The sequence below is a fragment of the Gymnoscopelus microlampas genome, assembly GCF_963454915.1.
Source record: "Gymnoscopelus microlampas genome assembly, chromosome: 9".
Lineage (NCBI taxonomy): Eukaryota > Metazoa > Chordata > Actinopteri > Myctophiformes > Myctophidae > Gymnoscopelus > Gymnoscopelus microlampas.
This window is the reverse complement of record NC_139946.1, coordinates 6152350-6224438: the sequence shown is the minus strand read 5'-3', so window position 1 is coordinate 6224438 and position 72089 is coordinate 6152350. Positions and strand designations below refer to the sequence as shown.

General features: G+C 42.2%; 2 protein-coding genes across 7 annotated transcripts in view; both read left to right on the top strand.

The window, feature by feature from the left end:
- The window catches only part of ralgps2 (Ral GEF with PH domain and SH3 binding motif 2), a 178392-nt gene extending 153658 nt beyond the window's left edge, over positions 1–24734 (top strand). For 3 of the 6 annotated variants that reach the window (XM_084067237.1, XM_084067235.1, XM_084067236.1), the window contains exons 10-21: positions 1935–2072; positions 2813–2903; positions 3301–3368; positions 4558–4756; positions 6726–6877; positions 7624–7678; positions 8466–8543; positions 10279–10384; positions 12184–12276; positions 16764–16869; positions 18204–18295; positions 18996–24734. In XM_084067237.1, coding sequence (XP_083923363.1) covers positions 1935–2072; positions 2813–2903; positions 3301–3368; positions 4558–4756; positions 6726–6877; positions 7624–7678; positions 8466–8543; positions 10279–10384; positions 12184–12276; positions 16764–16869; positions 18204–18295; positions 18996–19025 — 1208 coding nt within the window. In that variant the 3' untranslated portion in view covers positions 19026–24734. The remainder of the gene's footprint in view (positions 1–1934; positions 2073–2812; positions 2904–3300; positions 3369–4557; positions 4757–6725; positions 6878–7623; positions 7679–8465; positions 8544–10278; positions 10385–12183; positions 12277–16763; positions 16870–18203; positions 18296–18995) is intronic. The other 3 variants (XM_084067238.1, XM_084067240.1, XM_084067239.1) reach the window with 3 other exon arrangements.
- Positions 24735–26086: 1352 nt separating this feature from the next.
- Positions 26087–64224, top strand: fam20b (FAM20B glycosaminoglycan xylosylkinase). Its single transcript, XM_084067242.1, has 9 exons — positions 26087–26263; positions 30167–30528; positions 32058–32305; positions 33287–33373; positions 35221–35330; positions 37352–37523; positions 46683–46874; positions 55552–55611; positions 62500–64224. The coding sequence occupies exons 2-9, from the start codon at positions 30400–30402 to the stop codon at positions 62729–62731; spliced, it is 1230 nt and encodes a 409-aa protein (XP_083923368.1). The 5' UTR covers positions 26087–26263; positions 30167–30399; the 3' UTR covers positions 62732–64224.
- Positions 64225–72089: the final 7865 nt, after the last annotated feature.

The window sequence follows — 72089 nt, the reverse complement described above, 5'->3', positions numbered from 1 at the left end:
TGAAGGCTCTGTTCCATTCTGGTCAGACGGACTCAGGGTGCTGATATTGTGCATGTTGGCTCACTGGAAACACTCCCAAATGGCCCTTTACGGGTGTGTAACTCTGAGAGTGTACAAATGGAACCAAATGGACCCTTACGGGTCCATTTGGTTCCATTTGTACACTCTCAGAGTTATGGGGGTCGTGGAAAACTGAAATTCAAAAATCTGAGAACCACTGTGCTACACTAAATGGAACAGAGCCTTCATTAGTATCACTGGTAACACCTGTGAAGGAAGCGATAATATGGCTGCTGTGCATAGAGCCTATTCCTCTTGTACTTGTCAGTGCCCAGTGAGGTACCCTCTACCATACGACCACCCACATATGGAGACACAGGGATCCGTGATGTCATTAGAAACTGCTGACGTTGTGTTGATGACGTCCATCCAAGTTTGAAGTCGAACTGTTGAACTGTCGAACTGACTGACACAGGCAATTAACCAGGCTTAGCTGACACAGCAATTTTAATAGCAGAAATCTGTTTTTGAATTCTGCTATTTTATTGATCATCAGAACATATTACAGTATGGCTGTTGGCAGGCGCAGCGGCCCGTCGGAACACAATACAGTTACAGCATTAGCAGTTGGCTCAGCGGCCCAGAACACAATACAGGAGGTTATAGCAGTTGGCCTGGCAGCCCGTTCAGAACATAAACACGGTTTGGCGCGGCGGCAAAACATGTTGCTTTGATAAATTGCTACGCACAGCAATTCCTTCTTTACAAAACCCAAGAGCCAGGCTAATACGTATTCCAGTACAATAGAGCTTTTAACCAAATAAACGAGCTATTGCCGTGCCGATCTACAAGCTCACAATGCGACGCATTGTGAGCTTGTAGATCGTCGTCATCCGCTTTAACGTCCGGAGACTCCCGTCCAGGACAGGTTTCAGACGCGCCTCCTCAGGAGACTTGGCTCAGATCTGAACTAGGGGTGTGCCGATACACTAATTTCACCAAATGATACGATACGATATTTGGCTCACAACTTCGATACGATACGATACGCACTTTTTTTATTATGAAAATATATGGGGGAGGAAAAAAGTAAATGCAAACAAATAATTCTGTTTTTGCATTATTCAGACATGCAAACTTGTAGCTTTTCAGCTACAATAGCCGTTTTCAATCCAAATAGGGCAATAGTGTGACACCTGACCCGAAAAAAAACCAACATGTTGTCACCCTTTTCACCTCGGGGGTGTTAGCATGCCTGATTATAATGATTGTAAAAAAATATATATATATATATTTTCAAAACGATATTTTTTTTCCCCAAAACGATACATATCGTCACGAAAACGTATCGCGATATATCGTGGGACGATATATCGGCACACTCCTAATCTGAACCCATTTGATTTTGGCGTTGGCGACCCGTTGCGACCGCATGCCCTTGCTGACGTTGTCCCCAGGCAGGGTTCGAACGCACGACCGTACGCACGAAAGGCATGTGCTCCAACCGCTACACTAGGGCGGCCGTACAATATAGAGGATATGCGCATGCTTAAAGTGAATGGCACATCGAGTGGCAAATCGAGTGGCAAAGAAACATGCAAAATGAGTTTAACATTGTTTAATGTTGTTTAATGCAATCAGATATGACTTTTCTGTTTGGATGCATGGGCTGTCAAGGCCAGAAAGTATTTTTTTGACACTCAGTAGGCATTCCTGCATAACTTCCGGGTTTGATGATGATGTCACACGCATATCCTCTATTCCAAATAAGCTCTTGCGCTCTGGGGTGATTGTGATATGAAAACAAAAAAGGTGTAGTTTAACAATACGTGTTTCTGAAATAGGCCCATTTTCTTTTATTAGGCACCCCTTGGATGATATTTTTCTAAACAATGTTGTGTTTTTGTTTGTCCTTCTTCTTCTCGTTATTGCAGGTATGTACCTGTCAGACCTGACGTATATAGACTCCGCCTATCCCTCCACTGGCAGCATACTGGAGAACGAGCAGAGATCCAACCTGATGAATAACATCCTCAGGATTATATCAGACCTGCAGAGATCCTGTAACTACGGTAAGATCACATAAGTGTTATTATAAGTGTCATAAGTCCCCCCCCACATGTCTGTGTATCGTGGAAGGACTTAACACAGACATATCTGGACACAGAATGTCACAGATTTATTGCACACACATGCTGTGTAGTATTGATTTTGACAGCAAGTTTGTGTTCAGTTTTAGTCATAGTCTTTTGAATACAATTCCATTTTAGTTTTAGTCATATTTTAGTCATCTGAAATGTTTTTGTTTTAGTCTAGTTTTTATCATAAGATTATTGTTGGCTAAATCTGCAGTTGATTTAGTCGACTAAAATGTATTTTGTCGGTGCCTTGATGACGTCATAATGGGTGATTTTACACTTGGTTGCATGCTGAAAATAGCCGATCTAAAAGCGCGACGCGTTGTGAGCTTGTAGATCTGCTATTTTCAGAGCGCAACACCCGAGCCAAACATAAAATGACTTGTCTTTTAGTTCTCCTGGAACTCTTCTCCACTCGTCCCTCACTAACATTTTAGTCTAGTTTTTATTTGTTGACGAAATTGTCAATATATTAAGTATTAGTTTTAGTCATCATAGCTTAGTTTTTATTTAGTTTTCGTCTGTGAAAAAGGTAGTCGACGGACATTTTTCGTCATAGTTTTAGTCGAGTAGAGCTTGGAGCTCAGAGCTCAGAGTCACTTACTGACTTACTTACTTACTGACTCACGTACTGACTTTAATTAATTCACGTTTTTTTCTCTATCTTCCCTCAGATATAACAGTATTGCCTCATGTCCAAAAGTATCTCAACTCAGTCAGGTATATCGAGGAACTGCAGAAGTTTGTGGAGGATGACAACTATAAGTAAGTCGCAACATGAATGAATGCTGTAATGCAAATGCTGTTTAAGTGGTTATAGGGCACATAGTATACCATATCAAAATGCCCTGATCAATGAGTCCCTTGGTTTGATTCCTGGCCAGGCAGCCGGACCATTTGCTGCATGTCACCCCCGCGCTTATTCTCCGCATCTCCTGTCTCTCTCCACTGTCGCTATCAAATAAAGGCTTCAAAATGTTTGTGGGTTAATGGTTCTCAAGAAGTTACCCTCAGCGTTGTGACCGTAGTCACATAAAAACTTAAAGCATGTGATTCTTTAATTAGCAATCGATGTTTGACCCTGTTTCCGATGCTGGGACCAGCACAATGCCAATGACTATGTCTCTGCTAAATAACTAACTGATGATTCAAACATGTTCAGGTTATCTTTGAAGATTGAGCCAGCCACCAGCACACCACGAGCGAATGCCTCCAAAGAAGACCTTGTCGGTGAGTCTTTCATAGAACTCGTAAACATGTTTATAGGACTCCACTTTGGTTTGTGGAAATGGTGGTATCAAATTAAATGAAATTGGTGGTCTAGCAGTTAAGTTGCCCACCACTAGAATCGGTGTGCCCTTGCTGACCGAGGATTCAATTCCATCAGAGCTAGAGTATGCCCTTGGGTTAGTGTTACTGTCTATCTTCCCTATGCTGCCTATCGCACCCGTCTCTCTTGGTGTTCCTACTTTCTTTCAGTTAAGAAAAATATGCCAAGTGCAGTGAACAGCCCCACTCTCTTTAACTGCTTAATCCTTATGTACTTTGTTGACTGGATTCCCCCAGGGATTTAAATTCAGCCCTCTCCATTTTTCCCTCTATACCTAAATATTTGCCGATTTGACCGATTTACAAGCTCTGTGAGCTTGTAGATTTGCTATTTTTTGCTGATTTTCAGAGAATATTCGTCTATTATGTAGGCCTGTCACAATTATTACATCATCGTCTAATTGCAATTATTTGAGATAATCTCAATTATTTTTGCATAATCGCCATAATCGTTTCCATGTTGAAAATGTTTCACGCGTTTTCAAATATTAAAAAAAGCAGAAATAGCTGATCTACAAGCTTACAACGCGTTGTAAGCTTGGAGATCAGCTATTTCTGCTATTTTTACATGTATAAAATGATTAAATATGTCGATAATTTCTTTGTATATTTCTGTTATTTGTCATATTTGCCCGATGCATCTTTTTATTACGAAGCCTAAAAGCCTTCGTATGTCCCAGTGTTCAATGCCAAACACAATTAACCCATTGATACCTGGAACGCATCTGTGTCACTTTAGATTTCTTTGGCTATTCAAAAATTGCAGATATACAAGTTCATAGCGCGGCACCGAGTGCCGCGCTATGAACTTGTAGATCTGCTATTTTTGAAAAATCGTGAAAAAAAATATATATATTTTTTTTTTTCAAAAAAAGGATTTAGAAAACTTTTTTTAATCGGCCTCAGGTCTTAATGGGTTAAATCGTTAATCGCAATTATTTGAGTGACAATTAATCTTATTAGTCAACTTAAATTTGTAATCGCGACAGACCTGCTATTATGACATGCCCAGAATAGGGACGCTAAAAAAAAAAAAACTAAACAAATGAAATGTTTGTGTCAACTCTCCTGTCTCCCCCTGCTTATACAGGCCAGGAGGCATCGGCGTCCCCACTCTGCTGCCGCAAAGGGACGGGAGCGGCGGACGGAACCATGATCATCCCGGCCACGCCCCCCTCCCCCAGGAACCTACTGCCCTACGGGCACAGGAAGTGCCACAGTCTGGGCTACAAGTCAGTCAAAGTCACACCCTCCTCAATAGGACACAGAGCAGAGCCACACATTAAACAGTAATGAAAACACACTTTCAGCCGGTCCTCCCCGCCTTATGCTGCACACAATCAATCAAAGTGGGGTAGAGGGATAGGCTCTATTCACAGCAGCCATATTATGAAGACATTCACAGGTGTTGCCAATGATACTAATGAAGGCTCTGTTCCATTCTTCGTCAAACAGAGTCAGGGTGCTGATATTGTGTATGTTGGCGCACTGGAAACACTCCCAAATGGCCCTTTACGGGTGTGTAACTCTGAGAGTGTACAAATGGAACCAAATGGACCCGTAAGGGTCCATTTGGTTCCATTTGTACACTCTCAGAGTTATGGGGGTCGTGGAAAAATCTGAGAACCACTGTGCTACACTAAATGGAACAGAGCCTTCATTAGTATCATTGGTAACACCTGTGAATGTCTTCATAATATGGCTGCTGTGAATAGAGCCTATTGGGGGGGTAATCAGGGGGTAATCAGGGTCTGTGATTGTCTGGCCACGTTTTTCTAGGGTCGCCACCGCGACCTCCTCCTGTGTACATGATTATTACAATGTGTGATGCGGAATGTAACTTATATGCTTCTGTGCAACAAGTGCAATCATTCATATTAAGTGGAATGTATATGCTGCTGACCTCTGTGTGCAGTACATCGTTGAACACGTGAAATAATTCATATTTATTTAATCATACAAGTGAAACAGAAATAATTATAAGTAATAATTATTCAAACATAAACGTTAATTTAAAATCTATTACCGGTTAATGCCGGTTGCTTCTATAATATTTAAAAATACGTTTGATTTGTCTTCATTTGCAATTAATGCCTCACAAGAAGGTGGCTCGCCTGGTAGTGCATTAAAAAAAATCTTTGCTGCATGTCCTTCCCCATCTCTCTCCTTGTTTCTTGTCTCTCTCACTGTGACTATAAAGCATGACGATGCAAAAAAATAATAATAGTATAATAAGAAAGATATTGTATTTCTGTCTAAACTCCCAAATGTCTTTAGATCGATCTACATCGCGTCTCGCTTAGCCTTCATTGTATCAGTGTGAGTTATTTCTCCATCCCAGATACAGATTATTTCAGATGACAGAACATCAAGCCGAAATGGCAAAGCCGTCTAGCAACGCACCCAGCACGGCTGAGTGTACAGCCTTCCTGTCAAAATTAAATTGAAATGTTAAGCCCTCCTCTCTATATTGTTGCATATTGCACTTTCTACTGTGTATTTTCTCAATACCGTTGTTATTCACCGTAGTTAACCCACCACACCGAGACACATTCCTCATACTGTATACATACCTGGTAATAAAACGAGTGTGGAGTTATGGATTCTGAGGGAGATCAATAGCCTTCCCGTATGTCTAGCTAACAGAGTCTCAGGTTAAAAGTCAAAGTCTCCCAAAGTACAGCCTGACAAATTTTAGTCAAGGCAAGACGGTGTGAAAATGTCAACCTGTAGATGGCAGCACTGACTTATTGAACGTATTTCTTTTTGTTGCATCGCAAGTTAACAGGCGTAAAAGAGTGGGTGATTCTTTTTTTTGTACAAGATCCCATCGCTTTGCAGTTTCAAAAATAGTGGTAACACTTCATACCTCTATTTTCGTTTTTATGATATCACCTTGGAAACGTTGACGTCATGACTAGCATTGACATGTTTTACCATACACTGTGTAAGGAATAATATGTTCACAGCTCAAGAAACACGATATAGTGTTTCATTACTCTCTAATATTGTAGACCGTAAAAAAACTTTCAGATTCACCAGTCGCCCTCACAATTATTTTTATTAGTTCGATATCCGTGTGTGCATTCTCCTTTGTATATGGAAGATGACGTGTACAATGCTAGGATTGAGAAAAAGCTAATTATACACAAGGTTGTACCAAAATATTGATCTCCCCCATCTCTCTCTCTCTCCTCCCTTCCATTGTCCTGCCCTCTGTCCATCCTTTTCCCTATTGTTGTTTCATCGTCCACACAGCTTTATTCACAAAATGAACACAGTGGAGTTTAAGAGCGCCACGTTCCCCAACGCTGGCTCTCGCCATCTGCTGGATGACAGCGTGCTGGAGAGCAACACCCCCACCAGGGGACACGCAGAGAGCTCCACACTGTCCAGTGGGATCTCACTTGGTAAGACGTATGCACTTTTAACCCATTAAGACCTGAGGCGATTCTTAAAAATGTTTTCTAAATCCTAACAGTTTTTTGAAAAAAATCGGGAAAAAAAAAGTTTTTCAAGATTTTTCAAAAATAGCAGATCTACAAGCTCGTAGCGCGGCACTCGGTGCCGCGCTACGAGCTTGTAGATCTGCTATTTTTGAATAGCCAAATAAATCTTAAAGTGACACACAGATTCCAGGTCTTAATGGGTTAAAACAAAGAGAAAAAGCCTGCACTCTAGACTGTGCTCCTCCATTTAATGTGACAATGTTTCTGTCCTGTGGGGACCTTTTTTTGTAAGGTCCTGAATGTATTTGCGTCACATTAAATAGAGTAAGCCTAAAATGCACGGGATGCCCTTCTGTTCATTGGCATTAAACTCAGCCAAGCACCTAGCAAAGAGGTTGTAAATTAGACCTTTTATTGATCCAGTAAAGGACGTTCAAGTTCAGCGTCACCGTGCTGGGGGGGGAGGTGGGGGGGGGTCTGTGAGTCTTGCTCAGGGGGGGGACGTCCCTGTGTGCAAGTGACACTTCGATACATTGTACCGTACGCTGGGAAAGTCTTGGGGACGAACCAGTGACCAGCTTTTCTACCCACTAAGCGATGGACAGGGCACCCGGCCAAAGATGCATACAGCTAACCTACACTGCACAATTTCTCATTCCTGTCCGGAGTACTACATTTTTTAATTGTGTTTGTGTGTGTGCGTGCAGGGAGTAGCGAGGGCTCCGAGCTCAGTGAGGAGATGTCCTGGCCAGCTTTTGAGAGGTAAGTCCATTTATACAGTACACATATGGTGTGTGTGCATTCTTCTCCCATCCACGTTTAAAAAAAACAGGCCACGTATTAGCCCTGAACTCTGTTGTTGTGATTGAATGGTGTGTGAAGCTCTGGCCTCGAAACGCTGCTACACTATGCACAATGATACGCCCTGAGCAAAGCATTGTCTGTAGCCTCGCATCTAAAAGGTTAATGAACGCTTCGTCACACAAGCGCGTCACACGGCGACAATATTTGTTTGTGTGATGCGGATGGGTGACACGAATCAGCGACGACTGTATAATCCAGCCTATATCCCCCGCCTCATCATCGCTCCACTGCTCCCCCCCCCCCCCCCCCCCCCCCCGTTAGTGAAAGATGCAAAAGTCACTCCTTAGCCAGCATGTATCAATCCACTCAGTCCCTGCACGCCAATAACTTGTCTGCTGCCAAAAAAAAAAACGATAGCCCTCCTCCAGACAAACATCGTCCCCGGCCCAGAAACCCAATAGGCCTGAAAAAGGAAACGCAACCCTCTTTTCCAAAACACCAAATCTTCTAAATCCTTTAACGCTGCAACCGCCAATCCATCCATAACTCTTCTAATAATGTTGCCAAATGACAGCTCCAACCTCCTCCTCCATCCAACTTTAATTCATGGAAACACCCCAAAAAAAAAGAAAAAAAAGCTAAACGCACCACACACACACACACACACACACATACAACCTTAACAGTGTTCCGTTCCGTGCCCCCCCCCCCCAACCTATCCTTATTCCTATCCTATTCTGAACAGGACTCGGTTCTATCACTCTCTGGGCCCTGTGACCCGCGTGGCTCGCATCCCCTACAGAGGAGTCCTGAGGCCCAGCAGGTATACAACAACCCGTACCCGAAACCGAACCGACCTAAACTAAACCCCCACCCCCTCCTCCTCTCTCCATGCCCCTCCTCCCCCTGCTGGGGGCCACTGTTTTGCTGGTGCTTTAGAGGGGGGTGTGCGGTGTTGGGATAAGCAGCTGATGGGGAGCTGGGTGTGTGGGCGTGAAATGGCGTGTTTGGGAGTGCATTTGTGTGTGTGTGTGTGTGTCTTTTTTTTTTCCTTCTACTCGGCAAAAGGTAAAGGAGACTTTTGTTGCCTCGGAGACATAATTCTGTCTTTGGTCTTTTACTGCCCACCATCAATCTGTCATTTTGAACACGCACTCTCTCTCACGCGCACGCGCGCGCGCGCACACACACACACACACGCACACGCACACGCACACGCACACACACACACACGCACGCACACGTAGCGTTGTTGAGATTCAGTAGACCTAGAGTGATTCTCATTGGTTTCCAACATATTTCAGCGCTTGGAGCTCGGAGTGAGTTTCCACAGTCACAATGAGCTCCACGTGTGGCTGGGAAGACGCATCCTCATTCCTACGGTAGAGAGAGAGAACAGACAGGGATTATTATTAAGTATGATCGTAGCCACTTCCCCATCCCATAGACAATAAGGTATTAACAACCTTTAACATACGTCGCTGTTACATCAAATGGTGTACAAGCTCACAACATGTCGTGAGCTTGTAGACTTACTTTTTTCGTTCAATGTCCTCCTATTCTTGACCAATTGCTCCCCTGTTGTCGCAGAATGTTCACCTATTATGATGACCATGCCCGGAATATGGCTGCTAGGGTTCATCTGGTCAAGAGAGTCGCTTACAGCAGTGGTTCTCAAACTTTTTCATGTCAAGGACCCCCAAATTGACACTTATTAGCCCGCGGACCCCCATTTGAAAAGATATGCCAGGGACCCCCGATAAGAGAAGATTTTCTACGGCTCTAGCGGTGATTCTCAACCATTTTAATTTCAAGGACCCCCAGTTTGACATGCATTAGGGCTACGGACCCCCATTAAATGGCATTTCTATCACTTGGACCCCAATTTATATTGTAAAATCTATGTTAATTTAACTCTGAGAGTGTACAAATGTATTTTTGTACATTTGTACACTCTCAGAGTTACAGACCCATAAGGGCCCATTTGGTGCCTAATCTATCATTTAGCTGGGGACCCCCTGGAACTCCCTCAAGGACCCCTGGGGGTCCCCCGGGCCCCACTTTGAGAACCAATGGCTTACAGATAGGGCTGGGGTGTCTGAGGTCTCTCTCTCTCTCTCTCTCCTTCTCTCTCTATCTCTCGCCCTTTCTCTCTCACCCTCTGTCCACCGGGGCTTCAGTGGGTTTCTGCACTTGGGGCTTTCCTTGCTCTGATCCTCCAGACAGACACAATCTGCACACGCCTTCCTCTCTCTCTCCCCGTCTGCTCCTCACTTTGCAGAAAGCCATGCAGAGAGATTTGTTGGAATTCAATTTGGCAATTGGGTGATATTAAACATCAACGATTCATGACACGAAGCAACGTCGTCGTCGTTGTTTTTGTTTGTGATCGAGGAGAGAGTTTGCAGATTGCGTCCGCCTGTATTCACTGCACCTTTTTGTTTTGATCTCACGAGTGCGTGTGTGTGCGTGCGAGTGTGTGTGTGTGTGTACTTGGTGTTTTAAATGTTGAGTGTTTGTGTGTGTGTTTTATCGACGCTGTGTCCGTCCCGCTGTAGCTCAGCGGAGTCCGAGGAGCTGGCAGTCCACCTGTATCCTGGAGCGGTCACAGTCCAGGGGGTCCTAAGACGTAAGACTGTCCTCAAGGAGGGCAAGAAGCCCACGGTAAGAGTATGAGTACACATCAACACGCGCACGCACACGTCGCACACACACACACACACACACACACACACACACACACACACACACACACACACACAGAGAGAGAGAGAAACACCTGGCCTGTGCAGCTGCATGTTGAGGGTGAGGTCTAGAGAACAGCATCTATAAAGACCATCCCCAGAACAAGAGTGGGCCTCAGAGAATCACAGAGAACTTCCTTCCTCCCTCTCTGTGTTTGTCTTTACCCTTCATTCTTTCCACACTGAACAATCCTCGCTCTCTCTCTCGCTCTCGCTCTCACTCGCTCTCTCGCTCTCTCTCGCTCGCTGCTTTTCTTTATGTCGTCCTCATGTTTCAAAAAACATATTTCTTTTTCCTGTCTGTTCATGCTGAGCATCTCTTTCTCGCACTCCCTGTGCCTGGAAACAAATCTGGAGCTCTTTATAGAGCAGCCGTAACTCATAAGACAGACAGCGGTCTGTGATCATATAGGTGATATACAAGCTTTTTGGTGATGATGAAGTAACAGAGAACCAGTGTGGGGGAGATAGCTCTTTGGTGTGGCGACCATGAATTAGCTGTTTACTGCCCTCTTTGGTTTGTTTCACATTACTTGCATCCTCCCCCCCTGCATGATTTTCCATGTATTAGTCTCGGAGGGTTTTTGTCCTCTCAGTATAACTTATTGCTAATTTTTAAAAGTGCATTCATTCTCTCCAATTACCTAACCAGGCATGAACTGGAAAAAAATCTATTTTTCTTTTTCTTCCCCGAACCATCAGTGGACATGCGGTCTCCATTCCCTTGAATTTCCTTTCTCTCTTTCCGCCTCTGTAATCTTCTCTTCTCTCTTTATCTTTAGTCCAAGTGGAGGGGTTTCTAAGTATGTCAAACAAGGCAGAACCAGACATAAAGCCACAACCAATTTCCCACAGATTTTACACTATAAAAGGATTTGATGGAGGTCTTTCCAAACTGCCATTTATATGTCTATTAGAAGATATTCACCAACCGCTTTACCACTTGAGCTCTATTTTATACTGTATGGTATGATTGTGTTACACAGCAAATATATATCTGATCAACAAGCTCACAACATGTCACAATGCACCACGTTGTGAGCTTGAATATCTGCTATTCTTTTTACATTTCTGCCTATACTGACATGCTTAAAATAGGGTTGAAAGTGGTTAAATGGATTCTAGGTAACTTGAAGCCTAAATTAAAAATATATATATTTATATATATAATATGTATATATATAAGATATATTATATTTTATCTATATATATATCAGCGTCCTCGCTCAAAAGCTCGTTTTCCAGCCAATATGACGCAAGGGGACTTTTGAAGGGGCTATGCCGAAAATAGGTTGCTTTATTCGGCTGCATACGTGTCACTGCCCGCCCCTGCCGGTTCTCTGAATTTTTATTTTTAAATAGGCTCTGTCATGATTAATTGACCACAAATATGAAGTCAAACTACGAAACGATATCTTAAAAGTACATTTCTGTGCCTCAAAAAAGAAGTTTGAGAGTGTTTTAAAGTTTTAAATAATATTTTTTTAATTTAGGCTTCAAGTTATCTAGAATCCCTTTAAGAAAAGGCTTGTTTCACATTTGCTTGTTTCAACTTTTAGATTGTTATTGTCATACAGGCATCACATTTATCCAACCACATACCGTACATTTCAGTGCCAGGCACAGCATCCATAACAAACGGTGAAACTTCAAAGACAGATGTTACGTGACGTGTACGCTTGAGGGTGAATGTGACGGGATGTGGCCTTTTGTCTTCAGGTGGCATCCTGGACCAAGTATTGGGTCGCTCTGTGTGGAACGCAGCTCTACTACTACCCTGCCAAGTCCCTAAAGGCCACAGAGAGAAAACATGTAAGTCACACGAGTCTGCCGGTCACACATAACTGTTATGTCACTGTCCTCTCCTCTTACCAACCTCAAATTGCTCCTACATGTTCTCAACACCAATAAAGCAGCTGGTCATTGTTTTCGTGCAATTGAAACCAGGCCTGTAGAAAGAACACAGCACAGTACACCAGACCGTGTGTGTGTGTGTGTGTGTGTATCAATTTTCTTTGTTTTATTTTTGCCCATTTTGCCGCCTTTTCTCACGATTTTGTCGTTATCCCAATTCCTCAATTTACAATTTAGATATTTAGCAGATGCTCTTATCTAGAGATACTTACAATAAGCAAGGAAAACACATACATAGAATGCAGAGAAGACAGTGCAGTGCCTCTGCCTCAGGGAACTAGGATCACAGGTACACCAAGAACCTAGCCTCAGTCTAAACAAAATACTATCAAAAGAAATGGTGTATATTGAAACTATACCATTTAAACAATGAACCTAGCATCTGTTTAAATAACACGAGAACGACCCCGGTTAGGAGGGTGCGGGGGCGACGAAAGCAAACCTTTTCATGAAACCTGGTAGGTCTGGTCGGTCGGTTAGGAGGAGGACCACTTTAGTGCTGTCCCAGCGGTGACAAGGTCAGCAAGGGTGTCCAGGAGCAGCTGGTGGTTCACCGTGTCAAACGCTGCCCGAGTGCTGACGCATCGAGTCCTTCTGACTGTGACTGCAAGGCAGCGCTGTTTTTGACAGCAAATTTTGATTTAGTTTCAGTCATAGTCTTTTTGAATAAAATTCCATTTCGTTTTAGTCATCTGAAGGTTATCCTGCAACCTTGCATTCCATGAGTTCTGCATAAGAGGATGGTGCATTGTGGGAAAGAAGCAAACGTGCCCATACTACAAGGAGGAAGTGGACCTGAAGTGGATGTTTAGTAACCCCTGGGAGAGACCACATGTCATGTATGGACAACTTTTGGATTGGCTTTGGTACCTTGTTGCCTGGCAACCTGTGATTATAGGACTAGTGCAAGCCTGCAAGGCATCAACATTTGTTTTTGTTTTTGTCTAGTCTAACATTTTAGTCGACTAAATCTACAGTTGATTTAGTCGACTAAAATGTATGTTGGTGGTGCCTTGATGGCGTCGTAATGGCTGATTTTACACTTGGTTGCATGCTGAAAATAGCCGATCTACAAGCTCACAACGCGTCGCGCTGCGAAGCGTTCTGAGCTTGTAGATCTGCTATTTTCAGCATGCACACCCTAGCGCAACCGACCATAAAATGACTTGTCTTTTAGTTCTACTGGATCTCACCACTAGTCTCTCTCTAACATTTTAGTCTAGTTTTTATTTGTTGATGAAATAGTCAGTATATTTAGTCTTAGTTTTAGTCATCATAGCTTAGTTCTTATTTAGTTTTTATTTAGTTTTCATCAGTGAAAAAAGGTAGTCGACCAACATTTTTCGTCATAGTTTTAGTCGACGAAATCAAGTGAGCAGTTTCTGTGGAGCGGGCTGGTTTGAATCCTGACCGGTTGGGATTCAACAGGTTATTCTGTGAGAGATGGAAAAAAAGCTGATTGGAAACAATCAAGAGGGCAAGGCCTTGACGTCTGAGGGGTCAAGGGTTGGTCTCTTGAGGAGCGGCGTGACCCTGGCTGACTTGACGGTAGATGGGTCGCTCCAAATGGTTACAGATGTGTTGTTGATGGTGGTGGTAATGAAGTAGATCAGGTGCAATGGTCCCTGCACACTCGTGCAAGTCTCGTCATTGCTAACCTCGCCGGGAGTATGTAGAGCGTGCAGAGGAACACCCTATTCCTCATAGCCGATCTACCAGTAGACTAGAAGTAAAAGTATTGAAAATTTGAAATACTCCAGTATAGTAAAAAATACTTCAAAATTGTACTTAACCCATTGAGGCCTGAAGCCGATTCTACATGTCTCCTAAATCTCAACAGTTTTCAGAAAAACGTATGTTTCTATATCAGTGGTGCTCAATCTTTTTCATGTCAAGGACCCCCAAAATTATATGTATTTGGCCCCGGACCCCCATCAAAATACGTTGTTCCAGGGACCCCCAGAGGCAACGATTTGAGTTAAAAATGTTCGCTTTGAAAATATATATATTCAAAGATTTGCACACATTTTCACGATTTTTCAAAAATAGCAGATCTACAAGCTCATAGTGCGGCACTCGGTGCCGCGCTATGAGCTTGTATATCTGCTATTTTTGAATAGCCAAAGTGTAAAATAATGCTTTTTAGCTCAAATCTAAAAATGACACCGTTCCAGGTCTTAAAGGGTTAAGTACTGTAGAGTACTTGAGTAAATGTACTTAGTTACTTTCCACCACTGCCTTCCCCACCCACAAGGCCAGTTGTGCTTGTATGGGCACTGCAGAGGATTCAAACCCCTAATCTCCGGTGGTGGGCATGAACTATACCCCCTGTGCCACCCCATCGCCCCCAGGTCAGGGCTGGGAAATAAATCGATATTAAATTGATATTGTGATGTGAGACTGATATTGTCTGGGATTTTGGATATCCTAATATGGTGATATGTCATAAGTGTTGCCTTTTCCTGGTTTTAATCACTCAGGGCCCATTTTATACTTTGTACAAAAATGTTCATAAATAGCTAAATTAACCGATCTGCAAGCTCACAATGTGTCGCCGTGTTGCGTGCTTGTAGATCGGCTATTTTAGCTTTTTATATCAAAATTTAGATTTCATTTTGTCACTATAAATCTACAAAAATAGTGGAAACAGCCGATCTATAAGCTCCAAACGCGTCGCATCGCGACGCGTTTGGAGCTTATAGATCTGCTATTTCCACTATTTTTGTCATTTTTTGAAAGTATATGACATTTTTTAACATGGAATTGATTATGACAATTATGCAAAAATGTATTAGACGATTATGTACTGTAATAATTGTGACAGGCCTACCCCAGACTGTATATATTTGACGGGAGGCCATTTTCTGAAACGGGATAGGAGTGTATGTGTGTGTGTGTGTGTGTGATGTAAGGAGCATGGGAGAAAAAGGAGAGTGAAAAGCAGAATGCAAATAAGCGCAGGGGTTGTAGTACTGTGGGATGCAGTAATGTTAGGGAGGTAGGCCTGGCTCAGCAGGGGACGGACAGATGGTAGCACTCATTGAATAATGAGAGCCATGACATCACCCGCAGTCCTGGGTGTCATTCTTACCGTAATGGGAACCTTGTGGGAGCACACGTTACAAAACGCAGGAACCACGTAGGTACACCTAAACGTCTATGTTGGTATTTCCCGTCTTGGGCTGTTTTAAAAAATATATTTTTTTGGGGGCTTTTTCTGCCTTTATTGATAGTACATAGTGAAGTGAGACAGGGATCGGGGAGGGACATGCAGCAGAGGTCCGTCGGGCTCGGGATTCGAACCCGGGACTCATAGTCCCGGGTTCAGAGCATGGGTTGTATGTGCCTTACAGTGGCATGTCCATCGTCCAGACTATTTTGACTGGGATGGCTCTGTTGGTGCGTGCACGCGCACACAGGGCGTACATATGCGCACACACGTGTCGGAATAGCATTTCTTTCTCCACTACTGCGCATATATCTTCTTTAATAACTATTTTTTATTTTACTTAGCCTAATTTTTCAATTTTCTAGAGATCCATGCTCTATTGCCATACAAATCAGCAGTTCAATCTTATCTACAGAACATAATATATTCAAGTTTAATTTAAAAGATTATACACCTACCAGTGGCAATATGAGTGTGTGGCACCATACTACAAATGTAGGCCTAATATTTGGGTGCAATTATAAATACATGTAGCCTATGTTGTGTGAATCTTCTCCGATTCCAGAGCGCTTTGCATACATACTCACATACTCATAAAATACATAATTTATTTACGAATGGTCTTTTTCCATATTCGTCTTTTCTAATGCATTCAAATGAATCTTCATGATGATTATAACCTGTTTTGTGTATAGAGTAGCAAAGAAGCCAACTGGCACATTTTGAATTGACTCTTCATCCGACCGTCATTGTAGTGTCTCAATTAATGTTAATAACACGCTTAGAAAACTGGTGAAACCGGTTTCAATCACCGATGCTCCGTGTACTCTATGAACGAACAAGAAAGAACACCCCACAGCCGTGCACTCAAGCACTCTTGGGGCATATGTCCGAATGCACAGTGGTGTGTAATGGGGAGGCACCTGGGCTGGTACCTCAATGGGCACCTCATTCCAGAGGTGGCCTGTGCCACCTGAGGCCACCCCCTAGTACTGCCTCTGGTGCCTTAACCAATCCGCTATCGGTGCCCCTGGGCTGTCTGTCTTAAGGGTAATTCTGCTGCGATTTTTCTTTGCAACGTTCTAATGCTAAATCGGTCTTAAAATGGTTTTGTCTCATGGTATATCTTTGGTCTGAACTAGGATTTAGCTTGAATGAAAACAGTAATAATTCAATTCACAATTAATTGGGTTTTTCTCTCTGTTCATTTGCCCAGTTCAAGTCGACAGCCAGCAAGACAGTGTGTGTGGTGGGCCTGATGGCCATGATGGCGGACGACCCCGAGCATCCTGACATCTTCCTGTTGACTGACTCTGAACACGGTGAGACTGATAGAACACACCATGTGGACCCATGAGGGTCCATTTGGTCCCATTTGTACACTCTCAGAGTTAAATGACAATGAGGATTTTACTGTAGGTTTCTATGTGTGGACCTTCCATTGTTTTCCATCAACTTTACATCCTTACACAGTATGGGTTTATTTACATTTTTATTTATTTTATCATATTTTGTCATTGCTATATACTGTTTATTTTTCTTATTTTTTTCCCCACACTAACATGCAATGATTGCTATCACAATATAGAGCTATTTAAAACTTCTTATTTTTTCATCATTTACATTCCATATCACCTAATTAAGCAGTAACACATGAGAGGGTGTGCTATACCTTGGCTAGGTACTGTAACAGGTAAGGTAAATAAAGTGGGTTTGGAGTGCTATATCAGGAGATATTAGCACTCATTAGAAATGCCTCTCTAGATCTAACTGTGATATACTGTAATGTCATTATAACAGTTAGTTCCAACCTTGCATTGTTACTGGCCGGGACGCATTGTAACGAGTGCCAATATCTCTTCATAATCGCACGACAAATGTATCTACCTTAACTTGGCAATGGCCGCCAGCAGCTGCAGTTAGCTTTTTTCTTTCCAGTCAGAAATATTATTCATGAAACAGTTGAGATATTGGCTCTGGGATGCTATGGCATTCAACTTTCGGCATCGCATCTACCGTATATGACTGCAGCAAACCAGCATCAATATCTCATGGTATAACTCTACCTCTTGCTTATTATTACTTAATTCTACCACTACCTCTAAATCTAAGCCCTGACTCCTGAATAGCCCCTTGAAAAGTGAGGATGTGCACAATGTACTCGCTCAAGGCTTTTCATCTCTCAAACACTCTTGCAGTCTTAAGCGCTACCATTATCAATAGACGTTGATTCTAGAAATGACTAACTGTAATATTGAAGACACGTTAATGTTATCGGTGAACTCTGTAAATTGAGATTAAGTCTGTGAATAGTTACTTATACATCATTCAGACACACCAGGGACATGAAATCCTGTCTATCTGACCGAGCAGTAACCCCTTTACTGTCAGTTAATAGCATGTGGACTGCATACTGGTGATATTGAACTGTCGTAGCCTTTCGTTCACAGCATCATGCGCACACAGACACATAGGCAGGCTATTGGTCCTTGTACAGTATATTACAGTTTTCACTACTTCCACATGTGCAGTGGATTTGATTTGTGCAGGGTTGAGCGTGGCTGAAGACTCAGTAGACTGTACTCTGTGGGGGGTAGAGGGACAAAACGTATACCGGTATTGTATTTAACCCCCGTGTTTGCCTCTTGTTTCCTAGGTAACACCTACAAGTATCAGGCAGGGAACCGAATGAACGCACTGCTCTGGTTCAAACATCTGAGTGCAGCCTGTCAGAGCAACAGACAACAGGTATGTTATAGTGTTGATTTTGACAGCAACTTTTGGTTTAGTTTTAGTCATAGTCTTTTGAGTCATGTTTTAGTCATCTGAAATGTTTTTGTTTTTGTCTAGTTTCAGTCGACAAAATAACATAAGATTACAGTCGACTAAATCTACAGTTGATTTAGTCGACTAAAATGGATTTTGCCGGTGCCTTGATGGCGTCATAATGGCTGATTTTACACTTGGTTGCATGCTGAAAATAGCCGATCTGCAAGCTCACAACACATCGCAGCGCGACGCGTTGTGAGCTTGTAGATCTGCTATTTTCAACATGCACACCCTAGCGCAACCAACCATAGAATGACTTGTCTTAGTTCTACTGGATCTCTTCTCCACTAGTCTCTGTCTAACATTTAATCTAGTTTTTATTTGTTGATGAAATTGTCAATATATTTAGTCATAGTTTTAGTCATCATAACTTAGTTTTTATTTCGATTTTATTTCGTTTTCGGCTGTGAAAAAAGGTAGTCGACCAACATTTTTTTTTGTCATAGTTTTATTGGAGGAAATCAACACTGGTATGTTAGAATCCACACAAATTCACACAGACACCTTATCTTATGTCTTAACTTCTGTCGCTCACAACCTGAGCTTGTAGATCTGCTGTTTTCGGCACCGGGACAGTGTTGCGCAATTAAGTATAAACTAAGCATAACTCTTCCCATAGGTGCCAGCCAATCTGATGTCATTCGAGTGACCGATGGTGAAAGAGTGCAGCATGACTTGAGCGACGGGACAGAGGGATGAGGAGAACGGAGGAGGGGAAGAGGATGAAGAGGAAGTTTGAGGATTGACTCGGTAATGGGAGCTTTCACTGCCATGAGCCCTGATCCACTGATTCCCGAGCCCCAGCCTCACGTGCCACCACTGCCTTAACCAGAGGATCGTGTTGTATGTGTGTGTTTTGTGCGTTGAGAGAGAGAGTCGGTGTGTGTGTGTGTCTTTGTGTGGAAGTAACTCATTTTGGCTGCATTGACTACTGAACACAGATGTGCGCGCCACTGCTCCGTTATCATGTGGGCTCTCGGTCTCGCTCCCCTCTGTGTGTTCGGCTCCAGCGGTGCCATTTGACTTCTCTTCTCCTCTCTCGCGGACCGTCCGTCAGGGCTGGATGGACATGAATAATCATCTGCTTTCGTTTTTGTTTTGTTTGTTTTTTCCAAAGGAGGAGGACCCTTTTTTTTTTTTACTGGCAACTTCAATGTGCTCCAATGGAAGATTTTCCCCCTTCAAATAGGCTGGGCAACCCGCATTATACTCGGTCACAACGCGCGCGCACACACACACACACACACACACACACACACACACACACACACACACACACACACTCTTACACTGGACTAACCTGATGAACTATGGAGGGTTTGAACCTAAACTTTTTACTTTATTATGACTCGAATCACGTGTTGACCACAGACATTGCTGGTCTCTTCGTACACAAGTTGACTTGGGATCACAGAATTGCTATCAGTTGTGCGCGCACACACACACACACACACACACACACACACACACACACGCACAGTCACACACACACGCCTGTTTGATTGCAGCATTTGAAAAATAAGGGCTCTGATTCTCAACCGATCCCAGCAGAAAGGACTCCCCACACTCCCTGAATGTGTCTAGTTTTTATTACAGAACTACTACCCCCGTGTCATACCGTATACTCGCTATGTGTACTGTACGTATGTATGTGTCTGTGTGTGTGTGTGTGTGTGTGTGTGTGTGTGTGTGTGTGTGTGTGCGTGTAGCTGTGAAGTGAGGGATAAAAATCAACCACTCTGCAGATCTGTTTTGATTCCAGGAATCATCAGTCTTCAGTTCCAACACTTGGGTACGATAATCCCAGAGACTAAGCTAAGTATTTCCCTCCATTCTATATAGAAAGAAACCTTAATTCCTTTCTTTCTTTTTTTTGGTAAAAGTATATATATGTTTTGTGTTCTCCGGACTATTGTCTTCTTTCACCAGACTATTGTCTTCTCTAAACCAAGGGTTGGCCACCCTTGAGTTAGATAGGGGAGGCACAGGACACACACACACACACACACACACACACACACACACACACACACACACACACACACACACACACACACACACACACACACACACACACACTCACGAAACACTAAAGATAAGCTGTGAAAGAATCCAAGGGAGAGAGCAATGAGAACCTGTGATACATGATTTTATCACTGCTTCCTTTTGTTGCTTTAATACAGTAGGGGGCTGGAGAGCGGGCCTGCTTTACAAGTGAAGACGAGAGGGAGCGTTTGTGTGTGTGTGTGTGCATGAGAGACACACAGTTCACTCCGCTGCAGAGACTCTGAAGCTATCTGGAGCCATTCAGAATCCATTGGAAATCGTATTCGTCATTGTTTTGTTTGCATTGTTCCTTTTCTTGTCTCTTTTTCTTTTGGAGGGACGGGGTGGGATTTGCAGTATTATGATGTTGTTGTAGGTGACTTGCACATGTCTAGGTTGTTTTAAATGTCTGTTACACTTGTATGTTACATTTAATTTTTTTTGGTCTGTTTGGGGGTTTTTTGCCTCCCTTTTTGGAGCGCTTGTTTTGTACCTTTTAGTAGTTTCGATTTGATTTAGTCCCCCCTTTCTATAGTGAGTACTACAGAACTGACCTATCATTACAGTGTCCGGCTCAACTTTTAGGCTCTAAATCCCATTGACCCTGAATTGGATTAGTTTCCTTCGTTATAATCTGTGCCAAGTGATAAGCGGTATTGCTGGCCCCCTCTATTCCTTCAGTTTGGTGGGAGTTTGTTGAGGGCAAAGTGCAAGGCTGCCATGGAATTAGGCATTGGGTTTTTTTCATGGAAAAGGAGCTATTTGGCCAGTTTCACTGGGAAAACTCTGTGTTCACAGTTTCCAGTGTGTATTACACACATGGGTTTTGGTGCGCCACAAATGCACTATTCTCATTTATTTTTGTTGGGAGCAAGTGTTAAAAACATAATCCGGATGAACAAATTATTACTTTTCTTTTTTTTTTAATCAACGTTATTTGTAATTGTTCTCCTTTTTTTAATTTAATTTAATTTTTCAGTTGTTGCCAATCCCCCCATGTGTATAGATAAGCCCTGTCACTGCTACTGTTTGGTCTGCGAAGGGTGTTGATAACCACATCTCCTTCATTATACATGGATTCGCCAGCCACTTCTTTTCACTTTATGGTGAGGAGTTTCACTAGGAGTGCGTAACGCGTGTGGAGGAACATGCTCTCCCTCACGTTTTTTCTCACCCACTCACAACCACGGCCAATCAGCTCTGTGCCTAACTGTAGTCACAGCTTTCAGGAGGTGGCAAACCCTGTTTCTCCTTTCCATTTCCCCATAGCTCTGTTTGGTTGACTTGGCAGCAGATTTGAACTGGAAACGTGTGTGAAACTGTCACATGTGTGTCCGGGTTCAAACCTGCTGCCGAGCCAATCAAACAAAGCTGTGGGGAAATGACCTGGAACAGGAAATGGGTATTGCCACCTTCTGAAAACTGGGACTACAGTTATAGCACAGAGCTGATTGTGTTTGTTGGGATGCCCGGGCCAAGCCATAAACACTGTGGCGAAATCCTACCCCTGTCTCTACTGTGGTGGGCAGGTACTTTAACTCTTGCCACCCGGAGGCCCCATGAACAAATGATTTATTTGGGAAAAAAGGACAAAGTTGCATTGCCTGCATGATGATGATGATGATGATGATGGGTTGTGTTTTCCATAATTGTCAGCCTCTCGTATTGGAAACGACCGTTTACATAGTATGTTTACACAATCCTTAGTGTAGCATCACAACTCTTTCACATTTCATTACCTGCTCTAGGTGCGGGGAATTCAGTTTCCACTCCCATTAGTGGGCTGACTTTAGCTTGGTATTCAGTTTCTAGCTGTTAAAACGTGGCGCTGAAAGACACCCGCACATTTAACGGTCAAATCAGTATCAAAGTCACCACTAATGTACTCCACATTGAAGGGATTGACAAAAAGAAAGTGTCGCATTGACACTTATACTTATTTAATGGTCCACATTCAGCCCCCTCACACAGTCTACAGTAATACCCTGTTGACACTGTCAGTGAGTGTCCTGCTGAGGCATGCAGCCCCATCAATGCCTTGGATGGAACACTCCTGCAGACGTTATGCAGGTCAGGACTGCACCTTGGCCCACACCGTGTGGATAGAGTCTGCCAGACATCCGCAGAAATAGGAAGTCAGTTACTCCATCCATGCACATGATCAGTCCTTTTGTAGAGCAGCTTTTCTATAGAAGAAACAGTAGTGGATTAACCTGTGGAGGGATGAATTAATGAATGAGGAAGCCAAAGAGGAATGGTGTGGGTGGAAGGGTGGGTGGGTGGATGGATACAGTACCTTGCATCTATTTTTTTTAACATAGTAATTAAAGCCAGATAATCTGTTCCCCCCAAAAGATGCCATTGATGCAGTGGGGAACTGGCTAGCTAATCATCTGTATGGTTGCCAGCTCACACAAAGTGCACCAAGCTGGCTTCATTCGTACTGAAGTGTGATAAGTGTGAAAAGAGGAGGAACTGGTCAGCATATAGAAACGTAACAGACTTATCTGCATCCATTGTTTGTGTGTGGTGGGGGGGGGCTTCACTGGGATTTGGGAGAGCTTTTTTTTCCGGTATTTTAGAAACGTAGAGGCGCACCATTATGAAATGCCAAATTCCCAGAGCTGTAGACGAATGAATTGTATGGAATCAGAGAAGAGTACAATCTGATGTTTTTTAACCACGAATGTTCAGCTCAACATTAATACTGTTGAGTGCAGCTTGAGGGTATACTGTAATGTGGTCATTTTGTTCGGCTAGTGGTCGGCAAAGTACAAATTACGCTTTAGAGACGGAGGAAACATGTTTTTCCAGTTTCCAGAATGCCATCGGTTGAGTTGAGGACAAACGGGTTGCCAATGAAATAAGGAAGCTGGGGAACGAAGCAGGCGACATGTACTGCAGAGTGAGGGAAGCTGATTGCCATGCAGAGTCACAGCAGAGAAGGCCATTAACCTGCTGTCGTTTCCAATGCAGTCAGTCAAGACTGCCAGCTTGGCACCACTTTATTAAGCCCCACAATAATCATTATTAGACTATCACAAATACCTTGGGTTGACAGTGACAGATGCAGCTGTCAGTGGTGTTCTTGTTTAGAAGTATTAACTGCATCCTCTCATCTCATACGAGCCCCGGCCTCTGTCCCTCGACTTCTCTTTTTATGTTGATTTGAAATGACAATGAAAAGTGGAAAAAGACAGTTGCAATGACAGTGACTCAGATTTGCATCAGTTCAATGTGAGTGATTCTATCATAGCACACTACACCAGACTTGTGGTGGAACTTCGGAGTGCTCTGCTTTGAATACTTTGTTTAACAACCTTTCTCTTTAGAAATACCCCAATTGTCCAAAGAGCTTTTCTTTCTGGGTTTTTACCATTGTACCTGACGTGTTTTTTCTTCTTTCTTTTTCTGTCACAACATATTATGAAACATTAACTCGGCCATGTTGGCTCTGTATTGGGGTGGTCTAATTTCTCGTGCTTATCACTCCATAGCGATTTCTTCATATGAAGAGTTAACTCCATTTCAGAAGCTTCCTTAAATGCTTGCATCATTCAGTGTGGTGGTGAGTATCGGTTGTCTTCGCAATAAGGCAATTAAATGTCACCCCCCAGAGGACTGCTCTGTTTAATAACTGCATTATTGGACGAAGGTGGTGACCTGCACTTTCCTTGGTTTGGTAGCAATAGAAATTTGTGAACCCCCTCCAACGGATGATAGATTTACTTCTGTACTAGGAAACATACACACAGCATCTTGAATTGCTTTCTTTTTCTTTCTTTCTTTTTATTACAAACGTTTAACCGCTCAGATGAAGTGAATGGACTGGGTTTCAATCAGAGAGACGCTGTTAAGCTTAAGTTATACTCCTTTAGTACAACAGCGTTGCGTAACTGAAAATAACAGTTATTTTCCGCAAGCTATAGTGAAAAAAGAGTATAAATTAACCTTTGGCATCATTATGCAACGTGTTCTGTTCAGACAAGTGGAACCAGCATGAATGTACAGTTTTTAGTTCTGCACACACTCTGCTTTGATGAGAGGGTGTCATGTGTGACTCATCAAGGATGTCCGCCGGCTTTGTTCATGTCACATGAAGAAGGTGAGATGTAGATATGCTATACCTTTTAGTCCCCACCCTGTACCGTGTGTGTGTGTGTGTGTGTGTGTGTGTGCGCGTGTGTGTGTGCGCCTGTCTACCCTCCTGTCATGACTTGGGCTAGCGCTATGACCTCTAACCAGAGTGACGCGCTCCCCGGCCGTTTAAGACGAGAACCAATAAACACTCTGCCCTTTTTTACTCCACTCATTCGTATCTTGCTTATTTTCGTGTTGAATGTACATTGAGTTGTGTTTATGATCGATTTTGTGGGATTATTGGAGGACAGACAGATGCTGAGTGGGATAGCTGTACGTGTGCAAGAAGGGTGTTTTACTGATTTGTGTCACCCACCCGGAGCTGTGTCACTTAAGTACTAACAAAAAAATGTTTGCCAACAATTCATATCACTGAAATAAAATTTGAAACTTTCAAACGCCTTTTGAGACTGTTCTCAAGTCCCTCTTTCAGTCACTTTGAAGTAGTACAGGGAATATAATGAAGGAGCTATGCTACTGAGGAGTTGAACCCATTAAGACCGGGAAAGCATCTGTGTTATTTTAGATTTGAGCTAAAAAGCATTATAAAATAGCAGATCTACGAGCTCATAGCGCGTCACTTCGTGCCGCGCTACGAGCTCGCAGATCTGCTATTTTTGAAAATGTGTGCACATCTTTGAATATTCTTTTGGGTGCATGTCGCCTTTCCGACGTTAACGAACCCTATAACCTAACCGCACGCGGAAGCCACTAGTCGGAGTGGCGAGATGTCGGAATGGAGAAATTTCCCCATTCTTTTATACCAACATTTTTTAACTCAAATCTTTGCTTCTTAGGGGGGGTCCCCTAGAACAAAATATTTTGAGATGGGGGTGGGCGTCCAAATACATACATCATTTTGGGCGCCCTTGACATGAAAATGTTTGAGCACCACTGATCTAAGCATAAGTTTTTCACAAAACTTAGGATGTAGTTTTAGACTGATATATTATAACTAATGGATTTAGAAGACATTTAGGGTTCATACGTAGTACCCCCCCTCCTCACATACGATGCAATAGGCCCTATGCACAGCAGCCATATTGTAAGACATTCACAGGTGTTATCAATGATACTAATGAAGGCTCTGTTCCATTCTGGTCAAACAGAGTCAGGGTGCTGATAGTGCATGTTGGCTCACTGGAAACACTCTGCTACACCAGTGGGTCTACAGTTGGGGTCCAGGGACCCTCATGGGCTTCCAAATGGCCCCTTACAGGTGTGTAACTCTGAGAGTGTACAAATGGAACCAAATGGACCCGTAAGGGTCCATTTGGTTCCATTTGTACACTCTCAAAGTTATGGGGTCGTGGAAACTACTGTGCTACACTAAATGTAACAGAGCCTTCATTAGTATCATTGGTAACACCTGTGAAGGAAGTGATAATATGGTTGCTGTGCATAGAGCCTAAACCGCCAACGACATATGGCTCTGCCGCCAGCTAGTGGCCAAACCAAAGCATTACTGGAAGTAGTCGAGAGAGGAAGATGATTCAGGAGGAGTGGACAACACAACACCACCAGGCCAAGGAAGGAAGGAATCGAAGGAAAAAAGGGCTCGAGGAAAGGGATCCAACCAAGGGGATGGAGAGAAATGACGAGCCTCGTCGCTGATCATTAACTGGGGGGAACTTTGTACAATCTATTTGGATCGTGAGGGTCCATTCTTTCTCGGGAGAATCGCCACTGATCGCCGATCAGGTACGTCTCAGCTAACGTAACATGACTGTAAACGGCGTAGCGTTAGCTCCTCTTAACAGCCAAGGTGTAGTACACTATGCATAACATACACACACACATACAGAGGGCTGCCTGTGCTAAGCTAAAGTGGCTAACTAACCCCCACTAGATGCAATGCAGCAATATTTAGCCATGATCAAAGATACATAATGCTGAGACTGGCCGATCGTTTGAGGGGGGCTGTTGTTGTGTATATGTTGAAGCTATGGTCTGTCTGATCGGGGCCAATGTAAAGCCGATAGGGAACGTAGAACCATAAACTACGATCATAGGAGGTGTTTCTGGATGTGTTTTAGTGTTGAGCCTGTCATGAAAGACCGATTGTGCAGAAGAATCGGTTTGCCTGCGTGGCTTATAGCAGCAGCTCTCTCTCTGTGTGTGTGTGTGTGTGTGTGTGTGTGTGTGTGTGTGTGTGTGTGTGTGTGTGTGTGTGTGTGTACGTGTACGTGTGTACCATTGGTGGAAAAAAGTACTCATATTCTTTACTTAAGTCACTCATTTTCAACCCACTAGCTGGGTTAACTTATTGGCTCTATGCACAGCAGCCATATTATCACGTCCTTCACCGGTGTTACCAATGATACTAATGAAGGCTCTGTTCCATTTACATTTAGTCTAGCACAGTGGTTTCCACGACCCCCATTACGGGTCCATTTGGTTCCATTTGTACACTCTCAGAGTTACACACCTGTAAGGGGCCATTTGGAAGCCCACGAGGGTCCCTGGACCCCAACTTTAGACCCACTGGTGTGTTTCCAGTGAGCCAACATGCACAATATCAGCACCCTGACTCTGTTTGACCAGAATGGAACAGAGCCTTCATTACATTAATATCATTGGTAACACCTGTGAAAGTCTTCATACTATGGCTCCTGTGAATAGAGCCTATTGGCTCAACTCAGCTAACAGCAGTTGCGGTGAGTTTGACATATGTTGCTACTGTCGTGTAATAATAGCTACACAACACAATGCAGCATCAATACCAGTGGTGTAAAGTAACTAAGTACATTTACTCAAGTACTGTACTTATAAGTACCATTTTGAGGTATTTTTGTTTAGTGGAGTATTGCCAACTTTCAATCCTTTTATTTCTACTCCACTTACATCAGAGCAAAATATTGTACTTTTACTCCACTACAATTATTGGAAAACTTGTTACTTTGCAGATATAAATGATTAAATTATAAAGCATACATTAACCACTTTAGCCCTATTTTATACATAGGCTACTTGATAGATCATGCAACACGTTGTGAGCTTGTAGATCTGCTATTTTCACATTTCACATTTGAGTACTTTTGGTACTTTTTAAGTATATTTTGATGCCAATACCTGTGTACTTTAACTCGAGTAACATTTTGAACACAGGCCTTTTACTTGCAACAGAGTGTTATATGGTGGTATTTTACTTTTTACTAACACTGATTGTGGCACACAACACAACAACCAGGAAGCAACACTGATGTGACGATGACACACAACAACCTCAACACACTTCATATATCAACCATACACTAATGACACACAACAACCTCAAGAAACTACATACATCAACCATACACTAATGACACACAACAACCTCAACAAACTACATACATCAACCATACACTAATGCAGTGGTTTTCAACCTTTTTCGTGCCAAGGACCCCTAAATTGACCGTGGACACCCATCTGAAAATGTTTTGTGCCCGGGACCCCCAAAAGCAAAGATTTGAGTTAAAAATGTTCACTTTAAAAATATATGTATTCAAAGATACGCACACATTTTCAAGATTTTTCAAAAAATAGCAGATCTACAAGCTCATAGCGCGGCACTCGGTGCCGCGCTATGAGCTTGTAGATCTGCTATTTTTGAATAGCCAAAGCTAAGTGGTTAAAATGATTGTGACGCTATGTTAACCCCAGGACCACTAGTTGAGAACCACTGCACTACATCAATCACTACATACATCAACCATACACTAAATGGCACACGACAGACCGACTGAGGCAAGTCAGCTGAAGTTCAGCTAGTCTTATGTAATGTCAGCCAGCCTGTTCATGCAGGAACTGGTTATGTTGAGAGACTTCCTGGGTCAGCTAATACGATGATAACCATCTATGATAATGTCCTGGGTTTAGCAGAAGTATTATGAGGGACAGAGGTGTGCAACGTGAATGTTTGCATTCCAGTGGTTCTCAATAGTAGGTTCCAGGGGGTCCCCATGATTGATAGTTAATCTTCATTATTATACCATACACATGTAAATTCAACAAGAGAAGATAAAAGATGAATGGTTATTTTGATCAGAGTTTCACTGTTATCTAGACCGTGAAGAAATTCTGGACCAAACGACGAACTATATTGGAGTAATAAAATCATGCCTGCCTAACATTGAACATGTTATCAGATTGGGTTCCCCAGAGATGATAGATAGATAGATCACTGTTCAAACCTTAAAGGATATGTCTGGGATCTGGTTCCCTGAAGCTGCAGTAGACCAGGTCGATAGTAAACAAGACAGACTGCTGTTCCTTCAGAGACAGAGAGAGAGAGGTAGTGATATTCTTACCTGAAACAAGAGAGTTTTGAATGCACAGAGTTTGGGACGGTCTCGGGTCGGTCTGGCAACCTGACGGCTACCTTTTTTAACTGACGAAAACGAAATAAAAACTAAGCTATGATGACTAAAACTAAGACTAAATATATTGACAATTTCGTCAACAAATAAAAACTAGACTTAAATGTTAGTGAGGGACTCAGTTATTTTATGTGTGGTTGCGCTCGGTTGGTGCGCTCTGAAAATAGCCGATCTACAAGCTCACAACGCGTCGCAGACGCAGTGCGACGCGTTGTGAGCTTGTAGATCGGCTATTTTCAGCATGCAGCCAAGTGTAAAATCAGCCATTACGACGCAATCAAGGCACCGCCAAAATACATTTTAGTCGACTAAATCAACTGTAGATTTAGTCGACTATAATCTTATGATATTTAGTCGACTAAAACTAGACAAAAATGAAAACATTTCAGATTACTAAAATATGACTAAAACTATATTCAAAAGACTATTACTAAAACTAAATCAAAAGTTGCTGTCAAAATCAACACTGCTTTGATACATGCCAGTCTACAGCATGTATTATACAGTAGTACATGAAGAAAGTGTTGAATCGGATATTCAGTCAACTGCCCTTTTTTTTTTGTTTCTTCCTCTTCGACTTGTTGTTTTGGTTCTCACTGTGTTGATGAGGATCCACAAGAATGTCAGTGCCTGCAATGCTGCCACGGCTGTATTGTAAGTGCACGTGACAACAATAAAAAACCCTTAAGCACGCTGGAAGAATCCTGTTTTCTAATTGGAAAGTTGGAATTTCAGAGGCACACACACACCGCACTTCATTTTCATACTGACATACTGTTATTATGTATCTCTCCTCCATGCTAATCCAATATCCCCCACGGTCCCATTTGTGTGGCGTAGAACCGGTTAATGGGAGGAGTAACACTGACTGAATGTCGACTCAGTTGCAGATAACACAAACCCATACACACACACACACACACACACACACACACACACACACACACACACACACACACACACACACACACACACACACACACACACACACACACACACACACACACACACACACACACAACACCACGGTTGGTTGGTAGTTACGTATGCTGGGGAGGCTTCTGTTTGCTGCAGTACTGGGTCATAGCCTCCCCTAAGGGGAAACAGGCAAGAGGGGCAGCAGATCAATCGGCATTTTCCCCGCATATTACTGACAGCACGTCTTTTATCTCTCTCTCTCTCTTGATCTCTCTCTCTCTCTTCTTCTCTTTTCATCCCACTTGCCTCTTTCTCTCCTTCCCAGGTGGCTGCTCTGTTGCTTAGGCCATAGCTCCCAACGACGAGAGGTGGAGGAGGAGCTCAGGTGCTCAATTTGTCAGAGGAGGTGCACGTCTGGCGGGAGCGCAGGCGGCGAGGGCGAGGGCGGGGGGGAAGGTCGCAGAGGCCATGCTCCTGGGGTGAGGAGGAAAGAAGGCTCGCTGCGGTGGATACACACAGTGCGGGGGTGAGGGGTCAGGGCTGGTTTCTGCAGCAGAGATGAAGCTCAAGCAGCGTGTGGTGGTGCTGTGTGCCGTGCTTCTCCTGCTGGGCCTGGCCAAGATCTTCCTGCTGGATGGAGGGGAGGGATCGGCGGCCAGCCGGCGAGACCTGCGGGCCTTCCGCAAGGTCAGTGCTGGTGTATTGTTCTCTAGTCCAGTGGTTCTCAAACGTTTAAATAAATGTCAAGGACCCCCAAAATTGTATATGTATTTGGCCGCGGACCCCCATCTCAAAATATTCTGTTCCAGGGACACCCAGAAGCAAAGATTTGAGTTACAAATGTTCGCTTTGAAAAATATATATTCAAAGATTTGGACACATTTTCAAGATTTTTCAAAAATAGCAGATCTACAAGCTCATAGCGTGGCACTCGGTGCCGCGCTATGAGCTTGTAGATCTGCTATTTTTGAATAGCCAAAGTATAAAATGTCAATTATTCTGATGCTATATTTACACATTTTGCTGGGTACCCCCTGGAACCCCTTCAAGTACCCCTGGGGGTCCCCGGACCCCACTTTGAGAACCACTGCTCTAGTCTGATTTTTGGGCGGCTCTACCGGGCATTTTGCCGGTTAGCGGAGAGCCTGGTTTCTTTTTAGAGTGTAGACGTGGTGCTCTGCTTAGTAGCCAACATGATGGCGCATCCACTTCTGCTTTCTACAAGCCTAGAGGCTGTTTTATTTTTTGTTCAAAAGCCGTTCTTTGATTCTTGATTCTTGGTTGCCTGTTTTAACTTCAAACTGTTTGCTTTTATTTATTTTTACTCAAATTGTTTTGTGTGTGTGAGCACAGACTAACACTTTCTGGCAGCTCTGATAAGCAGAACCCCTCGCTCAAAGCAAACTGTCATCAGACTTTCTTTCTTTTTCTTTTTTTCTCCAAACTGTCATCAGTCAAGTGTTTGTGTATGAGCTGAATGACACGTTGATGGCAATTGAATAATAATGTTTCCGACTGTGCAAGGAATCGCATCTCAAGTGAGCACTTGACATGTATGCTTAATACATACATATACTTGGTCGTAAGATAAGATGCTGTTGCATGCGTGTTGTGAGCTTGTACATTGGCTATAGGGCATAGCAGTGGCGGCCATTTTCTGGTTCCACTCCAAAATAGGCAATGCATTTTTCACATTGACATTTCCAAAAATATTTATAGCAATTAATTTAAGCCTAGAATCAAGCCATCCGGGGTCCTGGTGAATCATGACCACAAAACGTTTGATTCTGTGAAAAAACTTTTCTGAAAAAGGAAAAACAAAGGGTATTTATTAAATATAGTATATCATATAATTAAATATAAAATTTTAAAAAATCACAGAAAAAAATGTTAAATGGTCATGATTCACCAGGACTCTGGATGGCTAGGCTTAAATGAATTGATATGAATATTTTTGGAAATGTCAATGTGAAAAATGCATTGACTATTTTGGAGTGGAACAAGAAAATGTCCGCCACTGCTATGCCCTATAGTCGGCACACAATACCGTATATAAGTGTAATTCAAGCTTTACCCCAAAACAGATATGTATGCCCAACACATAATGTCACTGCCGAATGCACTCCCAGCACCTGATTCTTTCCCCAGCACTACACTGACTATGTATCAGTGCATGTACCCGAATCTCATTACCTATACCTGATGTGTGTTGGCAGATGGAAGCTGGTCTTACGCTCTCCCGAGGCGCTCGTCTCACCCACACGCTCCAGTCGCCCTGGGAGATCGCGAGCCAATGGGTCGGCCCCCGAGAGGTCTACCCGGAGGAGACCCCAGAACTGGCTGCTGTGCTCACTTCCTTGAGCACCGCCAAGATAGAGCGTGCGGACGTCGGCTACAAAGGAACCCAGCTGAAAGCTCTGGTGGTGCTGGATGGTGGACAGAAGGTGGTCTTCAAGCCCAAGAGGTCAGATTGTGGAATTGTAGTGTTAATAAAGATCTTATTTGCATGTGTAGATGACACACACACACACACACACACACACACACACACACACACACACACACACAGATATGTACATACTGTGAATTTATATTCAAAGAATGAAGTGCTTTGACTTAAGTATCACTAGGTCAGATGATATGGAGTTATACTGCAATTTACAATTTAGGAAGTTATGCGGGAACGCCTACTGAGTGGCAAAAAACTACTTTCTGGCCTTGACAGCCCCATACATCCTATCAGAAAAGTCCTATCTGATTGTATTAAACAACATTAAACTCACCAACATGGCAGCTTTACGGAAAGCTTGAATTATCCTCTTTCTATCTGCAAAGTTTTTGTTTCATAAAAATCCACCGTAGAGACATGTTATAAGCTACTTTCTGTCAATACATTCCGTGCAGGTGATTATTTTTCCAAGTGTCAGAGTTTGGAAATGCCCGTTTTCAATAACGCAACGTCCTGCTGCCTCCTGCAGTATTTACAATTTAGAAACAAGTGGTACGCAGGATCGTTTAGTGATTTCCTATTCTCTCTATTCAGAGTGACTTAAGGCCAGGCAGGCCGCACCAATGCAACTAGTCGCAACTGCCTTTGAGGATAATGGCAAGTAGTTGCAAGTTGTTGCATGTTGCAAGGTGTTAACTTGCAAGTAGTTGCATTTGTGTGGACTCGCCTTTTAGAGTAAGCGAGGTAAACTAACACATAACACATCAAATGCAGAGAGACAGTGTTTCTCTGTAATCTAGGATCATAGCAGGTAAACCAAGAACCTAGCGTCAGCCTAAGCAATATCAAAAAATGATAATCTGTACATTGAAACTATAGGATGCCTAGGTAACTGCTATGCTGTTATTAAAGACATTCATGCACGGACTCAACGCATACGTCCTTAAAGAGATCAGTGTAATATTGTAGCTGACTGTCCCCTTTTCTGTCCGCCAGGTATAGCAGAGAGTATGTGGTGGAAGGGGAGCCGTATGCAGGTTATGACAGACACAATGCTGAGGTGGCTGCTTTTCACCTGGACAGGTAGGGTGTCCTCTTCAATACCCGTCTCTTCTTATGCATGTGGCTCGTTATTGAAGTATTTCATATGACGCTTAATCCATTTTGACCGGGAGCGCAGCTGTGTGTCACTTTTAAGATTTATTTGGGGCTATTCAAAAATAGCAGAAATCTGCTATTTTTTAAAAATCGTGAAGATTTGTGCAAATCTTTGAATATGTACATGTTTTTAAAGTGAACGTTTGTAACTCAAATCTTTGCTTCTGGGGATCTCTGGAACAACATACAGTATTTTGAGATATTTTATTTTTTTTTTATTTTTTAATATTTAGTATAGTTTATAGTTTCTTTTAAATGTTTTACATTTTTTAAATGTTTTACATTTTTTATTTTTTTTAAATTTAAAAATGTTTTAAATTTTAAAAAAATATATGTTTAAAAAAAAGGATTTAGAAAACATTTTTAGAATCGGCCTCAGGTCTTAATGGGTTAAAGCAAGGGGTGCCCTAGAGCAGGGATTCCCAACTTGTGTGCCCCAAACAATTGGCAAAACACTGTAACACTAACATTTTAATGATAATAGCATTAATATAAAATAATTAAATAAACGTATGTAAACGTATGTCTGTTACTTGACTTAATGCTGTTACTCTCAAAGACGTGGAATTTTTTTCTTCTTTAAAACCTTGATAAGTTTGTTTTCATACTGATAAATAGGAACTTAAAGTAATACTACGTACGGTTGGTTCCATTGATCCAGGCTGGAACACGGGTCAATTGATGGATCATTAAAATAAACTTGCTCTGACAGTACGCACGGCCCACCCATCTGACCACTTCATTTGGCTGACCACTTCATTTGGCCTGCCGCGTTAAGTGGTCAGCCAAATGGCAGCTGAATGACTGCCATGTTAAGTGGTTGGCCGTGAACGCTCTCAAGATTGTCAAGTGGGCCCTCATCCAAAAAAGGAGAACTTGGGAACGGCCATAGAGGTGCACTCAGCCTGTATATATGCTAGGGATGATGGTTCGCTATTCACACAATAATTGTATCGTTATGTAACCTTTTTTTTATGAATAAAATGTAATTTTGTCCAATACGTATGGTAGAGTATGTTAATACAATATAACTTATACAATTGGGCTGGTTGTATTTCGTCTCCCCGCTCTTCTATTGAGACATTTAGATCGTGTCAAAGGTCATGTCTCACCTAGACACAGGATCTGACACGAATTTTGACCTGATGGGTTTATCCCCTGAGCAAGCAGGCAGGCTCTATTAGCTCAATGGTAAATGTCAGCACTTGCGCAGGAAACCAGGTTCAAATCCGCGGTAGAAGAGCAAAGTTACATAGTGCAGCTTTAACACCTCTGTTGAAAACGGAAGTCACTGCATACCTTATGCTGTTACTTGACTTAATGCTGTTACACTCAAATCCTATATTGCATCACCTGCCATGAGCTTGCTATCTGCAGCGCGGGAGGCGTGTGCAGAGGCAGAAGTGCAAAGTTCAAGGGTGTTTTTTTATTGTCACACCTTTAACATACAATACAGCTGGTTGTAACATTGTAGGCGATGACATTCTTGTACTTCTTAAACAGCATGGATATTAATACAAAATGAAATAGTAAAATAAGTTAAAATAGTAATTTTGGTGATGATAATATGAATAAAAATAACAAAAATAAAAATATTTATAAAAAAAAAATAGTCATCTGTAAAACTGTTTATATAGTAGTATATTATTTTAGGGCTGCAACTATCGGTTATTTTCTTTTTGTTTTGGATTAATCAAATAACGGAGAAGTGTGTTTCTTTTTTATGAATCTTATTATTGTTATTATTTCAATGTATTCTGCCTGTCCCACAGGATCCTGGGGTTCAGGAGAGCTCCTCTGGTGGTGGGGAGGTACGTCAACCTGCGCACCGAGATCAAACCTGTGGCCACTGATCAGCTGTTGAGCACGTTTCTTATGCAGGGTTAGTATCTCTTGCTCTCTTTCTGGACTACCATCTATTTTGTATTTTGTCTTATTGTATTTTTATTTTTGTCCGCACCGTTGAGGAGGCTTTCGCCGCCTGCAATGTTGCCACAGCTGTGGATGTGAAAGTAAAACGCTGGAACCTTCTCTCTTTCTACTCATTCACATCTTCACTCTCTTACTCTGCTTATCTTCTCGTTCCACACTCTGAAAGATGACACTAAAGTTTTACAACCATGTCCTGTTTGCTGACTGTGTGGCAGTTCCTCGTCACTCAGTCACATGTAAAGCATAAACATTGAAATAATGGAGACAGTCACTGTGTTTTAACTCACAGTGTGTGACTTCTAGAGACCACATGCCTAAAAGCGCTGCAAGTGAGTTTAGAGGTGCAGTAAGTGATATTTCTATGTTAAAATACGTGTTAAATAGCTCTATATTCCCATAGTAGTAATCATTGTATATGAGTGTTCAGTAACAGGGCTCTGCGCGTCTCTTCAGCTCTTTAGTAATCATAAAATATATTTTCAGTTCAAGATACCATTTTATCCAATCAGGAGAGAGAATTCATACAGGAAACGGGTTCAATAATTGAAAATGGATGTGACGACACAAAGAAATGAGCAGACACATTTGGAACTGGTACACTATGACTATAAAATGAAAACACTTGGGACGAAGAGGATTAAGTAAGTAAGTAACACTGTAAAATTGAAGCTGATAAATGGGTACTCTCTCCTGATTGGATGAAATTGGCAAACCACCTGAAAATGTATTTTCTTTTTATATTAAAAAGATGGGGAGACCTTTGTTCTAGAACAAACACTCTGTACCGATGATTACTATCAGAATATAGAGCTGTAACTTTTTAAAACCCATTTAGACCTGAGGCCGTTTCTCAAAACGCCTTCTAAATCCTAACCTAAGATTTCTGAAAAACTTGAAGACAATTCATGTAGCTACAGTTTATCTATAGCAAAAACTAAAATGACCGATGTTTCCCTGATTGAAAGGTATAACAACTTATAGGCTTTCCACGTCTAAATGAGTGTTTCTATTTTAGGCATGTCATTATAGGCAAAAAAATATCAGTTGTCAAAAATTTGCATTTCTTTTGCAATCGCAAAAAAAATAGGTCTACAACGCACAACGTGTGCCAATGTGCCGTGTCATGAGCTTGTAGTTTGTCTTATTTCCGCTATTCACCGTACGACGTATATTAGGTTAGGGCTTAAGTGGTTAAGTATGAGCGTGTTGTTTCTAGGTATGCTCTTTCTTTATTGTAGCGGCAACCTCACATCAAATAATTGCCAGTGAGGGATGGTGTGAAGCTTTTCCAGACGCGTGGTGTTGACAGTAAATCAGGTCTTCTCTTGAGTGCATTTAAGATGTTTATTTGAATTGCAGGATGAATGACAGCAAAACAAAAGCAGGGTGTTTAACTGTAACTAAACAGCTAACTGTGAATAAAGAAATAAACCGAAAATAACTCAAAACAAACAGAAAATAGACGAAAACATGCACGGTTGAAAAACTGTATGGCTTCCCTCTGGTGATTCCCAATCCCTAATGCTGTGCACCTGTGACATCCCCAAATAGTAGGCTGTACCCTGAAATTGGCCGAGTCCCCGCCTATGCCCAGGTCAATTCAGTAGCATCTGCATCACAGCACCATCACAATATCACAGCACCTTCATATACAAATATTAAAATACATTAAATTGGCTGCAACATTTATGTTATGTACATATACCCAGTGCCATCTATTAGAGAGTTACGCCAACTCCGTTCACTTCTTCGGGCCAGGTCTAATACATACACATACATTGGCGAATAGTGACAAATCCCTAAACCGGAAGTTCATGAAATGCATTGAAGTCGACGGCTCCTTGTCACTATTTCCAGCTACATGAACCACGTGACCGACGCTGTTTCTGACCCCTCATTGGCGCAACTCTCTAATAGAAGGCTCTGCATATACCTATTCTGTCTCCTGTCTGTCTGTCTCCGTGTCTCTAGGTAATAACACGTGTTTCTATGGGAAGTGCTACTACTGCAGAGACACGGAGCCAGCGTGTGCAGAGGGGGAGATCATGGAGGGCTCGTTGACCCTGTGGCTGCCTGACGTCTGGCCCCTGCAGAAACACAGGCACCCCTGGGGGCGCACGTACAGAGAGGGCAAACTGGCCAGGTGGGTGGTCTCTACCGGGTGTTGCCAGATCTGCTTATTATAATTTCCCCGGCGAGATTTTATTTGAAAATAGCCGATCTACCAAGCTCACAACGCATCGCATCGCGACGCGTTGTCAGCTTGGCGATCTGCTATTTTCAAATAGCTGATGTATATGTTAAAGTGCTCATGTGGGCCGTGGGCTGGTTTTCCTAGACCTGGTTGCTTGTTTCTCTCAGAGAATCTGGCAACACTGGTCTCTACCTGTGTAGATCAATGGATAAAGGATAAGGATAATTCCTTTTTTAACAGGTCGTTCATGAAAGTCCTTGCGGTCTTGTTTCCAATGAGAACCTGTGAGCAATTAGGGGTTAAGAGTCTTGCTCAGGGACAAATTTCATTTCATCGACACATATGCTGGCCTGGCCTGGAATCGAACCTGGGGCAACCAGGGCCTCTGGCTCCCTAGGCGGGCTCACTAACCACTCAGCTATGGCCGCCCCAATGGTCAAACCTTTTCGTGCCAAGGACCCCCACATTGATATATATTTGGCTGAGGACCCCCATCTGGAAATATTTTGTGCCAGGAACCCCCAAAAGAGAAGATTTATGTAAAAAAAAAAAAATCGAAACATTTTCGATATTTTTCAGCACTTTTCCAAAATAGCAGATGTACAAGCTCTCAGTACGGCGCGATACGCTGGAGATACCTTCGAGCACTGAGAAAATGTGTTCTCATTCGGTACCAAATTGTTATACCTACACAGCCTAATTCATACTTTGTAATGCGACGGTGTCGCTATCCAAAAATAACAATCTACAAGCTAACAACGCATTGCATGGTGAGCCGTCGTTAGCTTGTAGATCTGTTCTTTTCACACGTCATGTAGGAAAAACACTACGTTACGCCCCAAGGCGGGGTTCACCTGTGTGTGTCGCATTAATTCACATAATTTTATCAGACTCCATGCCAATTGTGCGTGATGCAATATATAGAGTATGTAAAAAGCCATCGCTAACAAGACCGGCAACACAATGGCTTTGATTGAAGACTTTAATGCTGTACACATCAACTTTCCAAACTGATAAGCTAATCTGCGTTGTCGTCATTTCCCCCTCTTTCATCCCTGATAAAAACACAAAACACTCAAGGCTTTTGTCCCCGTGAGATTTGAGTAAGTTTACGCCCACACTGTGTTCTCAAATGGACAGAGGGGATCCGTAGCAGAGGTGGGGAACATTCTCTCAACACATCCATGGTGGATGTTAAATTCTGTTCCTTCTCAGATAAGACCACACAATGTATAATTTCGACCCCAACAGGGTAGTTAGTTCATTAAAACTTTGGCGCGCTAGTTCACAAATATTTGTGTCCAGCCTGTGTTGTCCTCGAAAATTCCAGGAATTTCAGGGTGTGTCTACTGAGCGTGTGCAGCACAGTTGGCAAGAGTCTTTATTTACAACCAATCCCTCCGTCAGTAGCGTATGGTGAATTCTAACGTTGACCGGGCCAGAATCTTAACCCCCCGACCCCCCCCCGTCGGGGGGTTCGCACAACAACGGCTGATAAGTCTATTGAGAATTACCGAGCCATTCCGGGTGGAAAACGGAACGCTCGTCCCAAAACACACTGCCCCATTTTTTTTTCCGCCGACCGAGACCGCCGGTTTAGACGCGGGGCAGGGTGTTTCAGGACGACGGTTCTTCTTCTATTACATTTCTGAATGGAGAGGTGCGTGTCTTTGCGCAATGGAGAACCGGTTTGACGGCGAAACTTTTTTTCTAATGGCCACTCATTAACAATTCGGCCGAATGCAAATGAGCCCCATTTGAAAACAAAGGCGACTTAAAGGGTGAGCTGATAATGTTATGTAGGGTTTACACAGACCTCATGGCCTCGTTGGCCCCAATGACCGTACGCCTCTGCTCTCCGTGAGTCCCGTCATGCTTTAAAATCATCAATAATCATTCCAGTGACAAAAAAAAAGAGTAAAGTCACTGGTCTAAAATGACTGCCGGCCTGTAGCACTCACACCCATAGTGAGCAAATGCTTTGAGAAACGGGTGAGAGAGCTGCTACTCATGCTCGTGCCTCGACCCCCACCCGTTTGCCTGCCACGCTGTGTCAGTAAAGCTCGCAGAATCGTCAAAGATCCGAGCCGTTACAACCACGGACTGTATCGGATGTTGCCCCGAAAGTGGCTACGTAGCCTCAGAACCACCGGCTTGGGAAATGCTACTGTACCCCCTCTTCCCTCCTCAACCCCCCCCCCCCTCCCCCTCCAATTACTCATGTTGTGTGTACACAGTATTAGTTGTGCATAATTGTACATTGTATGTATGTCGATTTGTAGTTATTTATTTGATATGTATTACTTTACTTTAACCCATTAAGACCTGGAACGCATCTGTGTCACTTTTTTTTTACACTTTGGCTATTCAAAAACAGCAGATCTACAAGCTCATAGCGCGGCGCCGAGTGCCGCGCTACGAGCTTGTAGATCTGCTATTTTTCATCGTGGAAAAAAAAAGAAACGTGAAATTGTGTGCAAATCTTTGAATATATTCTTTTAAAGCGAACATTTTTAACTCAAATCACTGCTTCTGGGGGTCCCTGGAACAAAACATTTTGAGATGGGGGTCGGCGGCCAAACACATATCATTTTGGGGGTCCTTGACATGAAAAAGTTTGAGCACCACTGATATAGAAACATAATACTGTTGAGATTTAGAAGACATTCGTAGAATCGGCTTCAGGTCTTGATGGGTTAATTCCTATTATTACTTATGCTGCTGCAATATCTGAATAAGCCGAACAAAAAGAGGTTCATCTTATGTACCTGTACACAAGATGTAACTGTAAAGAAAGACCACCTCGAACGTTGGAACGGCAACGTGTCCATTTCAACGCATCATGAAATAGTGATGTGATGCAAATTGAGACAACGGTGTTGTCTTCCGCGGAAACTCGTTCCAAGCCCTCGTCCATCTGAAAACTGAGCGCAGGCAGTTACAGCTGGCACAGCGGTGCCTGCTGCCTACAATAAGAGCATTGGCAGAGAATCAATCACGTTGGATTTTCATGTGTGTGCCGCCTTCTCACATGGCAAAACGCTGAGGTCAGGGGCAGGAATAGGCTCCATGCACAGCAGCCATGTTATGAAGACATTCACAGGTGTTACCAATGATACTAATGAAGGCTCTGTTCCATTCTGGTCAAACAGAGTCAGTGTGCTGATATTGTGCGTGTTGGCTCACTGGAAACACTCTGTTACACCAGTGGGTCTACAGTTGGGGTCCAGGGACCCTCATGGGCTTCCAAATGGCCCCTTACAGGTGTGTAACTCTGAGAGTGTACAAATGGTCCATTTGGTTCCATTTGTACACTCTCAGAGTTATGGGGGTCGTGGAAACCACTGTGCTAGACTAAATGGAACAGAGCCTTCATTAGTATCATTGGTAACACCTGTGAAGGAAGTGATAATATGGCTGCTGTGCATAGAGCCTATTGGAGCGTTCCGTGTCTGGACCATGAACAGCAGTCAGTCATACTGGTGTTCAATACTGTGCAGACCCATGTATTGCAACTGAATTTGTACATAAAAGAAGGTAGTAGTGATGCGCGGGTTGACCCGTAACCCGCGGGACCCGCGGGTCAACCCGCGGCGCGGGTGGGTCGAGTCAGAATTTCGGAGGCAATTATGCGGGCTGCGGGTGAGCGGGTCAGCCGCTCTCACACGCAAAAAAAAATAAAAATAATAACATGCTCTTGTTTTATCTTTATTCCTAATAAGAATAAGAATAATAACAATAAAACAGTTTGAATACACTTGGGGATTATTTTCTAACCATGATTTTACAGAATAAAAAAAAAATCGCGGGTCGCGGGGCGGGTTGAGCCATGGATTTATATATGGGCTCGCGGGGCGGGTTGAGGCGGGTTGGGTTCCGTGGCGGGGCGGGGCGGGCCGAGTCATGAAAAAACCCGACCCGCGCATCACTAGAAGGTAGAGTGGAAGTTAACATTACACGACATTAGTCATTGAACTTGAATTGCCACAGTGTACATCTTATGAAAGGAATTAAGACTTCAGACACATGCAATATAGGGATGTGGGCGGGTACATCTTTAACTGTATACATGAAAATAAATCATCCATTTAGGACCGATAAAACCCAACATTAATCATAGCCCATATACTGTAAATACAGCATGTTATTAAAATATTAGATGTAATTGTAACTCGTCCAATACTGTGCTACTCCAGCCGCGTTAGACACTCGGCAGTTGTCAGACTGTATTTACAGAAGATTTATGAAACAAATGGCACAATTCTGTTGTATGACAAAGTATAAAATAGGGCTTAAAGTGGTGAATGAGTTCAAGAAGTGCTTGCTTCTAATATAGGACGCACGCCGAGTTTTCTGCCATATAGTCAGGTTCACTATGTGTTCTTGTTCAAAATTTGTGGAGATTAGCAAAACAATACTTTATTTTTATCTTCAGAACATGGGGAATCCAAAAATCTATGTTTGCATTTGCACAGACACCTGCATGTCCGCCATATTGGACGTTCAAAATGGCCACCATAAAATACATAATTTGTGATATCTTGGCTTCTAAACAACATAGAAAGTTAATTAAATATACTAATCCAATGTTTTCTGGGTCAAGGAATCCAATAGAGACCTAAAGGATTGTGCACAGGGACTTGCAGTAGCGCCACATAGGGGATGGCCAGTGAAATTCAGGTTTACTATGTTAACAAATATATTTTCGTTAAAAAGTTTGGATTAGAAAAATATACACTTTTGGAATCTTGAGAGCATGAGGAATCCAAAAATCCTTGTTTGCATTTGCACAGATACCTGCATGGCCCACCATATTGTTCAATATGGACGACCTAAAATATATAGCCTAATTTGTGCTATCTTGGATTCTAGACAACCAACCTTAGTTAATATGTTTCCAGGTCAAGGAGTCCAATAAAGACCTCAATGTAGTTATTATATAAAAGCAAGAAAACAAATGTAAATGGAAAATATAGTCTTTATATTTGTGTAATATCAACACATCATTGACTTTATTACACCACAGGTTTACAGATGTAAAGAAATGGGTGAAAAACTCCATTGTTTCTGTTGTTTTCAAAGAGAAGAAAAGAAAAGAAGAGGGCGGGGAGTGCAAGGAGAACAATCTATCAGTAATAGAAAACATGTCAAGGATATACAAATGGCATAAACCAACAGATACAGTATGTACATGAGATTAGACATAAGGTGCAAGGTGGTGACACTTTGGTAGGTCTACACTAGCAGCAGGTATGTACTGTACATGAGATTACACATTAACTTGCAAAAACAGTATTGACAAGTTATAAGATTGAACTATATACAATAATATCATCTATCATTCTTTTACGGCCCTTCATCACTGTTAGGAGGGTCATTTTCAGCATTACAGTCTGCGTCGTTTTCGCAGTCACTTCCAAACAAAGTTCTGTGCAAGTTGTGTCTCCTGCATGAACATCTCTGGGTTGTACAATGGGTTTTGCACTGACATCTGACCAACTCTACAATGGCCTGTGGTGCAGGAGGAACCTTTGTGGTAGTAGGTAGTATCTCACCATGGCTCCATGTTTGAGTGGGTCAAAAAGACTCTGCCACGTCACAGTGGCTTGGCACCACACCCTACTTTGATCATGCACACGTTCAATGTTCTCCTCAAGGGCACCAACGGTAGGAGGCAACTTGCTGCTTTATGCCAAATGTTTGCAAAACAGATACCACCTTAGGTCAGGAATGTTTGTTATATGGATGCCCCTTGGGCAGTACATCATACAAAGTTGGCCAATGCATCATTCACCTCCTGTGTTAGGTCGCCTTCCTCTGTTAGTTTCTGTTAGTGGTCAGATGTTAGTGCAAAACCCATTGGACAACCCAGAGAAGGTCATGCAGGGGACACAACTTTGTTTGCACAGAACTTTGTTTGTGTGGAAGTGACTGCGAAAACGACACAGACTGTCTGTAATGCTGAAAATGACACCCCAGACAGTGATGACGAGCTGTAAAAGAATATTCCTGAATGATAGATCTAGTAGATATTGTATGTATATAGTTCAATCGTTCATACTGTTTTTGCACCTTAATGTCTAATATCATACCTGCTGCTAATGTAGACCTACCAAAGTGTCACCACCTTGCACCTTGTGGCTTTTTTCCCCCTAATTTTTATCGCTCGATTCTGTAACCCCTTTTTCACCCGGTGCCAATTAGCTAAGTGATCCTGGGCACTACACTCCCCCCACCAGCCTAGGGAGGCCAAGGCCGAGCTCATGCCTCCTTCAATGCATGAGAGCCAACTGACCTTCTTGTCACCTGACAGGGGGGAGTTTCCCTGGTTGGACGTAGCGTGTGGAAGGAACACGTTATTCCAACCAGTTCCCTTCCCCTCCATCAGGCGGCCCGGCTGACCAGGGGGAGGAAGTATAGTGACCAGGATTACTACATGTTTTTGTGAAGGTATTAACTACCCTAGGAGACACGGGAGAACATGCAAACTCCACACAGAGTAGGCCCTTTCGCCTTATGTCTAACCTCATGTACATACTGTATCTGTTGGTTTACGCCACTTGTATATCCTTGACATGTGTTCTATTAGTGTTAGATCTCCTTGCTCTCCCTGACCCCCCTTCTTCTTTTCTTTTCTTCTCTTTGAAAACAACAGAAACAAAGGGTTTTTCCACCCATTTCTTTACACCTGTAAACCTGTAAAGTCAATGATGTGTTGATACTACACAACTATAAACACTATGTTTTACATTTACATTTGTTTTCTTGCTTTTCTATAATCCTGAGAACTACATTGAGGTCTGTATTGGACTCCTTGACCTGGAAAATATATTTAATTAAGGTTGGTTGTCTAGAATCCAACGTAGCACAAATTAGACTATATATTTTATGTGGTCCATATTGAACATGCAATATGGCGGCCATGCAGGTATATGTGCAAATGCAAACAAGGATTTTTGGATTCCCCATGCTCGGAAGATTCCAAAAGTGTTATAGTTTTGCTAATCAAAAATTCGTAACAAAAGTATATTTTCTAACATAGTCAACCTGCATTTCCATGGCCATCCCCTAGGGGGCGCTGCTGCAAGTCCCTGTGCACTATCCTTTAGGTCTCTATTGGATTCCTTGGCCCAGAAAACATAGGATTAGCATATTTAATTAACTGTCTATGTCGTCTAGAAGCCAAGGTAGCACAAATTATATATTTTATGGCGGCCATTTTGAACGTCCAATATGGCGGACATGCAGGTGTCTGTGCAAATGCAAACATAGATTTTTGGATTCCCCATGTTCTGAAGATAAAAAAAATGTATAGTTTTCCTAATCTCCACAAATTTTGAACGAAAGTATATTGTTTTACATAGTGAACCTGACTAATAGCACAGTGCTGACGTGTGCCTCTAGTAGTGATGAATGAACCATCTTGCTGCTCAGTCCAGAGAACTTGCATACCGTACATTTTATCCTGTTGGATTCATCCAATAATACGTGTTTGTATCAAATATCCAATGTTTCTGGCCAACTATAAATATTCACTTCCAAATAAGCGACACATCATGGGGGAAATGCGGCTTTGTATTCTATAAACGCCTGTTAAGTTTCACTTTCATAGCTAAGTGACTTGGCTTTTAAAATAAAAGGCTTCGCTCTGAAACTGAAGCCTGAAACCGAAGCCGATAACGAGACAACTTAAGAAACCACAAGTCAGTGGAAATACATTTACAGAAAGACAAGACATGACTTCAACTTTATTTGGATGCCGTTTGCCTTGTAAACTCTGTCCTTAATGAGACACAGCGGTGAACCCAGCTGATTTAGTTGACCCTGAGGCCTTTCCTCTAGCACAGTGGTTTTCAACCAGTGGTCCGGGGACCACCAGTGGTCCTTGGGGGGGGGGTACCAGGGGGTCCCCAGCGAAATTAGTTAACATAGCGTCACAATCATTTTAGCCACTTAGCTTTGGCTATTAAAAAATAGCAGATCTACAAGCTCATAGCGCGCCACCGAGTACCGCGCTATGAGCTTGTAGATCTGCTATTTTTTTTAAATCGTGAACTTCAAACCTTTGCTTCTGGGGGTCCCTGGCACAAAACATTTTCAGCTGGGGGTCTGCGGCCAATTGTATATCAATTTAGGGGTCCCTAGCATGAAAAAGGTTGAAAACCACTGCTCTAGCACCACCCTTAGGCCAAACTTTCTTTTTGACCTTATCATTTTTATCCCTCAATTTTGTAACCCTTTTTTTCACCCGGTGCCAATTTGCTAAGTGATCTTGGGCACTACACTCCCCCCACCAGCCTAGGGAGGCTAGGGCCGAGCTCATGCCTCCTTCAATGCATGAGAGCCAACTGACCTTCTTGTCACCTGACAGGGGGGAGTTTCCCTGGTTGGACGTAGCGTGTGGAAGGAACACGTTATTCCAACCAGTTCCTTTCCCCTCCATCAGGCGCCCCGGCTGACCAGGGGGAGGCAGTATAGTGACTAGGATTACTACATGTTTTTGTGAGGGTATTAACTACCCTAGGAGACACGGGGAGAACATGCAAACTCCACACAGAGTAGGCCCTTTCGCCAACCCCACCTAGGGTATGGGCGCTGATGACGCGGAGGAGAAGACAAGCCCCCAGCGCCCACAGCAGGAATCGAACCCAGGACCTTCTAGCTGTGAGGCGACAGCACTACCGACTGCGCCACCGTGCCCCCTAGGCCAAAATTGCACACATCTCAAAAAGATTGCTAGACTTGCAGCTAAAGCACGCTGTGACGCGCTGTGAGCTTGAAGATCTGCTATTTTTTGGCTGTAGGGTTAAGGTCCTTACACACCGGGGGCGTTTTTTTTTTCATTCGAATAATATGTTTTTTTTAAAAACCTTATTAAGTCAATGCAAGCTTCCACATCAGTTTCGCGGAGCGAAAAAGCGGCTTTTATTTATTCGGGCCGCAGTCGAATTTTGCGTATATTCGCATAATCGCCGGTGTGGAATGACCTTTAGAGTTAAAAATGTCAATTAAAAAAATGGCCTTCATGAAATTACCATCCTAAAATATTAATGTCCTCACAAGTATAGTGATACACGTGTGTGTGTGTGTGTGTGTGTGTGTGTGTAGGTGGGAGTATGACGAGAGCTACTGTGATGCGGTGAAGAAGATGCCTCCGTACGACGCGGGGCCCAGGCTGCTGGACGTCATCGACACGGCCATCTTCGATTACCTCATCGGGAACGCTGATCGCCATCACTACGAGAGTTTCCAGGACGACGGGGGAGCCAGCATGCTCATCCTCCTAGACAACGCCAAGAGGTGAACACACACACACACACACATTCTTTATCCAGAATGTAATGCTGGCATTGTTGTCTCCGCCGGGCCGAAGGCATGGCAGAGAGTATGTTTTCGTTGGATTTTCGATGTGTCCCCCCCCCCCCCCCCTAGCCAAGCTAACATTGGTCACGTGACACGTGACAATATGTTGAAAAGATGTGCTTTGATTGGCTAGCGAGACGCATGACGAAATACATACCTATAGGTGAATCACTTCAGAGCGCTGCGCGTTCCGAAGTGACATCAGTGCCATCAGCCAAGCTAACATTTAGTGGTTACATGTCGCCTTTCCGACATGTCGCCTTTCTGACGTTAACGAACCCTATACCTAACCCTAACCGCACGCGGAAGCCACTAGTCGGAGTGCCGAGATGTCGGAATGGAAGGCGGTTACCCATTTAGTCAGGAGATATTAGCAGAAAAAGTTCCAATCTTGGAATAAATTCCTTACCAAAAATCCTGCTGCTGGCGGGCTTCCTGGTGCTCAGGAACAGTCAGGAACAGCACTTTTCAGTACAAACTGAGATTACAGCTGAGATCACAGCTGAGATCACACAATGCAACTAACTCTCATTACGCAAACTGAAGAAGCAGGAAATTATCGTCTGAAACCTCATGAAGAAGCAAAGGCGCAATGCCGACAGCAGAAGGCCAAAGCTAAGAAACAGAGACAAAGATCACTTGAATCCCCAAATGAAAAAACAAAGACGAGCCACAAATGCTGACAACATGACACAGCAAAGATTGCTACATTCTCTGGAAGAAAGAGTACAAGAGTCTGTAAAGAACAGAGAAAGGAAAAGAAGGCACTGCTCACAGTATTCAATAAATGAAAGACAACATCAACGAGCAGATTACACCAGTAAGAAAAGATGCTACAGATCACTTAAAGAAGTAGAAGACGTTCAAGTTGATGAAGCTGGTGCCGCATTCTTAAAGAAGATGTCAGAAAGTGGACCCAATTATGTCTGTTTCTCCTGTGAACGAATGCTCTACAGAGAAACAGTGGTAAAGTTAAAACTTGCAAAGTACACAGCAACAATAGATAATGTAAGTCTCCTGGACAAAGACCCAAATGCAATCAAGCAAAACAACACTTGGATCTGTCACACATGTCACCGCTCCATTAAAATGGGGAAACTCCCTGCACAGGCTTGGGCTTAGGGCTTAGGCTTAACTTATTACTGGATGCCATACCCCGAGAACTGCAGGATTCGCACCCGTCAGAGGAAAGGTTGGTAAGTCAACGTATTGCCTTCATGAAATTCGTTGGCTTGCCAAGAGGCAGACAAAAGGCAATCCACGGTAATGCCGTCAATGTGCCATCTGACGTACACACTATCATCAAATTACTGCCAAGACTTCCTGAGACTGCTGAAGTTGTTCCCCTGAAACTAAAACGAAAACTTGCCTACAAAGGACACTACATACATGAGTATGTGCGTCCAAAAAAGGTGCTTGACGCCCTACGCTGGCTAAAGCAACACAATCCTCTATACAATGATATTGACATCTGTAATGACTGGGAGGACCGCTGGATCCAAGAAAACAGTGAATTGTGGGAAGCCATGACGACACCACCACAACAACCTTACCTAAACAAGAATAAAATCACCTCTGAACTAGATCTATACCCAATTTAGAACATTTGTACAAGAAATTAACAGATTATGTTAAGTGTAAGGACCTGACCATCTATGATGTTCCTGGAGATGGAAACTTGCCCTGTTGGGCTACAACGCAAATTCTATGGCAGAAATGAAAGAAAAAAATCTTTCTTCTTTCAAAGATATTTTTCTAAATTTAACATCTACAAAACATATCTTGGAGAGTCTCTTTTCCTCGCCGTCCGTCTCTATGTGTCTGTCTGAGAACATCCAACATTGGTCAAGCTGCATGTGACATCACAATATGTTATATAAATAGGTAAGAGAGGATCAATCAGGAACAGTACTTTCCAGTACAAATTACCCGACCGTACGTGTGTGTCCGTCTGAGAACACCTAAGATTAAGACCTGCCAGTGGCTGGCAGGTCTATATTACATATTCTGTTGTAATATAAATAGCTTAGACAGGATCAATCAGGAACAATACTTTCCAGTACAAACTGAGATCACAGCTGAGATCACACAATGCAAATAACTCTCATTACGCAAACTGAAGAAGAAGGAAATTATCGTCTGAAACCTCATGAAGAAGCTTGCAAGGCGCAATGCCGACGGCAGAAAGCCAAAGCTAAGAAACGGAGACAAAGACGAAAACAAAGATTGCTACATTCTTTTTTTAATACAAGTAATAGATAAATAACCTTCTATTTTCTTCATCTTTTATTTCAAGATTGTTTTTATAAGTCGTAATATACACTTTGGCATTTTGATAAATGTTTACTAACTTTAACATTCACCTTTAAACAAACAATTTTTTTGTTGAAGATATATCTTTTACCCTACCTTTAAGTTTTAGAAATCATTTCTAAAATCAGCCTCAGATCATAGTAACAATGGCTATTCAATGGTTGATTTGATTGTGGTTGCTTACCACTTCTATATCTCATTAGTTATTGCTATAATAATATAATTACTATGACAGTAACATGTTCTATTTTTAGTAAGAATTAGAACATAAGAATTAGAACATTCCCAACATTCCCAACACAAGTCTGCTGGCGGAGACTTGTGCTCCGAGGAGCACATTTTCTAGTTTACATTATTTTATTGTCACTTTTAGCCAGTGGCACTGGAATAGGCTCTATGCACAGCAGCCATATTGTGAAGACATTCACAGGTGTTACCAATGATACTAATGAAGGCTCTGTTCCATTCTGGTCAAACAGAGTCAGGGTGCTGATATTGTGCATGTTGGCTCACTGGAAACACTCTGCTACACCAGTGGGTCTAAAGTTGGGGTCCAGGGACCCTCATGGGCTTCCAAATGACCCCCTACTGGTGTGTAACTCTGAGAGTGTACAAATGGAACCAAATGGACCCGTAAGGGTCCATTTGGTTCCATTTGTACACTCTCATAGTTATGGGGGTCGCGGAAACCACTGTGCTACACTAAATGGAACAGAGCCTTCATTAGTATCATTGGTAACACCTGTTAAGGAAGTGAAAAGATGGCTGCTGTGAATAGAGCCTATTGGGAGGGGAGGTGACCTTTGGTCCCACCACGTTTTGAATTATTACGGTCATTTGAATTATCAGCCGGCGGGCAGCATCTATTAGAGCCATTACGGTAACTAACTTGGATGCTTGCTGCACAATACATGCTATCAGAAGTCTGTGTCCAACAAGTTTATCCAATAGGCTGGGCTAAACCATGTCTGGGTGAATTATGTTTGTGAGTTGGTTTTATTCTATCCTGTAGTTATACAGTAACAATGCTTTGATATCATGTAGGCTGCTATATTAGGCTACTGTTGAAGACAAGGAATGAGTCCAACTGAAGCTCCATCGTAACATAACATATTTTGTCCCATGAAAACGTAATGTTCTATCAGTGCGTGTGTGTGTGTGTGTGTGTGTGAGAGAAATATATGTAACGTTCTATCAGAGAGAGAGAGAGAGAGAGAGGGAGAGGGGGGGTATGGGCAAAAATAGATTTTTGTTTCTAAAACAATGTGGCATCTATTGTTGGATATGTCTTCATTGTGACCACGGATACGCTCTAAAAGTGTGAATAACTCATTGAAAACAAACCGGGTCACAGTGGGGATACTTAATACACAGCATGAACCAAGCTGTCCTTATGGCCCGCTCTCACCTGTCCCTGCCTCCAGCCCAACCACCAACATCAAGCCAGAGTTCTAGTTGGTTGTGCATCACTGAAAATAGCAGATCTTTAAGCTTGCTGTGCAATGCGTCATGAGCTTGCAGATATGCTGTTTTGCATGACACTGCCATGCAACTAAGTATAAATCAGCTGTCACTCTTGATTAACAGATTTAAGTATGGCTACAAGCACATAATACGATAAGATAAATAAGATGTTTATTTTCCACTGTAATCAGAATACAACTAAATCGTGTTTTGCGCACCCACTTCAAATAGATTCAGAATCTCTTTATTGTCATTGTACTAGACGACGCAATTGAGGTAGCAATCCAACTCGGTGTATTAAAAAACAACATAAAAAATATACATTAAAAAGATATTACACAGTAAGTCCATTATATGGCACATCTGTCCATCAGTCCATCCACAGACTACACAAAGTCAAGTGTCTCAGGTTTGTGCAATGTGTTTAGAGCAATAACAGCTCTGGGATAAAAGCTATTCCTCAACAAAAAAAGTTTGTTTTTGCTTTGATGGCCTTATAGCGCCTCCCTGAGGGCAGCGCTTCAAACAGGTAGTGGGGGAGTCCCTGAGGATGCTGTTGGCTCTTCTGAAATGTTTCTTGTAGAGGTCCTCAGGAGACGAGGGCATGCAGTGATTCTCTGAGCTGTGTTTGTTTGACACCCTGAAGTGTCTTGTCTTTCTGCCACCGTGCAGCTGGCAAACCACAGGGGAATGCCGTAGCTCAGCGGCAGTCGATGTTCCTCAGTCAGTACCCCCTCAGAAAATACAGTCTCTGTTGTTGACCTTTTTCAGAAGTGCAGCGGCGTTTGTTTTCCAGGTCAGGTTCTCTGTGATGTTCATGCCCGGGCAGGAACCTAAAGTCTGAGACTCTCTCCACCTCCTCTCCAGCATCATTATACAAATACAAGTACAGCAGCATTATGCCATAAACTCTTAGGTCGTCAAGTCAAGTCTTAAAAGTCTGTCAAAAATAAGAACAAAACAAGATTATCCATAATTATACGTACAATATATCTTAAAGTAAGAAGTTAGACAACAAGAAACCAGAAACCAATCATTGTTTGTTGATGAGTAGCTAGACACAAGTGTAGTAGAATATCTGTCTTTAAATCAACAAGCATCATTGTTAAAGGCTGCACAAACCCATAGATACACAGTGTTCCCTCTCATATGAAACTAGAGTGGCATAATTTGGTTTGGGTTTGAGTATCATGTGGTTTTCAACGGTTTCTCACAAACTCCCCACTGAGATGGGGTCTTTTTTAAAGTTTTTTATCATAAGTTCAACACCAAACTCAACCATAACAATCTTTTTGGAAATGTTTTTCATGCAGTAAGAACATATTTCCTTTATTCTTCCTTGAAGTATTTTTCGTCTGTGATGATCAGAGCATCTCAGAAACTAGGACAGGCAAAGCGAGTGTTACTCAATGGAATTATCGTAGCAATTTGACATCTAAAATTGTTAGTAGTTTGCATTTGTAATGTTTCGGTGCAAAGATAATTGCCGTCCCTCGATGGGAGGGAAGCTGGCTTACATGTTTTGTGGGCAGCACAAGCAGACACTGACTAAACGGTACTTGTAACTGTCATTGAGTGCTGTCTGTCATTTTCTGTTATTGCTGTTGTATTGTTGCTGTATGTATTGGTGTCTGACAAGTACAGTGCTGTGAAAAGGAATTTCCCCTTGTGGGACAATAAAGTCTAAAAAGACAGACAGTAATGGGGAAGCACACAAGGAAGGCTCTGGTGTGATTAACCACTTTCAACCTGGGCATGTCATTATTAATAGTCAAAACTTTTTTCTAATCTTTATCAAAATAGTGCACACGTTAACCGATGTGACGCGATGTGAGCATGTAGATCAAGATCAGCTTTTTTTGCTATTTGTCATGCAGTGAACTACGGTATACAGAGGTTAGGGTTAGATCCTAGGCCAGCAGGGTATTGTGTGGTTCCTGAGGCTACATACAGTACAATATGTTTTAATTGTAAAGTGGTATTTTTAAATGAAAAACATCTCCATCCACACAAGCATTTTGGCACCTTGACAGTAATAATCTCCGCCCATGCTGTCCATGCATATCACATTTGACAACAACGTCCATGGAAAGGGATTTGTAGTTGTAGTAACTAGAGCTTAGATTTGTTGGTGGAATATGATCACATTTGTTCCCTTACTGTAGCTTCCACTGGAATTCATGTCAGCTTCCAAAGATTGCTGTGTTCTTTTCCTTGTGTCCTAAAATATCTTGTAAACCAATTCCACTATTATACATAGTAAATACTTGCAGTGCAAGTATAACTAGTTGTAATGTTATCTGTTGTGGGCGCCTGCTGGCCTAGCAGTCCAGGCGCATATCACATACGCTGATAATCCAGCTTGACAGCGTGTCGCCGGTTCGACTCCCGATCCCGACGACCTTTGCTGCGTGTCACCCCCCATCTCTCTCCCCATTTCCTGTCAATTCAATTCAATCTTTATTTAAGACTCAATGACCAATGTCTCCAAATCATGGGAGAGAACCAAGTAGAACTCTTCATAGGGTTAATTAAAATCTTAACATGATTGTCAGACTCTTCAAGATGACATATGAATTTGTACATTACATTTCTGTACATTACATTTCTGGTCAGTCTACTATCCTATCAATAAAGGCAGAAAAAAGCCCCCCAAAAAATGTTATCTGATAAGCATTAAGGAATCATGAAGCAGTGTTTAAACTTGGAGTCAGAAAACAGACATGTATTCACATTCTCCGTCCTGGCCTAGTTGGCTTGGCCGAGTTGACTGTGTCCTAGAAATGTTGTCTTTTATAGTGTGTCCTGGACCTTTAGTGTGCTTGCTCTGTAGTGATGGGACTGTGGCTAATGTCTTTTGATGGCCTTTCTAAACTGAAGTGCAGATAGAGCCTTAACTGGACTTGAGTTACAATTGTTCTTTGACCACTTTTTCCGTCCAAACCAAATTTCTTCGGCAAAAATAACCGATCTGCTATTTTTGGCTAATGTCCCCCCCCCCCCCCCCCCCCAGAACACGGACACTGGGGTTTGAGTGGTTCATGTAGATTCAAGTCCCCTTACTCCAGTTTGCTGTTTTTAAAATGCCATGGATCTGTATATCCCTAATGATGATTGGGTATTATTATATAAAAAAGTGTGCAGTAAGTGTTCAAATTGTGTTTTTAGCCGCATGCTGAAAGCATAGCGGCTCTATAAACAGCACTAGTCCTAGTCCGACACCCGAGTGACACCTAAGTGTCATTGGCTGTCCTGGCTGTCCTTCACACTTCCCGCCAATGGGGAGACGGCTCTCTGCAGCACCCGCCTCTCCTCCTTTGACACCTATTTGTCATTGGCTGTCCTGGCTGTCCTTCACACTTCCCCCCTTTAAGCCAATGGGGAGACGGCGCTTTGCAGCACCCGCCTCTCCTTCTTTGCAGCAGAGAGAGAGAAAGGGAGAGAGCTTCAGGCAGGAGGGTTAGCCTAAATGCTAGCATGCTTCATTAGACCTAGTTTGGCTATTAAGTTATTATTTGGCCATGTTCACACAGACTTCAATCTTAGCTATTGTTGGGAAGACCCGTGTGGTGTCACAAAATGTTGCCACCACTTATATAAAAAACATTAGAGCGTTAATCTGCGACGCTAAATGTTGCCAGGTTTGTCGAGAGAAACAAGCAATCAAAAAAACAAGTAATCAGGTCTATGAAAAGATTGGGGCCAAAAAAGCCTGCCGCATGCGGCTTTATTATGACTTTGGTCATTCTTGTTTCTCATTAAGTATACCTGGTTGGCACCTGAGTACCACCCTCTTCATAAAATGACTGCCCTGGCAGTTGCCATGGCTCTACCCAGTTGTTTATAAAATGGGTACCCACAGTCTTTACGTATTGATATGGTGCTGGACACCTACAACAACAAAGCTCTGGAAACTAAGAGATGATGCATAATATTGTGTTAGTTGGAATTGGAAATAGTAGTGCCCACGTGACAACCGCACTTCTCTCTGTGCAAAACACCTGTTGTTATTACAATACCACCTATAGGAAGGCTACATCTGTACCTTAATGGAAGCCTCTGGAACTCACTCTATAAAGAGTGCTGGGGGTGAGTTTCAGATTTCTTCTAACTTTATCTAAGACCTCTTTATAAAAGACCTGATTCACTGACCAGGTCCATTGTCTCCACAACACCACTTCTAGTCACTTGCTCAATCTATATGATCACCCTATAGTGTTGTTTCCTAGTATATACTGTATATGTCCTCTTTGTTCCTCACAAATGTGTCACCTTGATGAATGCTGGTGTGCCACAATGTTTTATTTATTCGTTCTGCTATGCAGTAGCCACAACAAAAAAGGCATTATCATTTCCACAAGAGTGCATTGGTTGTTTTTGTGCATGAACTTTATAACCTATACCAAACCCTATCTGTGTTTTCTTTTCTTTTTTTTCCTTTTTTGTGTGTACCTATGTCCACCAAAAAGTGATATTTCAAGCATATACTGTAACATTTATGCTGACCATGTGAACCTAATTATTTAGTAAGGGTGAAATTCTGTAGTGAATTGGGTTATCAAAAATGTACATATAAATATATAGGGTATTCAACATCGCTGGCAACATCCGTGCATGTACAGTCGGAGAAACGGCATTCATACTCGAAATGTCTTGAAATGTTCCTGAACTTGATGATACATGAATTATATATTGTACTGCTCAAGAAAAACAAACCTGTAGAAGCTTTGAAGCAGTGAACTGTAATCAAGGATTTAGTTACTACAGTTACTTGAGGAATTGATGGGGATAGGGGGTTAAACAAGGGCTAACACTTTCTTAATTCTTTCTTACGCAGCTTTGGGAATGCAGCTCTAGATGAACGAAGCATCCTCGCGCCTCTCTACCAGTGTTGCATGTGAGTATTCAAACCTACACCGTTGCTCTATATCAGTGGTTCTCAAACTCAAAGGACCCCCCAAGTCAGTTTGATATGCATTAGGCCACGGACCCCGCCCTTTCTATCTCTGGGACTAGGGTTGGGTACCGAAATACGGTTCCAAGTAGGAACCGATAAAGAAATGGTCGGTACCGGGTACCCATAAAAAATATGTAATTTCGGTTCTGCATATCGGTTCCTAGATGCGCTAAAAGCCGTTCAAACAAAGGCGTTTAGAAGTCCTACACAAACAGCACAATCTGCGCAAAAATCACAAATCCGGTAAAACACTGCTGTATGGAGATTGGAGAAGTATACATCAGTAGCGTCTCTCCGTATGGAGGAGTACAGCTGTTGCTTCTCTGCGAGCGCACTCAGCCCAGCCTCATTCCTCCCCGCACCGCCCCTCGCCCTCTCCCCTCACTCACCACTGTCTGAACTGAAGTAGTAAGGGAAGGAATAGTCTGCCCTGCAAACTTTTTAACCAAGATTTGCTGTTGTCATCTTGAATACTAGAATCCACATGTCAGAGGGTGTAACATTAGTTGGAAAACCAGCGCTAGTTAAGAACTCGCGCAGGGCAAAATAATTAACACCAGCTGTGAACGCTTCTGTTTGAGTGTGAGTGTGTGTGTGTGTGTGTGTGTGTGTGTGTGTGTGTGTGTGTGTGTGTGCGCGCGTGCGCGAGTGCGTCTTTCAAAAATGAAACTGAAAGTGACTTCTTCAAAAGGAAGGAATGGCAGACCTAATATTAATGCATTTTGGTTGTGTGTGCAATAATGCAACTGCAGACATTATAATGCCTTTTGCTAGGCTATTCAATATTAGTATTAATTTCTTGAATATGGCAGGGTAATGTTTTGAGGCATATTGTATTTTATTACTACACAATAGTAAATCAATAATTCTACACAATAAATAAATATGTTTGAAATAACTGATCTCAATATGGACCCATTATAGTTATGATACGTTTTGCCATAATCATGTAGCTCTACAACAGAGGCACAGCCATGGCAGCAATGGTACAAAAAAAACTTTAAAGAAAATGTATATATATTTTTTTTAAATTAATAATTTCCGGCTATTCGGTTTTCGCCCAAGTGTTTCCTGTATTCGGTATTCGGTTTCGGCCAAGAATTTTCCATTCGGTGCATCTCTATTAAATAAACATTTGACCTCTTATTTTTTTTTTACCATTTTGGAACCGAAATATGGAACCGATAGGATCCGATAAGCAGAACCGGAAGCGGACTCGTAAAAATCCTAACGACACCCATCCCTATCTGGGACCCCTATCTTCACTATAAAACCCGAAGTCAGAGAGTGTGCAAATACGGGCCCATTTGATTCCATTTGCACACACTCTGAGTTTATAGACGAATCCTCAAGAGCGCTGGCACTGCGCTGCCATAGCTGCGGTGTCGCTGTGCAGAGCGGCAGCCGCTCGACACTGCAGTTATGAATGCCCTTCTGTGGATTAGTCTATACAGACCCATAACTCCTCGAGGACCTGTGAGAATGCCCGACTGGAAACCGTACAGATCCATGACGTTGGTTTAACCCGAAGGTGTGTTTATTCGGCATTTGAACACGTGTGGCTCTTCACTCACAGGACTCTCATGACAAACCTATCTAGATACAGTGGTGGAAAGTAACAAAGTACATTTACTTAAGTACTGTACTTAAGTACAAGTTTGAGGTATTTGTACTTTACTTGAGTATTTCCAATTTCCAATACTTTTACTTCTACTCCACTACATCTCAGAGGCAAATATTGTACTTTTACTCCACTACATTTATTTGAGAACTTTAGTTACTAGTTACTTTTCAGATATAAATTATGATATAATGAAACACACATTAACCACTTTAACCTTATTTTATACCTAGGATATTTTGAAAATAGCCGATCTACAAGCTCACAACGCGTCGCATCGCGACGCGTTGTGAGCTTGTAGATCTGCTGTTTTCAAATATTTAGTACTTTTAGTTTTGGTACTTTAATTACATTTTGATGCCAACAAGTTTGCACTTTTACTCAAGTACATTTTGAATTCTGGACTTTTACTTGAAACAGAGTAATATTTATATTGCAGTATTGGTACTTTTACTTAAGTAAAGAATTTGAGTACTTTTTCCACCACTGTCTAGATATCATCTGGCAGCAGCCGTTTATGCCCAGGTGACCTAGACTGCACCATTCAAATGGGCGTGTTCTCAAACATACAATAAATACATGAATACATAAATAAACACAATAAATACATACATCTACATATTATATTAACAATCTTAATGAACTTCAGAAGTAATGATTCCTTCTCAGTACAACTTAAATATCATTAGCAATTACCAAAACACATCACAACCACCCCCTCTGCCATCCTGACTATGGTCCAGCCCAATTATACTGGAAACAACAGGTGTGTGTGGTTAAGCATTCAATCAAACTTAACGATCAAACTTCCCATACTATTGCACTTCTCTATGGCATTCTAAACATTACACTTGCTCATCATGACTTGCAACTTGAACGTGACAATGGAAAACATAAACTCAGTAGGACAATATTTACCAAAGTAATAATTCAAGAAGCGAGTTGGGTAATTTTCCCACGTCATTTTTCAGCCGGGAAGTTTCCAGCTTGATTTGCTCTCAATGTGGTTCCTAAATGAACTTGCTGTAAATGTTCTTTTCTGTCACATTACCAACATCTCTCTTATTTCTCTGTCTCTGTCACTCTCTCTTAAAAGGCTCCTTTTATTGTGAGAAATGTCATACATTTCCCTCTCTCTGAAAACTGTGGGGGAAGGGCGTCCAAACTGGCTTAAAAATAATGACCAAGTAACGAAGGAAGGAAGGAAAGGGTGGACTGGGCTGATAACGCGGTGCTTCATCGGTGCAAATCAGCACACGATATTCCCATTTATTACACAGATTGGTCAGTCACTGAATTCAGCTGCCTGTTATTTTTCATTATACAACAGGTAGTTCCGACCAAGCAATCTGATTGGTTGAAATGGCTATCTAGCCGTGCTACAAACCAGCATGATAGCACGGGCCTAATCACATTAATAAATCACTCCGCACTGCAGTCCGCACCTGATTAGACCATATATGGCACAGCTGTGCTGTGACGTCACGCTGTCCCACGGTAGGAAAACAAACAGACAGTAGCCTGACCCACCGCCGCCACCGGTGAACAAACAGCTATGCAAAATGGACTATGTATGCGAAAATAGCCGATCTACAAGTTCACAACGCGTCGCCATCGCAACGTGTTGTCAGCTTGTAGATCAGCTATTTTGGCCACGTGACACGGTCGTACAACGGAGCATATACAGTAGCCTACTGGAATCAGCTGTGTTGATGAGACGGTGCCTCAGAGCGCTGCTACAGGGACTATTTAATGTCTCAGTCAAATAAACTCTTCTCTTTACAGGGAAACGGATAATAGCGAAACATTTTTATTATGAATTGCCCCACAATATAAACATTATTGGCTCCGCCTCGTTCCTGACCGCATCACTGGCGTGCCAATAATGGCGGTAAAGCACACCCTCTCGTGTAATATTGCTTAAATAATGACCGCTGCTATCAGCAACAGGCCGATGGACACAATGCACCTGCATCAACCAATTAATTAACCAATCTGCAGTTCTTAGTTTTTGCAGTAGGCCTATTCAAGAAGAGAGCCATGTAAACAAACACATAATGTCATTTTACAGCAAAACGGTACACTAAATGTAACTAATGTTTTGACATAATATTGATTAACATTTGATCAACACCTTTTTTTTTACCGTAAGCAATTCAATTAAAGGAGTTATTTCTCAACAATGACCTGCTCACCATTCATTTGCATATGTACTGGACTTGTAAGGTATTACATCAAATTGTGGCGAGCTGTGTCTGTGGCGGGCGCACAGATGTACGAGATGGGCAAAAAAGGAATCCCTGGACCTTCATCAGGTATATCGCACAGATGTCACTGGTAGGCGGTTTACTGAACTGTCCACACCCCTCCTCTGAGACACAGACAATGTAGACAAAATGGTACCATGACCATCTTATAAGCAAGGGATAATGCATGGGGAGGTAGTCATTATTGAAATTTAAAGCCCGACAGGGCGATTAACCACCGAGGCGCAGCCGAGGTGGTTAATCGCCCTGAAGGGCTACACGGCTACTTAATAAATACATAAATACATTTACCCAAAAGTAACAACAAAACGAAGTATTTCCTTGCTTACGGCAATGAAAGTATTCCATAAGTATTGGGCTGGGCGGACAAGTTCGCCTCGCAAAAACAAATGACGAAATGGAAAAAAACTCGCCCCAAAACACACATTCTATTTACTGCCGATTTGCCTGTAATACCGCCGGATTTGCCCCGGGGCGACTGTGTTTTGGGGCGAGCGTTTTGGTATTCCCCCGTTGTTGTGCCACGATAAACAAGGAAGCGCAGTGGATCAAATAGAATGACTTCTCGGTTATTGCATCGTCTATTTCTCACTTCAAATGTTTTCAAAAACATTCTTGAGAGCAACGTTTAGTTGTAAATTACATTGTTTGTTTGTTTACATGGCTGTCATGTTGGATAAAGCATATAACCAAGCAGCACAGGTTGACATGAGCAGGTGTTCTGAGTCTCTGATTACACAGCGGTCCGTTATAGAGCTCATCGGTCATTATCCAGAAATAATGACCGATGACTGACCAATCAGAATCGAGCATTCAACCAAGCCGTGTAATAATGAGCATTAGTGAGGACCAATTATATGAAGAGTGGTTGAAAATGGGTGAAGTTGTCCTGAGCTGGTAACGTTTCGACAGACTGAACTTCTCTTTTCTTTCTCACGTTTCTCTCTTGCACTCTCTGACTGTCAGTCAGCAGTGTCGCTTGGCTTTCGCACTGCTTTTGAAGTAGGCGGTTCATATTAATCAAACCTACCGCATCAGCTGAGATGATCAACATTCTCATCACAAAGAAACTTTAACAATAATGAACATCTTCCAAAAGAAAACTGACCAGAATACCCTGTCAGAATCAAAATAAAAAAACTATTGGTACATCAGAGGTTTACAGGTATAATAAAGTAGTTTTTTTCCCCATTTGTAGTTTCCAGGAAAGGGCAGAACAACAGAGATTGGACATCCACTACACTCCCAGGATGCTGGTCTCCTCAACATATAATAAAATAACATTTGGGGGCAGAGCATTCACACATCGTGCCTTCTATCTCTGGAATGCTCTCCCTCAAGTTGTTAGAGATGCCGACTCTCTGGGCATGTTTAAATCTAGGCTAAAAACCTCATCTTTTTTTCCCCTGCATTATGGTTCCTCCTAGTTTTATTGAATTTATTGCTACATGGTTTATTGCTACGTTCTTGCCCTGTGGTTTTTAAATATTGTTCAAAATGTGTTCTCTTTTCTTTCCTTTTTTTGTCGTTCTGTACTTTTTCAGAACTGTGTACTGCCCCATGGTAATTTGTATGTCCATGCATGCGGGCACATTTTACTGTGTTTCTTGGCTACTATGTCTTTTTTGTATGACCTGTTGTGAAGTGCACAGAGACCCCTTGGGGTGATGGTGCTCTATAAATAGAAATAAACTGAAACTAAGCTAGAGCAATTATACAGAACATAATAGCCTAACAGGTATATACATGAGAATAATAATAGCACTTTGTAATTAAACAGTAGAAGCGGATGTGTACATAAAAGGTGCAGCAAAACACCTGTGGAGAAGTGGAGCAATGGAGCATTGGCCTTTGTGCAAAAATAGGGTCATGTGCAGGTTAAGTAGTTTCACCTTCGATGTGATTATGCTCAAACAGAAAAGAATGTGTCTCTCAAACTCAGGTCAGGACATGATGGTTAGAGTTCAGGTAAGTGGATAGCTCAGGATATGGTTAGATTTCAGGAAAGAATACAAGTGAAAAGAAATGGTCAAGAATGCCTATGCCTAGGTCAGAGAGTTTTATTGTCGGTATCAAACTGAATCTACCATCCGCTCCCAGTACTTGCCGCACCCAAGCCGTGCTACACATACGTTGAGTTGGCGGCGCCCGCGGCGAGTGCTCTATACCGACCGAGCTACCCGGACACTGCCTTATAACCTGCTAGAAACACGAGTTGCCTAGACAGCCAGTGTTCCTTGCTTTTTAACCCATTAAGACCTGGAACTGTCATTTTTAGATTTGAGCTAAAAAGCATTATTTTACACTTTGGGCTATTCAAAAATAGCAGATCTACAAGCTCGTAGCGCGGCACTCGGTGCCGCGCTATGAGCTTGTATATCTGCTATTTGAAAATGTGTGCAGATCTTTGAATATATATATATTTTTAAAGCGAACATTTTTAACTCAAATCTTTTCTTCTGGGGGTCTCTGGAACAAAATACTTTGATGGGGGTCTGCGGCCAAATACATATAATTTTGGGGGTCCTTGACATGAAAAAGATTGAGCACCACTGATATAGAAACATACGTTTTTCAGAAAATTGTTGAGATTTAGGAGACATGTAGAATCGGCTTCAGGTCTCAATGGGTTAACTCTGTGCATTACCCTAATACTGATCATTATTTCTGCTACCTTCAGGGGGAGCTTCCTCCTTTGTTACTTTTTCATACTTTTGGGCCAGTTCGGAAGCCTTTAACCCACGTCTTTGTGGTAAGAGAGAGAGTGACAGGGGGAGAGAGAGGGAAAATATACACCTGACTGACATGCTTTTGCTGCATTCAAGGAGCGTCGTGCTTCATTACTTTTTCACTCTCTTAAAAAGTCCATGGGAAATGTCAAATATTTCCCAAGCAGATGGCGATCACATCAAAGCATTAACGGTGTTCTCTGTGTTCTAGGGTGCGCGTGTCTACATGGAACAGACTAAACCTGCTGAGGAGCGGGGCTCTGAGCGCGGCCCTGCGCCAGGCCTTGGCCTTCGACCCCATCAACCCCATCCTGGCCGAGCCACACATGGCCGCCCTGGACAGGCGTCTGTCAGGGGTCATTGCGACCGTCAAGCAGTGCATGGAGTCCCACGGGCCCGACAACACTCTGATCGAGGATCGAATGAACCTGCCCCACCCTTAAAAGAACAAACGACAAACAATAACTATAGCAGGAGCGACGAGAGAAGACCAAGGAAGGGGGCCAGAACTTGACTTCACTTTACCTCCTATGCCTCAAGAAAGACAAAAGAGAGCTGAGAGATGTGAGGAGGAGGCCGACGACGTAATGAACCATTCTGAGAGCAGGAACCGCCTGGTTTGTAAGAAACGACATGGCGGTGTGGATAAAAGGGTTGACGAGTGCGTTTTTCACACTGTGTCACCAGCCAGAGAGGAGTTGAGGAGAAAAAAAATGCCACGGTTCAAGAGGTGAAAGCATCTTTTGTAAAAAAGCATTTGAACTCCTCGTGTCTGTGGTCCCACGCGTTATAAACTTTCCCTCAGGACTTTTGTGCACTTGGACAGTATCTGCTGTATATCTGAATGCTCCCACGTCTACTACTACTACTATTAACTACTACTGGCTGTGTAATGATAATGCATCCATACATGCCTTGTGCCAAAACCTCCGTTATTGTCCAACGTTTTCCCCCAGGGGGAAAGCTTAGGCCATAGGACTGAGCTTGCAGAGTTATGGAGACAAGTCAGAAGAGAAGGGTGCGATAATGGCCATATCCCACGACCCCACCCCCCACCAAAACTACCAAGCTCCTGGTGCTGGTGAAGTAGTAAAAGATAGAGGAGAGCGGTACGACAATTTCAGAACATACTGTTGCGATGGGTTCGCTAGGTGACTGAGAAGCGGTTGAGAGATTGAGTCGGTATCCATTCGTCAAGACGGTCCATCGTTTCTTATATTCCGAAGAGAATGACAATTTGAATTCCACTTTGATTTCAGCAAAGATGGTAATGAACCCAACCTGCCCAGCCAGTGTGTACATATGAAACTAACTTGTTAAATAGTGTTAAAGAGACTAAATATGCGAACAATAATGTTATGAAACTTTCTTGTGTGTGTATATATATATGTGTGTGTGCGCGTGTGTGTGCGCGAGCAAGCGAGTGTGTGTGTGTGTGTGTGTAAGAAAGTGCCATACTGTACAGTGAGAATGCTACTGATGTGAGGGGACGATAAAGTCAGATGTATGGTTGGGTACATTTTCAAATATTAAAATAATGTCTATTTAGACAAGGTTTCTACGTTGTCATCATTTCCTCCGTACAGGATGTTCCTGGGCACAAAACTAAGAACATTTAGTTCTTTGTTTTTTTTTCAGAACATTTAGTTCTTAGGCTTTTTTTCAGTGAGGCTGGCTGTTTGCCATTATTTTATCTGAGACACACACAAAACACCTACAGTATGTCAAAGGATGTGTGTGGGCTGTGGTAGTCAATGATCAGCTTGATACGATGTAATGGTTGCGCCCCCAGCGCCGTACCTGGAATTTCCTCCTCTGTCTGGTTTTGATGTCTATCAAGTTCATTTCAAATGGCCCTCTGTCCCATCTAAACAACATTGTTGATCGTCACATTTTCTCTCTTCCCTTCCATTCCATATGAATCAAATCGTAAGACAACGTTCCCTACTGTTAGGTCAACGACAAGTCTCCCTGTGGCAATAAAAATAATGTCTATTTAGACAAGGTTTCTATGTTGTGGCATGTGTGTGTCAACGTCAAGTCTCCCTGTGGCCTGTGTGTTTTGACATGATATGATAGCCTATGTGTTATTACAGGGCTTCTGCTTGGAATTCCCCTTTGATCATATACTTCAGTTACAAATCATCTCTTACCACAAGAGGTCATAGTTACAACCTGACATTTAATGTACAAACAAAGCCAAACGGTTGCAGTAGCTCTGTTATAAAGTGTAATGATTGGCCTCCTAATCTACTTTGTGTGTGCATGCGTGAAAATGTGTGTTATTTGTTAACACCTACAGAAGGGAAACTGTTTACTGTGAAAGCATGCAGTCTCTTTCCTGCATTTACACGATTACTCACTCTTCTTGACACTGCCAAGTCATTTCGGTGTTTTTGGATCTGAGAGGATTTGGTAAAGGATGAGACAACAAACATGTTTCATATAGGCTTAGAGTCGGTGTCAGCGCTGCGGTTGGGACGTGTTGGGACATGCGTGCGTGCATGCCTGCTCATGCCCAGACGTGCGTGTTTGTTTGGGGCACACGTTTTTGCCCTGACCATGAGGTCCAGACCAAATGTATTCAATAAAACAACTTCCCTCTGTTAAAGTTGTTCTTTGTCAATGACCCAGAAGGCCAACGTTCGGGTCCCACCGTCACCCCGCTGGCCCAGAATGAAACAACCAACTTACAGTGAGGTATAGGCTACATCATTGGTTCTCAAAGTGGGGTCCGGGGACCCCCAGGGGTCCTTGAGGGAGTTCCAGGGGGTCCCCAGCTAAATGATAGATTAGGCACCAAATGGGCCCTTATGGGTCTGTAACTCTGAGAGTGTACAAATGGAACCAAATGAACCAACGGGTCCATTTGGTTCCATTTGTACACTCTCAGAGTTAAATTGACATATATTTTACAATATAAATTGCGGTCCAAGTGATAGAAATGCCATTAAATGGGGGTCTGTAGCCCTAATGCATGTCAAACTGGGGGTCCTTGAAATTAAAATGGTTGAGAATCACTGCTAGAGCCATAAAGAATCTTCTCTTATGGGGGTCCATTTGAAATGGAGGTCCGCGGGCTATTAAGTGTCAATTTGGGGGTCCTTGACATGAAAAAGTTTGAGAACCACTGGGCTACATTGTACACACTGTACATCACCATTTGTTTTTTGCGCATCACTAATCACATACAACTGATCTTTTGACCCAACACTTGACCTCGTTCCCCAGTATTATTTCGGTGGCAGTGTTCATTGCACGCGGCACCACGGCGTCCCGCCAGTCTTGACGCACGCACATGCACGGATGTGCACGTGCGTGAGGATCTGGGTATAGTCAAGATCAGTCAAGATCAGGGCCCAAGATCAAGATCAGGGCGTTGCGACACGTTGTGGGCTTGTTGATGTGCTATTTTCACTACCTCTTAAGTTTTTTTTAATTCATGAAATTCTCCAGAAAAACGTGAAATTGTTTTTTGTTTTGTTACATTGTTTTGTTACACAATTTGTGACTCATAGAAATGGGTCACAAACAGTGGTCAAGATCCTCCTGATAAGATAGCGGCAATGCCAAAAGGATACATGTAGAGATGAGTATTTTATCCTTCCATATCCTCCCTTTTTATGTAAGGGAGGATATGATTCACACCGCTCTGAGATTGTAATAGAGAGGACCTCTGTTACTATGTTTAAACATGTAATTTAACCCTTATTAATTGAACTGTATTTGCACAGCATATGGGCACTTTAGGTATTGGCACTTTATTAATCTGCACAGTTGTATTTTGCACAGTCCTGATTTTATTGTTGATTGAATACATTTTTAACTGAACATTTGAATTGTGTTTCCTGTTTGTTAAGCTGGCCACTCAGCTAATTCGTTCCACCTGGAGACAGAAATGTTTAGTGGTAATCAGAGGGGGCGATGCAATGTGTAGAATAGGAATGAGTGTAATAGAGACTTGAGTGCAATATGTATAGAAGAGTAAGATAGGTAATGTTGAGTGATGATTGGAAGCTTAACAGTTACTGTTCAAGTGGAGCTGTTCTGTCTATGCACAGCAGCCATATCGGAAATGAATTGGGCCCCTTCCTTACTTCCTTCACAGGTGTTACCAATGATACTAATTAAGGCTCTGTTCCATTTAGTGTGGCATAGTGGTTGTCTTATTTTCAAGGACCCCCATAACACTGAGTGTACAAATGGAACCAAATGGACCAGAGTTACACACCCACCATAAGGGGCCATTTGGGAACCAAAATGGATTGTTTCTAGTGAGCCAACATGCACGATATCAGCACCCTGACCAGAATGGAACAGAGCCTTCATTAGTATCATTGGTAACACCTGTGATACTAATGAAGGCTCTGTTCCATTCTGGGATGTCACTTGCCATTGCGGACGAGAGGTCTGATGAGGGTGAAGAGCTATTGTGGCGGTCATGCCCTGTATGTATTGTCTCTGGTGGTGAATAAATACACCTTCTGGTTTCAACCTGTTACATGGCCCTGTACTGATTTCCAGCCGTTAAATGGCACATTCTCACGGGGATATATAATAAATATGAACAATACAGCGTCTGCATCAATATAAAGAGTGTACACTCTTTACAAATTAAATAAAGTGGCCATTCATGCCAGACGTCACCCTTGCGTACCAATTCTAAAGGTGAACTTTTAGCCTAGTATAAGGTCTCAAGCTAAAAGGTTTGGGAACCAGTGTACAACACTGGTTCCCAAACCTTTTAGCACGAGACCTTGGCTCACATGACTGGCTCACATGATCCACGATCTAACCTGCTCACAGCAGGTTAGATCGGCTAGTTTCACTACCTCTTAACCATTGTTTTCTAATGGAATTTGTTTGATTTATTTACGAAATTATTTTGAAAAATCATTGAACTCGTTTTCAATTAATGAAAAAAATGCATTTTTGGGGATAAAAAAAAGTTTAAAATAATTAAAAACAATGTATGAAACAAAAAAAATGAAGGGACCCATAAAAATGTGTCCTCGACCCACAAATGGGTCCCGACCCAGAGTTTGGGAACCAGTGGCCTAGTATGTATACGAATGCAGCAGCCTGCCATGAAGCACCTGTTGCCGTAGGTATACTCCTGGTTTCTAGTAGGCCTATGTGATCACTGATCTCTATCTCTCACTCACTATCTCACTCTTTCACTCTCGCTACCCAGCGCGCGCGCGCGCACACACACACACACACACACACACACACACACACACACACACACACACAACACAAACACAGGATCAGGACCAATCTTTTTTTTTCTCTTTTTTTTTTCGTGCATCATCATCATCATGGGGATTTTTTGTTTTCCTCCAGTCAGTCCCTCCTTTCTGATCGTGCCCACTCGTGTCTAAAACGTCGGCGTGAGGAGCCTAACAGTTCATTGATGCAGAGATATTCGATGGATGCTGTCGTGTACGATAACGTGCCCTCTTCTTCGCACAAGGCTCCTCCAGGCGTGGAGAAACGCGCGCAGCAGCCGCTGCGGTCACGACGCAGCCGCAGCAGCAGATGGAGACTGGCGCTGGTGGTGACCGCGCAGAACCTGCTGGTGGCTCTGTGCCTGGCTGTCACTCTCTATGTGCACTGGAACGCTCCCCAACAGGTGAGTGTCCTCCCAATTTGGGTTTTGTTATAATTGATGATTTTTTTTTGGTTTACTAAGAGTAGACACTACAAATGAAAATGTTTTGTTATTCTTTTTTTGTGATATATTCAGTGATGGAAAAAAGTATTCACATTTGTTTTACTTATTAAGTATAAGTATCAATACTGCATGTACAAGTAGTAAAAGTCTGGAATGAAAAATATTCTTGGGTAAAAATACAAAAGTATTGGTATCAAAATGTACTTAAAGTACCAAAAGTAGAAAGTACTCATTATACAGAATGTCTCATTTCACAACTTTTAAAGATGTATAAAAATATTTTGAAAATAGCAGATCTACAAGCTCTCAATGCGTCGCATTAAAATTGTCAAAGTTTAAATAGGGCTGAAGTGGTTAATGTACATTTTGTAATAATAATTCAAATTACAAAGTAACTAGTAACTAAAGTTTTCAAATAATTGTAGTGGAGTAAAAGTACAATATTTGCCTCTGAGATGTAGTGGTACTAAAGTACTGAAAACTAAAAAAGTAAAAATACCTTAAAATTCTACTTAAGTACGGTACTTGAGAAAATATTATACATTTACACTACTGGTAATGTTGCTGTCTGTATTGTCCTATTGTTTTGTAATATATAGATTGTTTTTGTTTACTTAGAGTAGACACTACAAACTTTCAAAATTCAACAATGTTGAAATTATTTTTCAAAATGTTGTTTTTGTGATACATATTTTTATTTAGGTTTACTTGGTCACTGCATTAGTTATTGGGTTACTGAATTGTCATGTCCCCCCACCCCAAGATATAGACTACTGTACATAGTCACTACACACATACTGTGTAGGCTAAAACCTGTGGATTCAGTATGACACAACTAGGACACCTCTGCCTGTCAATATGTAAATTCACAAACTGCCTTGTATTGGCTGGGTGAATTTACACTGGTGGAGTATTTATTTGTGCTCCAAGTGATACATTAATATTTTAATTTGTAGTTGCTCACCTGTCCTGTCCTGTCCTTTCATTCATACATACAGTAGATTCATTCATCTTTGTTCATTAATTTCATTCATTCAAGACTTCACCCATGCTCTCTGGCAGTGCTTGAATTCACTGAAGACAAAATTGCAACCCATTTTAGTTAATAATTATTTCTAGAGTATAGAGTATGTTGCATGTTTTAATAATTTTGCCCTCATCCAAACCAATCTATAACAGTTCAAGACTGTATTTTTTTAATTAATAGATTTTTTTTTAATTGACCAGTAGCCAAATTGTTAGAAATGTTGTCAATACTGGGTTTTATTGTGAGGCTGAATATAAGTCTTAAGTTAATCTTAAAATAATCAGGAGCCAGGAAAGAAAGAACAATGGAACAATATTATGAAATAATTGTACTTTTGGACTTGTCTAAAACATTGGTATATTGTCCTGACCAAATACCATTTTAATAATTCAAGATGGTGCACTCTCTTGAATTAAAAAAAATAGTGATAGCTTCAAGTTATAAGCTGCGCTATAGGCTCCTTATCAAGCTATTTCTCTCTTTCCCACTCTCTCCTCTCTGTCTGACCTTTCAGAAACAGAGCAGCTTGTTTTGAGGATCAAACTATCATAGTGAATTGGCTTGTGTGTTTAAGCCTACCTTTGACCTGGCCTTGCCTTACCCTAGGAGGTTTTAATAATGCCTAATGATTATCATCCTCTTTCATTCAGTCACTGCACCTTAAGATGTATAAATAGATTATTGATTGTTTAGTGAGCCAAGGTACAGTATACTTATGACTTCATCAACAAATACTATTCATTCCATAGTGAACAAAAGTTTCATGCCAGGTAAAAGGTTTATTGAGACATCCAACAGCAGGAAACATAATAATAACAGTAGCCTTCCACTTTGTTCCCTCCCCAGTTCTTCCCACAATCCCACAGTCCTGTACCGCTTAGTAAAAAAAAGTTATTCAATCCAAATTGGATTAGATAGGAAGGAATCCATTTTCCCAGCAGGAGTCCTGAGAGTCATGTTGATAAACATGTTCTACAGCAGTGCTTCTGAAACATTTTCATGTCAAGGACCCCCAAATTAATATTTATTTGACCGCGGAGGTATATATACCTTCCCAGTGCCTAACTGTTAGGTGTTCTTGTGTCTTTTCAGAAGTCCAACAGCCATGAGGGTAAAGGTATCTACATAAGATTTGAACCAGTTGGTGAGTCATTAAAGAAGGACCTTTATCAAGCAAGACAGACAAAATACATACTATCTTTTATTTTACTAGAAGTGTGTTATATATAAAGATGTCCCTCTATCTCACTCTCTAAGTTATTCTGTTTTCCTTTGTCCTTCCTACAGATACAGACCCTTCCACCATGAGCACGAAGCTCAAGATAGAACGTCAGAAGAACAACGAGGTGGATGTGATTAACAATCAGATCAACATCAAATGTACCGGACCGTACATCTTGTACATGAATGTGTGCTATCGAGGGAAGGGAGGCAACGGGATTCTGAGTCTACAAGTTAAGGGAGACAAACGCAATTTCACCAGTGTTTTACCATCCTTGCGTGCGGCCGCGGATGAGGAGGAATGTACAGGGCTCCACAAGGTGGTGCACCTCAGTCAAAAGGACAGCGCTACTCTGCACTTCAACAGCAGCACAAATCTTCAGATCACCAGCATCGACCAACTGGGCCTCACCTACCTGCTGGGGTCATACTGTTACTTTTGAGTGGGATCATTGTACCGGCCGTTTTGTGTACACACACATGTATGAAGAACAATGGTCAGTCCTGAATGGGATGAAGTGAGAAAAAACTCCATCAATCTGCAGTTCTACAGCAGTAACAACATACTCAGGATTCTGTTTGTTATAGAGCAAGGGTTCCCAAACTTTTCAGGCCGCGAACCCCCAAAATAATCCTATTTGAACTGGGGAACCCACCGCCCTGTCAAGCACTTGGAACTGTAGGCATTACATTTCATTTGACTAGGTTCCACAGATAAATATTGTGAAAATAGCCAAACTACAAGCTGTAGATCGGCTATTTTCACAATGTTTGCCTCTTTCTTATGTAATAATATTTGACAATTTGGCCAATTGGGTATTTAAAAAGTCTGAAAAGTTATTAAATTGTAACTTTAGAAATGTGCATATACCCTGTACACTGTATGTTGGTTTGTTTACTGTTGAGTGAGAAAACAATGTTGCACATTAAGCTAATCAACTGGGGACCCCCAGTTTGGGAACCACTGTTAAGGGCCATTCACACTGAGTACTAACTATAACGATAACTATAACTATATCGTTCACCATTGTATTTTTTTAATAGTTGGTGTGAACTTTGCCATCCATTTGACTGAGAAAGATTTTTAGAACTATATTTTTTATAGTTATAGTGCTCAGTGTGAACGGCCCTTTTATAGTGGACTGGACCATAACTAAGCACATCTCTCCACTTAGGTGCTCGGGTTCCATGACCGTTTTTTTCCTCTACAGCTCGTAGCTTGTAGATCTGCTATTTTTTTTATGAATGTTCCCCCCAGAATAGGCATGCTGGGGTTCAAGTGTGAACTTCTAATTCTAGATAATGTTTTTCTATTTTGCTGTTCTAATTTACTGTAGTTCTATTGTAAGTACTTTTTTTTTTTTTACTTTTAAAAACTTTTTAAAAACTCTTAAAACATATATTTCTCATGAATATATTTCAAATAATTTAAATATTCTTTCTCTAGAATGGATGAAAGAAGGAGTTGAATGTAGTTCTGCAACTATATGCAATTGTTTGTTGCCTCTGCTGTCATGAGTTCAGTGTGTGTGTGTGTGTGTGTGTGTGTGTGTGTGTGTGTGTGTGTGTGTGTGTGTGTGTGTGTGTGTGTGTGTGTGTGTGTGTGTGTGTGTGTGTGTGTGTGTGTGTGTGTGTGTTTGTGTGTGTGTGTCGGATGAATTGATTTGTAAATACCAATACTATGTACTGTACACATGATGCTATGGTGTCTTCAGAATTTAATTTCCATATGGTGTAATGGGGATTATGTATAATTAATACTTCCACAGTATGCTGTAAAGCAAATTTTCTATGGACTGTTTTTATTGTATGATTTGAAAATCATCTCATAAGCACTAATGGATTTTGAATGAATATTAAATACATAACAATTTTG

Excerpts from the sequence above, each read along its gene's own strand:
- fam20b (XM_084067242.1), top strand. The coding sequence starts at position 30,400 with ATGAAGCTCAAGCAGCGTGTGGTGGTGCTGTGTGCCGTGCTTCTCCTG. Across the intron at positions 30,529-32,057 it reads ACCTGCGGGCCTTCCGCAAG|ATGGAAGCTGGTCTTACGCT; the intron begins GTCAGTGCTGGT and ends GTGTGTTGGCAG. Across the intron at positions 33,374-35,220 it reads GCTGCTTTTCACCTGGACAG|GATCCTGGGGTTCAGGAGAG; the intron begins GTAGGGTGTCCT and ends CCTGTCCCACAG.